General features: G+C 40.5%; 1 protein-coding gene across 4 annotated transcripts; it reads left to right on the top strand.

Moving 5' to 3' along the window:
- The first annotated feature begins 4,803 nt into the window (after positions 1-4,803).
- On the top strand, positions 4,804-47,156 carry PRPSAP1 (phosphoribosyl pyrophosphate synthetase associated protein 1). 4 transcript variants are annotated; one of them, XM_063458999.1, is made up of 12 exons: positions 4,804-4,878; positions 11,185-11,359; positions 12,406-12,458; positions 12,576-12,642; positions 28,969-29,141; positions 34,283-34,398; positions 35,234-35,289; positions 36,843-36,988; positions 39,231-39,269; positions 43,930-44,000; positions 44,080-44,226; positions 46,046-47,156. In XM_063458999.1, exons 2-12 carry the CDS (start codon positions 11,196-11,198, stop codon positions 46,202-46,204), a joined length of 1,191 nt encoding a protein of 396 aa, XP_063315069.1. In that variant the 5' UTR covers positions 4,804-4,878; positions 11,185-11,195; the 3' UTR covers positions 46,205-47,156. The 4 variants fall into 4 exon arrangements, with proteins under 4 accessions (XP_063315069.1, XP_063315070.1, XP_063315068.1 ...); XM_063459000.1 differs by lacking the exon at positions 4,804-4,878 and having other exon boundaries at positions 9,913-11,359; positions 28,969-29,147; positions 34,292-34,398; XM_063458998.1 differs by lacking the exon at positions 4,804-4,878 and having other exon boundaries at positions 9,913-11,359.
- Positions 47,157-72,089: the final 24,933 nt, after the last annotated feature.

Raw genomic sequence — 72,089 nt, forward strand, 5'->3', positions numbered from 1 at the left:
CGGTTACCAAGTGAAACGTACACAATAACACAATAAACACTCAGGGAATTCCCGTACACACACAGCTGTTACACCAGTCACTAAATAATCAATATTATGCCCTTTGGCGAAACTATACAGTCACCCACGCTATAATTCTCTATATATGAATTACCCGTCTATAACACACCCCAGTAACATCGTCTTTTACAAATAGCGGTTACAGTACGGTTAGCATAGGTCAAAGCACAATTTAAGGTCACAATACAATTATTAGTGGTTATGGTGTTAAACATGCAATAGACGACAATGATTAGTACTTATATACAGTGTCAGTAAATATACAGGGTTATGGTACCGTGCACTATGATACAGCAACACACTATTAACACTCTCACTAGACGGCTGAGCTCGCGCTATCTAACAAGATATACACTTTACTAACAAGCTTTAACACATATACAATCCCAACTAAACTATTGGCCAGTACCTTGAATGGACTACCTAAAACTATTTACACCCGTTTTGGTTAGCCACACTGCCCAAGCACCACATATAGCGAACTAGAGGGCGGAATTTACAACAGAACCCTCTTAGTCTATTTACTCTATCAAAAATCTAGTGGGTTCCAAATTTACACGCCTTCCCACTTAGCCAAGATAGGTTGAGATCTAGCGAACCGAATTTACACAGGCGCCGCTTAGTCTCCCGGTCCCTCCGACCTAGCGAACGTAATATACACCCTAGAACGCTAGTCTAGACAAGACACCGGTGTCCGGCTAGGGCTATTTACACAGGACCCCGCCTGACTCCAAACCAAATCAAACGGTCTTACTAAAGAGCGTTCGATTGAGCGGTGCGCCTTCGCTCCTTCCCTCCGACAGAGGGGGCAGATTCCATACACAGATTTAAACCCCTTTTGGGCCTACCGCACAATCGGTATACCCCTAGTGGGTCTGCCGTCTAAAACAGCAGTTGTCTTACCTCCTCGTTCCTGAACCTGAGTTCACACTCATCGACGGGGACACCCCAGCACTTCTTACGTAGAGGCCGATGATCTCCTGGACAACAGACCAGTGGCGCCGAGACGAAGGGAGGTCCACGCAGAAGTTCAGGGGTGCAGCCGTAGAGAACGTGGGCAAAGATAGACCGTCTCACGCCTCTGCCTCTCAGCTACCGTTGAACGATGAGTTTCCCGGCCAATGCACCAAATGATACCGGAGAAACTGACGGAAGCCAAGCACAGAGAGATGGACACAGGTTTCTTCAGGAAGGAAGAGATTCTTTATTGGATCACCGATCGGGACTCAGAGGGACTAATGTCACCAAAATACAGCAAGTTCTGAGCCCCGGACAATAGTGCAGGCTCCTTATATAGGCACATAACTCCTCCCATATTAAGCTCCACCCGCACATTCTCTTGACCAATCAATACAAATAAGAATTAACTTCCTGCTTGACCGCATGGCCTGTCCAGCACAATGGAGGAGGGGAATACTACATCCTGTATTCTTGCACATGCTCCGTACACTACTGATCGTATCTTGCCTCGTGCAACCAACTGATCGATACGTCAGCATATGCACGTACACATGCCACGTGGTAATCTCGGCCTACTAAATTTATTTTTACAGAGATTCCACCACACCACTAGAGGTGCTTCCTGGCTTTTCTTGGAGTTTAACTCTGTGAAACGATGTTGGACATCCTGCTTTGCATGAGGAAATCCAGTGCCTTCAAAATCCCCATAGGAAAACATTGATTCAATGCTCTACTATGGGGAAGTTCTAAGCACCTGGTGCGTGAGCCACGGAGGCAGAGGATCACTATAGCATTAGGAATACAGTTTTGTATTCCTAATTATATAGTGTTCATTTGAGCTTTGGGATATTTAAAAACCTGCTTGACTGGTAGAAGCATTTAAATCGGGCAAAGAAGTTGGATTACAAAATGTCAAGGATAAAAGCAAGCCTACTGGAGACAGGCCAAAAGCAAGCAGGTGAAGGAAATCATTAAGACAATTAAAGACATTCATACGAGAGGCTGTTCTAGATATTGTCCAGCAGATTGCAAAATAAATCAAGTGAATACCCCTTTAAGAAACATTATGGAGTTTCTTTTTGTTCCCCCCCCCCCCCAAACTCTGAACACAATTGAATTGAAAACCAATGGCAAATTTTAAACTAAAATAGGCAAGTTGTGACACTATGGCTGAGAATTTTCCCAAACCAGCTGTTGCTTAAATTTTCATATTAGAATTTTAAGTGCAATTTGCAGTTTAGTGAATAAAGCCTTATGTGTTTGATGTCTCTTTTGTGGGGTTTTCATAAGTGACAAATTAAACTTGCTCAAGCCTCAATTAATATTAGTCAATGTTTGAGTAGCTTTGGTCACTCTCTCTGCATTTTTGGTAGAAAGCTGCTCAATTTTGAAACATCAATGGAATTTGACCTCTGCCTGTTACGACCTTAGGGATATTATACTGCAACTTTATCTTCTGCTGACTCTGACCTGCCTGATATTTAAATCTCTCTCAGAACACTGCATGTGCCATACAGTTTAATACACCACGTCCATGTGCACAGCATCGTCAGATACAGGCTGTGACATGGTTACATAATGTTTTATCTAGATGGGTCTTGTGTAGGGTACAGTAAGGCTTCCTCCACCGCTTGGATAAAGTTTAATCATGACAAATTATAATTTTATTTATGTTGGGATTTTTCCATGGCATACTAGACATTTTGTGCTAGTTTGTGTAAACTGAATGCGTTAAATCAAAAGTTTGGGGTCCACTGACCTCCTGCAAGCTCCTAGTTTTAACCTCAAAGATAAGCAGCAAAGATGCTTGCAGTCAAGATCTTATCTTTCTATTTGTTGTCTTTGGAATTATGAGACTATTAGACTGATTAAAGAGATACTCCGAGCACCATGACAAGTGCTTTGAAGTGGTCATGGTGCTTGGAGTGTGTATACAGTAATATTATGTTTTTCTGCCGGAGGTATAATGTCACTTCAGGTAAAATATGTATGTCCCCTGCATTCCTACCAACATTCCTGCATACAGGATAGACGTGAGACTCTCATCATCTTCAACGCTGACAATGGTCAAGTCTACCTGGCTGACAAACTGACTTCTTACCAACCGAACCATGTTTTGTAAGGAGTGCTGCCGTAGCACTCTCTGTATTGTCCTAGAGCCCGCTGCACAGCGCAAGCAAATCTAATGATATGCTCGCCCTGTGCTGCCTGGTGACAATTCCCTGATGTCCCCAGATGCAGAACACCAGAGAATAAAAGCTGGACAGGACACTGAAATCGAGTCTCTACTGCCAAAAGTGGGACTGTTCAGAAATATGGCCTGAAATTGCTACACAATCCTTCTGTCTCCTCAAAGTAAATGTAACTTGTATAGATGCAAGTATTGAATAGGGTGGGGAGTTAGATCACCCTTGTAGTAAAAAGGTTTAATAATGGTTGTACTTGTTACCAAACATCCATCATGTGACCTTTCCTACCTCCTCTCAGCTCTAAGCTAAGCCCAGAGGTGCAGGGTTTAGCTCAGTAGAACTCCTGAAGGATGAAAGGAGATAGGGAGTGGTGCACAGCGTACCCAAGGCATTAAATTGTTTTTAAAATCTTTGACAAGTACAATAGGTGGGTGGGGGGAGGGCACCATTGTATTCTTGGCACCATAACCACTACAGTGCACTGTAGTGGTAATGGTGTTCGGGGTGTTCTTCTGGGTCAATCAAAAGGCAGATTCTAGGGGAAGGACACTATCTCCTTTAAATCTTGCCATGCCCAAAAATTCTAGTCAGCTTTTAAATACAATTACTCTTGTATTTTGTTTGTTGTTTTTCTCTATTTCTAATAATATAGAAAAACAACATTAGCTCCCCTCTTCTCAAAAAACTTTTCAGAAAAACATTAATAACGGTTTTTGCTGTTGTGGCAAGAAAACTATTTGTCTAGAATGGATACCTACAACAATCCCAATCTTTTGCCACTTAATTGTTCTATGTATTCTACATCGATCGGCTCTATAAAACGACAAGCAGCTCTGGGAGCCCAATATGACCACTTTATACCATTCTGTGGAAACGAACATGAAAATATAATTAGAGATTACGTTGTCTCTGTTTATTTCATACGCCTGACACTTCTAGACACTTGTCGGAAGTACTGCCATCTAGAAGTGGCAATCCTTCCAGCTGTGTAAAATGAAGAAAGGTCCAGGCACTCCAGGATAGCAACAATAAGGCAATTTATTGGAACCCACAGCCAAATCGCAACGTCTCGACCTACATGGTCTTTTGTCAACCCTTCCAGCTGTCACCAGTGACGACTGCAAGGAATTGGCTCTGTCTATGGAGGAACTCGTCTCATGCATGCGTGAGAGTACAGCAGTGACGTCGGCTTCTGGCTCTGAAGAGGACCCGCCAGAAGAAAATTCCGCCACCCCCCTCCCCTCAAAGCACAGGTTCAGGTAAGTATAAGTCACCTGTATCTGCCCACCTTCCACTGGACCCTAAGCATCAATGTCGGCCCAACAGGTAGACCACCCCCAAATGTTGCAGAACTACAACTCCCATGATGCTTTGCATGCCTTTAGAATGCATTTAGAACGACAGAGCAGCATGGGAGTTGTAGTTCTACAACATCTGGGGAATCTACCTGTTGAGCAGCCCTGCCCTAGTCTCTCTCTCTCTTTATCGCAAACAGCAGTACGTCACGTGTGGAAACATGGAATGCAGCCAGGAGCTAACATGGCCGCCTAGGGATCGGTGGGGGCAATCCACGCATGCGCGAGTCACGTGGCCACGCAGTACGGGGTCGAGAGAAGTTTGCAGCGCTAGAGACTCAAAGGAAAACATCGCTGACGGCGGAGCGGATTCTGTATGTAGACAGCGCGCCCGGTCCTCTGTCATAGCTCGGCTATAGCGCTCCCCCAGCACTGTCTGCCTACCCCCCCCCCCCATTCTGTGTGCTCCCTGTCCGGCTTCCTGCCCCCATTGTCTGCTCATTGTGCGGCTCACACGGAGCTCTCTGTCTGCTCCACTCTCCCCTTCCCTGCAATAACCCAGTGACTCACTCTCCCTCCTAACCATTCTATAATATATATATTGACCTACCCATACTATAATATATATATTAACCTACCCATTCTATAATATATATATTAACCTACCCATTCTATAATATATATATATTAACCTACCCATTCTATAATATATATATATATTAACCTACCCATTCTATATTATATATATATATATATATTAACCTACCCATTCTATATTATATATATATATATATATTATCCTACCCATTCTATATTATATATAGTGTATATATATATTATCCTGCCCATTCTATATTTTATATATATATATATATATATATATATATATATATATATATATATATATATTAACCTACCCATTCTATATTATATATATATATTATCCTGCCCATTCTATATTATATATATATATATATATATTAACCTGCCCATTCTATATTATATATATATATTATCCTACCCATTCTATATTATATATATATATTATCCTGCCCATTCTATATTATATATATATATATATATATATTATCCTGCCCATTCTATATTATATATATATTGACCTACCCATTCTATATTATATATATTAACATGGTTCACCTGATAGTGTTATATTCTCTAACACAACACATTGTGCCATACTGAATGCATACTCCTGTCCATTACATGACATATCATACCTGTACAATGTGCTACATTACATGGCATATCACACCTGTACAATGTGCTACATTACATGGCGTATCACACCTGTACAATGTGCTATATTACATGGCATACCATACCTGTACAATGTGCTGTATTACTTGTCATAGGGGCCCTTTATATACACCTGTACTATGTGATATATTACATGACATACCACAGGGGCCCCATATATACACCTATGCCATCTGCTATAATACCTGACATACCAGAGGGGCCTCTTATCTTTTTCTCTATAGTGTCAATGCTTGCCATGCTATATAAACCACCTAACACGCAGAGCTATGGTTCCCTGCCATTTAATATCCCACCCCAGAATACCTGCCCTTGCAGCACCTTGTTTGTGGACCCTGATTTACTGTGCTCACACCTCCTTATTTATTAACCCAGAGTTCCCATGCTCACAGCCTTCCTTGTTTATTGACCCAGAGCTCCTGCTTTATGCTCCTCCTTGTTTATTGACCCAGAGCTCTTGCGTCATGCCCTCCTTGTTTATTGACCCAGAGCTCCTGTGTCATGCCCTCCTTGTTTATTGACCCAGAGCTCCTGTGTCATGCCCTCCTTGTTTATTGACCCAGAGCTCCCGTGTCATGCCCTCCTTGTTTATTGACCCAGAGCTCCTGTGTCATGCCCTCCTTGTTTATTGACCCAGAGCGCCTGCGTTATGGCTCCTCCTTGTTTATTGACCCAGTGCTCCTGTGTCATGTCCCTCCCACTTGTTTAATGACCCCAAACTCTTGTGCTCACTCTCCCCATATTTGGCCCAGAGCTTCTGTGTCATGCCATTCCTTCTTTATTGACCCAGTGCTCCTAAGTCGTGCCCCCCTTGTTTATTGACCCAGAACTCTTGTGTCATGTCCCTCTCCCTTGTTTATTTACCCAGAGCTCCTGTGTCATGTCCCTCCCCCTTGTTTATTTACCCAGAGCTCCTGCACTCATGCCTCCTTTGTTTCTTGACCAGAGCTCTTACGTCTTACGATTTTTTTTTTAAATCAATAACGTATCATTCACCTAACTTAATTTAAATTCCCACTTCCCTTATAGCTAGCTTTTTTTGTGTGTTGTCTCATCATCATGTCTCTCTTATTGGCCGATGCGTGACTCCCATCCTTACTGTTACTCTCTAATTCCTCTGTTCAGTTTGTGACCACCCAATGCCTCTTTATGCATGCTGATCTCACTCAGTGCTGGATTGACTTGTGAGGTACCCACACTGCAATTAGTGTTTCTGGTAGCATTGATGTGAAAATTAACAGTAATCTTGCTGTGACCGTGTTGACAGACGTCTTTGTCTATGATCGGGTTGGTTGAATTTGTAATTTGAACAGTATCTTGGTCTTCTCTCCTCTATAAACACTTGATTTCTGTTAAAACAGGAGTAGGTGGCATAGGGAAATTCCACAAAAGCTTTCTAACAAATATCTAATCATTTCTTACTTTAAACAGGTGGTGGGAACATTGGCCTGCCACACCTGCACAAAAGTTGAGTAGATGTATTCATTCTATTTATACAGCATATTGAATTCATTGCAAGGTTCTTTGTTACTGGAGATTAAATGAGCTTCAATGGCTATAGCTCAGTTAATGGGCAGGGCGCTCTTTACCATTTAGTAGTCTGCATATTGTAATGTATTCACCCCCACACCTATTTGTACAGTGCTGTGGCATATGTTGGCATTTTAAAAATGCCAGTAATCGCTGTTTTCGATGGGGGTTGCAGTCACATGACCGAATGTTATTTAGTAACTGCATAAGGGGGGGGGGGGGCGGTAGTATGTTTAACCCTGCAATAAAAATCATTGCTTCACAAATTCAAAAATCATTGCTTCACAAATTCAAAAATCAAGAAGTTCCTGAGAGATCCAGGGTAGCAGGGAGGTATGGGGCTGTAATATCCCAAATTACTATTTATGGGAGCAGCAAAAGCCCAACACCTTCTTTTATTTATATTTTTCTATCACCGTTATCAGCACTTATAGTTGTTTGCCTGCATCCATTCATTCTGTGGTGTTTTATAGTTTTGATATTGTCTTCTTGATTTGTATAGTTTATTTAAATGTTATCTGTATCGAATTGCACACGGTCAAGGTCTGCACTGTGTTTGTGTAACATTTTGTTTAAATTCAGCCTTCATTGATTTTTTTCTTAAGTAATACAAAGGTTTGTGTTAGTCATACAAGACCTGGGAATTGATGGTAAAATTAGACCCAGTTGAACTTTATGTAGTCTTTTGCATTTGTTATATATAAATAGCTCTACCTCCCTGCTAGTACGAACAAACTTGTGGAAATTCTTTGTGTGTTTAAAACGACGCTGTAAGCACCATAACTACATTTCACTGATGTGACTAGTGTCTGGACTCCCCTGATGCTGTTCGTCAGTTCACCGTTGAACTGTTTTGGAACTATTTGACACTATTTGATGGATAGTGGGCTCTCTGGAAATTACATGTGGTGTCTTATTTATTGAATAAGACTCTACAGAAATGTCCTGGGTGAATTAGTTTGGTTTGGTGTGTATTAAACACCGACTGGACAAACTGACTGAAATAAATATTTGCACCAGTATACTAAACAGTAATTTGTGGTAACATATGAACCGGCTTGGAAAACTTTAAAGGACACTCCAAACTCCTAAAGAACTTGAATATAAAAAAAAAAAGCAAATTTCAATAGAAATTGACACTTTTATAAATTATACTGGATACACCCCCTTTGGCGTTCAAGCAGGCAACAGCTCCTGTTACTTCCTGGTTTGGTTAGCATATTTGCAAATAACTCGAGGCATTAATTGCCCAGAGCATCTGCCTTGCAAGATTTCCCATTGAGCTGCATTGGGATGTCTGTGATTGGACAGCCACAGAAAGTTTGGGCGGGGCTAGAAGAGGAGGGTTTATAAAGGCAGTAGACAAGAGAAGTGCAGTTTTTGCAAGCTGATTTTAGATATATCCCCAATGAAGGGGAAAAAAATCAGAATTAAATGCTTGCATGTTTTCTATTTGTGGTGTATATCTACTAAACAGTGATTTTTATTTATTTTATATTTGGGCAGTAAAATATCCCTTTTACGTTACGCCAATCAACTTCTGTTTTTAAAACTGGTCGTAAATTAATATTTCATACACTCCTCCTTACATACACAATACTAACATTATTTATTTTAAAAATTTCTTATGGGATTAAGTTAAATATCAGTGTTTTCACGTTTCAATTTCACATTTCAAAATAATAGTAGAAATTACTTTCTCGAGACAGAGGATTTTTCTTAGACCTGCAGGGAAACGCTGATTTAGTGGATAGGCCTTAGAGAGAATAGCTGCACTTGGGAGGATGAATTCTTATGTAAAGAAAGCTCCGATCATATCACCTTTGTTCTTCTTGCGTTTCTGGTTAAGACTTTTACTTATGCCGTATGAAGGTATTTATGGAACTCAGCAGTTCCACAAACCTGCATAACACATTACTATTATGTCTAACTACTTCTACACAGCAAAGTGAACACAACCCTTAGGCTTGTGTTGTACCTATTAGTATTGGTTCTAATCTTTCTTCAAAACAGGGTTGATTTTTGGTGGGATTTTCAGATACTTTTAACAAAATACAGTATTCATTTTTCATTTTTTTTGGTATGTTCTGTTACTGTCCATTGTGTGCCTCCAAGATGACTGGCCAATCCAATGTTTCTAATATAGGAACATTGGGGCACGTAGGCACATGCGCGGCGCTCACCATGATGCGCCTACAATTCTTTGACAGAGAAAATGTATTAAATGATTCTCTATGGCCGACCGTGACTGCGCATGGACACAACGTCACAGTATGAGAGTCGAGAAGTACGATTTCTGGATCTCATTCCCATAGTGCTTGGAGGCGTGGCTTGAAACTGCGCTTCCAAAGCTTCTAATTAGCTTAACTTGGGGTTTTGGAGGGAAGGACAAGGGGACAGGACTGCGGGCACTATAACTTCATTAAGTGTCCCTTTAAGCCTTGAGCTCCACCATTTTGTCATAATTGTCAAGCATAGGAAAAATACATAAGACAAAGTAGTCTGTACTTTGTCTTGTTTTTTTAAGAGAAATAGATCAGAAAGAGGAGAGAAAACAATAGGAGAGAGGTAAGTTTGAGGTGAAAGAGAAATTTTTTTCTGTTTAAGACTACAGCTGAGGTTTTCCCATGTCCGATCTTTTTTGCCTGCATTTTGCCATTTGGATTTGATTCAATAAAGTTTAGTGATATTCTTTTGAAATTGAAACCTTTAGTGATGCAATAGCACAATTGACAGCATGTTACTAAAATGCAGTGTTTACCTCTGTTTTTAGTTTATTCAGCTGTAAACCTGTGTGTAACGGATAAGAATGAGTTTATTGTTTCTTTGGATCATGATGCTACCCATACCTCATAGAAAGTTTGTACTGTAGCGAAAAGTTTAGTTTGTGGCGTTGGAGTGCCTACATTTTGTGAGATTACTCTAGCCGAACAATATTTCCATGAAGCGGTGTTATTTCTTGGTATGTGTATAATAGTTCCAGGGTGCAGTAGTTGTGGCATTCGAAAAATTCAACCTGACTTCAAAGCTTCTCATAAGACTGTGATTCGATTCAACAGTCCTTTGTTTCTCTCCATCCTTGAAGTTTTTGTTTGTTTTTATTTGAACAGTGAGACTGGTTTACCAGAAATTCTTAATGTACACAATGCTAATTTCATATGAACAGTATACCCATTAATATAGCTTAAAGGAATACTCCAAGCAACATAATCACTCCAGCCTGCTGTAGTGGTTATGGTATCAGGAGTGCCCTGGCGCCGGCCTAGTGTAATATATCCAACTGTTTTTTTTTTACAGTTTTACAACATACTCAGTCTGTCTATTACTACAGTAGAAGGCGGAACTCTCTATTAGACCAATCTAGGACCACACTCATTGGCTGAGATCGCATACCTGTATAGGCCTAACGGCCCAGGTTCACTTTCAGGATGCACTTTAGTACAACACGGACAACTGCAACTCACCACTAGTTTATCTGCTTCTCAAAACTATACTCATCACTCCGTTGTCCATAACTAATGTATTTTTGCTTCTCGTAAATTCCTTTGCTCAGTTTTGACTAAACGTGTTCTCCTTTCTGCTCCCTATTATTGGAACACCCTACCCTTCAGATGTCTCCAAGCCATCCCAACTTCAGTGTCAAACCCAAATTGCTCTTACGCTGTACATTACTTTACTGTGATTTATATACTGATTTCATATTTTGTTTATTGCAGTATTGTCACAAATTGATCATCTTACTATATGTATGCCCCCCACCCCCCAATTCAAATTTGGGTTGCTACTAATTAAATAACGTTTTATTGTTTTTAGTATTGATTGTGTGTGTCCTGGTTTTGTGTTGATGAGGGAGCTGTATTAGTGTATTTCAGGAGTCCTCATCATGCCAAGAAGGATGCTAACGCCTCACAAGTCTGTTTTCTCTTACTCCCGGCCCCCAAAGTGGCTAAATGGTCCAATTACCATGAACTCGGCCAGATGTGGGTACCGCGTCTTTTCCGCTAACTCCAGCGCAGTGTGTATGGAACTGGCCAAGAAAATCACAGAGTAAGTGCCTGGTAGTGGGGTAAAAGTTTATAATATAGAAGTAAGATAAAATTTTTAGGGAGGTGGGGGGCAAAATAAACTCTTGTTGGAACGAAGACCACGTTATTGAGATAGAATGGTCTGGGTCCATATAGTGTCTAACAATTAAAAAATGTATTGGCATAACACATTTTATTCAGGTGACATACATTTTTTTTTAAATGTCCTTTAAATGACTGTTTCCATCTGCAAAACATGCAGATGGAAGACTCCAGGTTAGCTAGATTTTTACGTCTAAATATGCAGAGGAATAATATGTGGTTGAACCATGGAGCTAATTGCTCACACATCCTGTTCTTTATATTTCTGGTAATATATATATATATATATAACTATATATAACTTTCCCAGTACCAAGGAGTTGTACTCCGTTTATATAGACCGTGGGATATATACTAGCGATTAATTTGTCACTTGATGGTGCTTGTTTTTTTGAGGTGGAGGTGACAGACCCACTTTAAAGTGTCAGTGACTCTGTCACCTCAAACTTATCTTTTTTTTATTGTTTCCCTTTCTCTTCCTCTTTTATAGTCTGTTCTTCTTTTCTTAATTTCTAATCTATTTCTTCTGGGGACTAATTTGTCTTATGTACAAATGGTGGAACTTCAAGCATAAGGCTGCTCCACTTTTATGGTCAAGATAGTTGAGCTTGCCTTAGAGGGACACTCCAGACCCTAAAGCATTTTAACTTACTGAAATGTTTTGTGTGAAGAGTGTCTTCTCCTTTATTTTTACAGAAAGTGTAGATTTCAAAAGAAATTGGCATTTTATAAATTAACCTAATTACACCCCCTGGCTTTCAAGCAGACAACCCATCCTACTACTTCCTGGTTTGTTTTGCTCAGTGGAGCGAAACTCAAGAGGCAGCAATTGCTCAGAGCACCTGCCTTGAAAATACTTTTCATTGAGCTGCATCGGAAAGCCTGTGACATGAAAAGTGACAGGCCGGATAGTTGTAAAGGTTTTTACTGTCACAAAAAATATATATTTTCTGTTTTTTATTTCAGGCGACTGGGTGTAGAACTGGGAAAAGCTGTTGTTTACCAAGAAACTAATGGAGGTGAGATGAAAAAAATATTTCTCGATCTCTTCCACTTTGTGGGATTTATGAAGCTGTGTTTTTTTTTTTTTTTTTGTTTTACTTTCTTTTCACCTGCATGTGATCTACTTTTTTCAGAAACCAGAGTTGAAATTAAGGAATCAGTCCGTGGCCAGGACATTTTCATAATACAGACTATCCCAAGGTAAGTTGCCAGCTCCAGTCTTTCTGGTTTTCATTAAGTAGTATAAAATAAATAAATCACAATAAAAATGTGCATGCATTTCATTATGCATTTTTTTTTTTTTAAATTGCGGGGATATCTAAAACAGCACTGCAAGCCCTCCCCTTTTAACCAGGAACAGACTCTCAGTGGTTGTCCAATCACAGACTTTCCAATGCAGCTCAGTGAGAAACTTTGCAAGGCAGGTGCTCTGTGCAGTTGCTGACTCTTGAGCTGATCAAACTAGGAAGTAAAAGAACTGGTTGTCTGACAACCAAGGGGGTGTCATGAGGTTAATTTATTAAAGTGGCAATTACTATTAAAATCTGCACTTTTGTAAGATGGGTGAAAAAAGGACACATTCTTTATGCATAAAGCATTTCAGCAAGCAGAAGTGCTTTAGGGTATATACACAGTAGAAAATAATGTTCTAAAAATAAAAAAATAATAGAAAATCAAAACATAGTGAATAACTGTCTGACACTAGATAATAAAGTATTCCTATTGTCCACTCAGTTATTCAGTCAAAATATGCCTTGAGAAAAACCTGCAATAAAGTGCACGTGTTATGTTTGTTAGAGGTCTGTAGTGTCCCTTTAAGCAATTAGGGTATTTCTGAATGTGAATTGAATGCACAAGGAATATTTTTTGTTTCCATAACCCACCATGCCTCACCATTTTCTTTGTGTATGTAGCAGAAGGGGAGAGTACCTCGATGGAAGATCCATTCACAAAAATGTTCCATTTATGAAGTCATTGTCCTGGGAGGCTTCACAATTTGTTACCATACCCAGATACTCCTTGGTAAACACAGCAAGTTCTCAGACATGGCTGAGGTTTACAGCTCATAAGAAAATTTGTTGAGTTTGTAGCACAAGCAAGTCTCCACTGTCGCCACCTTTTGCCTTATGTTTTTTTAACAACACACATTTCATTTATTTATTAATTTTATTGGGCAAGGTATTTTATCATTGGATGTCGGCAATAGTAGTTTTAAAACATTAATAGGACTTGTCAGAGTGTAATGAAGGCAAATGTTAAAGTAACAGGCATAATAACGTGCACAGAAATCAAAGTATAAATCTGACTCCCAAGCTAGGAAAATAGGACCCAAATAGACATGGTCCCCGTCATCAGCAAGAGTCTGAATGCATTGCCCACTGAGCCAGCTCCCCTGACAGCCAGATCAGTGTCTTGGAAGGGAGCTGTCACTTGATGGGGTTGGACTGTGCACTAGGGGTCTTCCACTTAAGGCTCTTGTCCCAAGCATGTGGCAACAGGTGTTGGACATCCCGGAGATCCAGTATAAATTAAATAGCTTGGGACTCTTCAGAAATCTCCCAGAGCCTTTTCTTGGGCAAGACCATCCAGTGGTTTTGGTACATTCTGCAGTAGACTTTGAGGTAGGTCTATGGAGTAGACTATGTGTTGGCTGAGTAATGTCGTGTGTATAGGTGTATGCCTTATCTAGTCATCTATGGTGGACACGGCATTCCGCTTGTCAGGTGTGTGTGGTCTGCCTGCGAGCCTTATGCGGGTAGCTCCTTTGAGAGGATGTTGAGTGCCTTGTGGTCCGCCATGTGGTTTGAAGTCCCCTGTGACCCTGGGGAGGGGGGTGAGGGGGGTGCGGGCGTGGGGACTAGGGAGTGAGCGGGCTCCCTGTGTCCTGAGCTTGTCGGTGAGCCATGTGAATGCGGGGATTAACGAGGCAGTGAGACTGCCCAGCATGTATCATTCTCGGACATGCAAGGTTAGTAGTGTCCCAAATTGGTCCCCATAAGGCCTAACATTGCATGTCTAAGGCGGCGATAATAACAATAATAAGAGCAGATGAGCATTTTTAGAGAAGGAAAGGCTAGTAACAAATAACAGAAACAATAAAAACATTAAGACATGGGGCCAGCAATTAAAAGGTGGGTGTGGAGCCTCCTCGACTGGTCCCTCATGGATGCCCTTGGGGCTAGTCCTAAGGCCAGGTTGTTCATGCTGCTTCGGGGTTGCCTTCCTTTGCTGGCGTTGCATGGTAAGGTTGGGGCAAAACAAGAAAGCCCAATCAGGGTATCAGTCCCGTAGTGCAGTGTCCTGTAACGGTGGAGAGTGTCCCGGTGTGGGTGCTCAGCCCTCATGTGGTGGCAGCCACGTACTCGGGGTTCTCTGGTCCCCATGGGATAAAGGGGATTGTCTTCGCTGGGTCCCATCTTGGTGCCATTGCAGTTGGTCCCAGTGCAGCGATGGGCGGCAGCTCCTCCACAGGCAGGCCCAGCTGTCTCAGCAAGGCGGGTGCTTCATTAATGTCCGAGATGGGATATACCTTGTTATCGTGTTGAATATGCAGTGTGCGCGGTGTGCGCCAGCGGTAGTTGATCTGTTTATCTCGGAGCAGCTTAGTGACAGGTAGCAGGGACCTACGCCACTGCAGAGTTTCCCCTGACAGGTCCGTGAAGAAGGACAGAGTCATAGATTCAAAGCTAAAGGTGGCGGATCCCTTCAGGGCTGCGAGGACCGCCATTTTGTCGGCCGAACTCCTGTTCTTCACTACGAGGTCTCGGGGGGCTGTCTCAGGTGCTCTCCGGGGTTTCGGGATCCTGAAGGCTGCTTCAAAGCCGATGTTCCTGGCTTGTTTGGGCGACAGTAGGGCCCCCGTAAGCCGCCTTAAGAGGTGTGGGATTTCCTACGCAGGTATATCTTCCGTGATTCCGCAGATCTTTAGGTATCTTCCAGTGCCGCGAAGAGTTGGTCAGTCCTGGCCTGCTTTTGCTTAAGAGCGTGCAATTCCTGCCTGAGCTCTGAGATGTCTTGTTTTTGCCTCGTGGAGGTTATTTCAACCGCTTCGATACGGCCTACCAGGCCTGTGAGGTCTGAGTGTAGCTGTGCTACATCTGCTTGGAGTGGAGAGTCTTCTGTAAATCTCCCAAGAGAGTTTTCAGCAGCGTCGCCGTCACCGGTTCTGCAGCCACTGGGTTTGGTGCCGGTTGTTGGGGCCTCACTGGAGGTAAACTAGTGGTGGCTTCCTCTGGGTAGAAATCCCCCGAGGAGTCAGAGAAATCCGCGAGGTCGGCGGCCATCTTGGGGCCGTATGCACCTTGTGCCTGGTGGAAGAGGTCCCTTATGCTGGCTCCCTGTTTGGGTCGGTCCAGTTTTGGCCTCTTGGTCTTCCTTCCCATTGTCGTTCTGGGTTGCTTGGGCATTTTTATCAGCGGTTGGGTGGCCGAAAATTGCTAATTTGCTCTGGGTAGACACAGAGTCCATCTACCCTGCGTCCGCTTGGATCGGCTGCCAGACTCCGCCCCCGGCCCAGCCATTTTAACTCAGACAGCTACTGTTGGCGACTTAATTTCAACAAAATATTGGCAAACAGTTTGTCCAGCTGAGTTAACGCTTCATATGGCAGGCCTGGTTTCGGGGAAGGCCTGTGTGCCAGACAATGCATTGCTCAGATGTTTAAAAGGGTCAAGGGTATTTGCCAAGATAACTCTCACAGGCAGCAGGGAGGAAACGGGGCTCTGTCCTGGTCCTCTGGCTTCATGGAGAATTATAGTGAGGGATCGGCCGCATCTTCCACACTTGTGATGTCAGGCAAGCCTAAGATAGGCCTTCAGTTTACCCATGAAGGAATCTGCCCAGACTACTCTGAAATGTCTTGAACAGTAAACAGTGAGCAGGTACATTGTCACCGGTAGCTTGCCCCCTATCTCGAGTAAATTGTAGTAAAAATACATAAATTGAACTTTAATCATATATAGTAGGCTCCTGCAGGGTCTAGAAGGTCATTAACAGTGTAGGATATAATACATTCTATATTAAATAGAATTTACAATAAAGGTATTGTAAACATGAAATTTCTCTTTACAGGAAGTGTTTATGAAGGCTGTGTTGCTCACCTGCAAGGAGGTGTGCCTAGAGCTGCCTAAACAAAGTGATTTAGCTCATACATGACAGAGAATTGAGCAGTGAGACTGCAGGGGCATGATCTATACACAAAAACCTCTTCATTAAGTAAAAGTTGTTATGCTGACTATTGTGTCCCTTTAAATTAAAAATGTTAATTGTAATTTATTGACAAGTATAGCTTCGGTTATTGACAAGTATAGCTTCTGACATGAAGAAGAAAGGAAACTCTCAAAAGCTTGTCTCTTAATATGTATACATTTTAATTATAATTTTAGCTCCTTTAGAAAATGCAAACATTTTACTTACAATCTGCTTATAAATTGCAGTTGTAAAACTTAAAATAATGCAGTAATGTAGACCAAAATCAAATCTAAAGGCATGTGAAATGAATAGGATAAAATACTCACAGAATAGGCTACTTCAAAAAGATGCTACAGAATTCAAATATAAACAGGTGTCCATAAAAACAAAAAAAAGCTAAAATACCCCTTATAAAGCAGACTGTGCCAGTCACTGATGTCCTCAGTTACATCTTGCATATATGTGAATACACTGAAGCTTTTCTATTCATGCCTGGACTTTGGGTCTGTGGGGTAATTGTCAGTAAAACTGTGCCTGCTACAGTTCAGACAAGCCTTTGTTTTCTTGGGGATCATGGGAGGATGTATCTGGAACTAGGGGCAGGGGGTAGGCCCGTCTTTTGGGGAATATAGCTCTGACTGTAAAGAGAGAGAGAGAGAGAGCTGATAAATCTAAGCGGTTCTGATACAGTGTGCATGTTTTTAGTCTTCCTCTGCAAAGGTGCCTTTGTTTTGCAATTTCCTCATTTCATGTGCCTCAAAAGGGAAATGTTGAAAACCCTGTTTAAGAATGTCATAAAATAATTACCTAGACAAAAACATTGCTTAGGGACTTATTTCTGCTAAGGAAACCATATGGGTTATCCCCATACTGTTCCATTCTTGGTTTCGAAAAACAGAACAAATTCATCTTTAAGAAACCCATTCTACAATCTATTTCTTCAGGCATACAGATTTTGATCAGGGAGGATTATATGGCATTGATCCGAAAGATGCTTATTCTTACGTGTGCTCTTTGCAGTAACAGTAGACATTTCTTCATCTGTTTAACAGCTTCTGATGAGCAGTTAACATGGCAGTAGATTGTAATTTCTTTAATATGTTGGAAAGTGCATTGACGTATAACTTATTTTTCAATGATAATCCTTTTAACCACATCCGTGCTGTACTTACTTACAAATTATCTATTGTGTCCGATAGGGGTAGCCAATTTATTTCCAGGTTCTGGAAAGCCTTTTGTACGGAAATGGGTATTACTCTCTTTTTCTTCCGCTTACCACCCCCAGTCTAATGGAGCTGCTGAACGTGCCAATCAATCTCTGGAGCAGTAGCTTCGTTGTTTCGTATCCCACCATCAGAACAATTGGGCTGACTTTCTTCCTTGGGCTGAGTTTGCTCGGAATATCGCTACTCGTGATTCTTCCGGCAAAAGTCCTTTTTACGTTGTCTATGGCCAGCATCCCGTTGTTCTTCCGGCTGCTTTCTCCTCACAGGGCATGCCAGTTCTGGATGAGCATTTGGCACACTTGGGAACAGATTCAGCGTTCTTTGGAGGATTCCGCTGCTCGCCAGAAGGTGCAGGCTGACAAGCATCGCAGGGCGGCTCCTTCTTATGTCGTGGGGGACAGGGTTTTGCTTTCCACGCGAAATATTCGCCTCTGGGTGCCTTCTATGAAATTTGGCTCCCCGCTTTATTGGTCCTTATCGTATTTTGCATAAGGTTAATCCTGTTTCGTATGCCTTGGGTCTTCCTAAGAATCTGCGTATTTCTAATGTCTTTCACACTTCATTGTTGAAGCCTTACGTACGCAACCGCTATACCCGGCATACTCCACCTCCCCCTCCTGTCTCTGTGGAGGGTCATGAGGAGTTTGAAGTTTCTGCCGTTCTTGACTCTCGTTTCCTTAGAGGTCGACTTCAGTACCTGGTGCATTGGAAGGGCTATGGGCCTGAGGAGCACAGTTGGATTTCCGCTGACGCTGTTCACGCTCCTCGCCTTGTGCGTTCTTTCCATTCTTGTTTTCCTGCCAGGCCTGGCCCTCCCCGTCCGGAGGGCGTGTACTCAAGGGGGAGTACTGTAGTGGTACTTACCCATTCCAGGGGCCGGCCGGGGTCCTGCTGCTGCTCGAGCCGCGCGTGGCTCATCAGACGGCGGCAACAGAAAGGCGGGCAGTGACCGCGAGAAGTGGTCACGTGTCCCGTCTGACTCTAAGAGCGCGCCGCGGGTCTCGGGCGCGCTCTTAAAGGGACAGTGGGAGCCTAAATTGGCAAAGGCCTCCCATTGGTCCCTGTCATGCCACACTCCCCATGCACTTACCTTTTGGGGGCGTGGATGTGACAGGGGCCAATCAAAATAGAAGTTAAGGTAAATATACTCACCTTTTTCTCTTAGTTCCTTGCCCTATCGTGGTTTCTGTTACAGTTCCCTTTAGCGCTTGTTGTGTTCAGTTGTGTTCCTTCGTACTTGACCTTGGCTTTGTTTCTGACTACGTTATCTCTTTATCCTTATCTGTTCTGTTTGCCGGCTTGCTGTTTACTGTGTAACAGACCCCGGCTAGTCCTAGTTTACGCTGTCTCTTTGTGCCCTTGACCTCGGATCGCTCCTGACTCTCTACTCCTCTCATATATGTCCGAGTTAGGGCATTCTGAGGTCCGGTAGACGTATCTCCCCTCTGTGTTGTCTTCTGTTGAGTTGAATCCTGCGTGTTGGGGTATATTTTCGTTACACCAAGTAGCAGCCGAGGAGACGAGTCAGGAGGCATGACCGCACAGAACTTGTTAAGCCATTTTAAAAACGTTTAAACTTCTTTAGGGTAAGATGGCGAGAAAGTGGTTGTCTGGATGTAGTGTCCCTTTTAAATAAATAAAAAAATTCCTTTAAAAATATTGGTTACACTACATATTATACACTAATGTGAGCATTCAAAGTGAATTTCAAATTTAAGTTCAAGGTAACAACTGTAAATAATTCTCCAAGTCAGCTATGCTTCCTGTTTGGCTATTTTAGACTTAAATTTGATGCTCATTTCGAATTCTCGCTAATGAGTAACACTGTTAATTTTGTCCTTAACAGAAACTAATGGGTGTATTAATTTCTAAAAGGATTATCTCTCGTTACATAGCTGTCTAGGTTGCAGTGTTAATTTTGGCGGCAAATTTCAATTTAGTTGTAGTTTTAGTCGACTAAATCTTCAGTAGATTTTAGTCGACACAACTAAAATCTAATGGGTTTAGTTAAAGCCTCTATCTGTCTCTTTTGCCCTTTCCCCAGCCCCTCTGTGTCTCTTTGTGTCCTCCTAGCCCCTATAGGTGCATTTCTCCCAAGCCTTGGTATGTCTCTTTTGCTCCTTCCACAGCCTCTCTGTGCAGTGTTCGTTTTGGCAGCAAATTTCAATTAAGTTATAGTCCTAGTCTTTTGACTAAAATGCTGTTTTGGTCGTATTTTAGTCATCTGAATTGATTTTGTTTTAGTCTATTTTTAGTCTAATAAATCTCAACTAAAATTGTTAGTCAACAAAATTTTAAACTGCGAGGTTGATAAAAGACTAAAGTCAGTCAAGTTCATCCGTGAAAGCCCATTCTTTTATGCTGTTGATCCAAAAGAAGGCAAAACAAAACAGTTGTAGGCATTACCAATTATGCCACAAAAAGGGGGAAAGAAAATTCCTTCTTGACTCCGTAATGGCAATTGTTACTGTATAAAATGATGGCATTCCTTCAGGACTGAGGCAAGTTGTGTAACCACTGGAATGTTGCCTTTCTAGGGCTGTTGTTCTGAACCTCTTATGTTTCAGTCATTTTCTTTCCAGTTGTAAAACTTCTGACCTTGTAGACATTTCAGCCGTCTCCTGTGAATAGCTTTGGTTTACTTGGCAAGAGTAACTGTATTCTATTTTGCTGTGCTGCCTCTGCTGAATGGCTCCCTGTGACTTCACCGCGTTTATGTGAAGACAGAGAATACAGCAGGATGTATAGATAAGAATCCTAGTATTGGCCTCATCCCTCTGCTATGCACAGCTGTCATTGACTGGGGATTAGATCTGACATTATTATCTTTAGTATGGCACACAAGTACTGTGACCTTGAGATGCAATTAAAGCCATAACCCTTTTGCTAATCGTGCAGGCCTCGCACTTGATAATGTCACAAAATATGGGGTGTCCTATTAAACGAAAAAATGGAGTAAGAGAACAGTATGCCAGACATCTGCTCCACCCCTCGGAGGGGGTGTATGGGAAGAAGTACAACTTAACATAGGATAGCAGCAAAACCAAAAATGAAAAACCTTTATTAGAACTAAAAAGTTGAGCCACTATATCCACCAAAGGGTCTCTAAATAGGAGAAAATAGTGTCTACATAACAGGTAGGAGGTGTAACCCTATAGGACAAATCAGGAGCGCAGAAATAAATCCACTCAGGTTAAATGTCCTGCTGACCATTTAAGTGCTAGTACGAGGTAATGGAAACACAGGGGAATAGTCTGCATATCACTCAGAAAATATGTAAATAATTGTATATAAATAATTGTTTTCTGTTTATAAAGTCCTTTTAAATAAGCTACATGCTTTGCCCAGTGGTAGATTCAAGGTGTGTGTGTGTGATCCGCTCTTTTTATATAATGTTAGCTGTCCCATATTCTCTGCATTTCGACAACTCCCAAATTCTCTTTGTGAGTGTTTATGCAACTATTCCTAAAAACATAATTGGCCGTTAAAGTAGAACATTTCGTAGGGGGAAAAAAAAAATTCCCCATTCCAAACATACCTGGAAAGAGCTAAAAAAAAAAAAAAACAATAATAAATTAATTATAAAAGTGAAACCTGCAAAGTGACAAAGCTGCTTTAAGTATAATTTCTTCCTTAACAGGAGTTTAAGTCTTGTATTTAAGATGTCAGCTTTTTAGGGAAAGTTTTATATATAAAAAAAAAAAAGTACCACAAACTTTGTCATTTGTTCATAAAAGCCATAGCTAGTTGTCATTTATGCATGTGCAAATCTTTATTTTTTTTTTTTTTTATATGATTTAAGCTAAGGGATTTTCTGTTAACCAACACAACTTTAATGCTTTGTGAATGCTTCAGTTGATTTGTAGTTCAGATCACTCAGTACTATTCGTGGCTATGCTGTGTACATACACTTGATAAGGAAGTATTTTTCTGATATGAGTGGGTGTGGCCGTGGCAGGCTTATGGTGCAGCATTCTGCAAAACTTGTGTTTTTTGTGTGCAAAAACAAATCAAATTTGAGGATGCAAAAAAGACCAAAATGGTCAAAACCCATCAAACTGATTAATGTTTTATTGGTGCTGGAGCGTCCTTTTATTGTGTGCTGTGCTCTGTACAGCTTACTATTGAATGCTTCACGGCCAGAGATAGACACAGACTCAGTTGGCCTTCATTCTTTAGAAGATATTAAAGGGACACTATAGTCACCAGAACAACTACAGCTTGCATAGCAAGACCACGTAATGTTATCTCATATAGATTATTCTTATTCTTATTATAGCCAAATTTACCACCCTAACTCCACCCACAGTTTTTACACTACATACACAGTAATAAACCGAAACGCGCGGATTGTTTCCGATTGCTATTACTTTGTGGAACGTTTCGCCGAATGGTTCACGGAATATCGTCGTTCTTGTGGCAAAATTGGTCCCATAGGAATGAATGGCAAAATGTTCAAAGCTAGAGTGGGAGCTGGCAAAAGCTGAAAAATCAGGAAATGATTTCTAAACTGCCACCACTCCCTCATTTTCAAGCCCACCTACACAAATCTTATATCAAATCGTTCAGCTGTCCCTGCTGCCACTAAAAATGTCCACGGCTAAGCCATAGTCCTGATAGTTTTCACAATATGAACATTTGTTTGCAACTCACGCCGTCCATTGACATTCATTGAAACTTCACTCTAGCCAGCTCAAACTTGAAGGGCAATTTGTAAACTGCGACTGTGCCTTCATTCTTAATACTTCAAAGACATACTATGCATTAACATGCAGGTCTGGGTCCTGTGATTCTCACATTATAAAGCTCTTCGCTGTAGGATGTATAGTTTTTAAAATACGACCGTTTGAAGATGGCAACCGCCAAAAAACTCTGACCTGTGCCAGGCTGGAGCAGCAAGTGATGTCATAGACAGGGCCTTTTGTACACCTGCTAATGTTTTTATAAATGTATGTTTTAATGTAACTGTGAAGCACTTTGGGCAACAACGTTGCAATTAAATGTGCTTTATAAATAATAACATTACTCCGCCCACTCCAGTTGTAGACTACTGGTGGAGGCAAGAACACTTCACACAATTTCCCCAAACATTTTAGCTTTTCTAGTTGCTTTTGTTCTGGTGAGTAGAATCATTACCGTCAGGCTTTTTGCTGTAAACACTGCTTGTTTCAGATACAATGTAGTGTTTACATTACAGCCTAGTGATAACTTCACTGGCCACTCCTTAGATAGATGTTAGAGATCCTTCCTGGGTCATGGTTGCCTAAAATGCATCCAAACATTCAGTATCTCCTCCCTCTGCATGCAGACACTGAACTTTCCTCATAGAGATTCATTGATTCAATTCATCTCTATGAGGAGATGCTGATTGGCCAAGGCTGTGTCTGAATTGTGCTGGCTCTGCCCCAATCTGCCTCCTTGTCAGTCTCAGCCAATCCTATGGGGAAGCATTGTGATTGGATCAGGCTACCACTTCTGCTGCAGTGGGCAGGTCTAAAGGAAACCGGGACAAAGCATACAGCTCCAGACTTGAATACAAGTAAGATTTTACTATGTTTAGAGAGGCAAGGGGTCTCCAGGGGGGCTAGATGGTGGTTTTAACCCTATAGGGTCAGGAATACATGTTTGTGTACCTGACCCTATAGGGCTTCTTTAATGCAGCATAATAGAAGCTTTTGCCCTAACTGTTAAAGGGACACTCCAGACCCCTAAAGCACTTTTGCTTGCTGAAAAGCTTTAAAGGGAATCTCCAGTGCCAGGAAAACAATCCGTTTTCCTGGCACTGCAGGATTCCTCTCCCTCCGACCCCCCAATCCCCGGTTGCTGAAGGGGTGAAAACCCCTTCAGTGACTTACCTGAGGCAGCGACATGTCCCACGTCGCTGCCTGCTCCTCCCCCGCCGCTCCACCTTCTGCCTACGTCGGCCAGTGGGCGAGACTGATCCCGCCCACCGGCCGAGGAGACCTAATGCGCGGCAATGCCGTGCATGCGCATTAGTGCACCCCATAGGAAAGCATTGAAAATTATTTTCAATACTTTCCTATGGGGAATTGAGCGACGCTGGAGGTCCTCACACAGCGTGAGGACGTCCAGCGACGCTCTAGCACAGAAAACCTGTGCTATAGAGCAGGAAGTTCCCTCTAGTGGCTGTCTAATAGACTGCCACTAGGGGAGGACTTAACCCTGCAAGGTAATTATTGCAGTTTATAAAAAACTGCAATAATTACACTTGCAGGGTTAAGGGTAGTGGGAGTTGGCACCCAGACCACTCCAATGGGCAGAAGTGGTCTGGGTGCCTACAGTGTCCCTTTAAGTGTAAACTAAGTGTGTTAAATGTGTCAATTATAAATTAACCTTGTTACACCCCATGTCTTTCAAGCAGACAGCAAGTCTTGTTACTTCTTAGTTGTTTACCTTGGTGGAGTTAAACTCAAGAGGCAGCATTTGCCCAGAGCACATGCCTTACATTGAACTGCATTGGGAAGTCTGTGATTGGACAGCCAAATAAAGTGTGGGCGAGGTTAGAAATAGATGGCTGGCAAAGGCAGCAGACAAGAGTTCTGAAACTTTTGCAAGCTTATTTTAGATATACTCCCAACTTAAAAAAGGATCTACTAAACAGTGATCTTTATAAATTTTGTATTTGGGCAACAAGGTGTCCCTTTAATGTTTAGATTTCTTATAGTGCCTTTTTATGTTTAAAAGCTAACTTCAAATTCTTTGGGGGAAAATTCGATTACTTTATGTCTAACACTAACTCCAACAGGGTTACCCCCAAAAGTGATAACTGCCCAGAATTCAAAGTAAATTAAAAAAAAAAAAAATTAGACCAAAACAGGCTTGTTAGAAAAATCTCCAAGTCCATAAAATTTGGCAATTTTGGCCTTGCATTTGAAATTCACTTTGAATTGGGGATTATTCTAGCTTCAGTGACGAATAATCTAAATTTTATTAAAGACAGGAGGCGAATATTTGCTTTACTTTCTTTACTGAATCCTCCCAGCAGCAAAGAAACAGTTAAACAATTGAAAACAAAATCAACCAATCAGAAGACATCCAGACAGTAACATGTGGCTATGAGACTTCTCCCAACTCCTCTTTCTTGATGCAGCCGAAACTTGAAGTCAACCATGTAAACCAGAAAATAGTCTGCAAAACACAAAGCGTAGTCAACCAAGTAAATGAGACAGTCCAATGAAGAGACGAATCAAGGATGCCGTGAAGGACAAGAAGAAACTTCACACTAGAACGAAAAAAAGTTTGTGAAAGTATGGTGTGATATGACTGTCAGTCATACAGAAACAAACATTAATGTGACAAGTCATGTGTCAATAATTATGCAATACAATATACATATATTATGAACACTAGAGTAATCTAAACACAGTTCAATAAAACTATGATCAAATAATAATATACGAGGCAAGTAAAAGGCATTTAAGACCATACCTGAATATTTCCAAGTGGATGAAATAAAGGGGTGGGACATAGAAAGATTTAAAAAGCCAATGAGTGGGAAAATTTTCGCCTGCTGTCTTTAATAAAATTTAGGAGGCTTCATATTTGCTGTTTTAACGCCTGGAGAGTAAATGGGGGGAAAAAGCATGAGATGCAGGTAGGAAATAGAAGGTACGGAAAGTGGATTCTCGTGACCAATCAGCGGAAGATAAAAAGACCCCTGGTGACCAAGGCGGAGGATGCAGCCACGCCCCGCACAAAATGGGCACCAAAAGAAGCTTCAACGCCCGCAAGACAAAGAAGCCATCTAATCCAACGAACAATCGTGGGACAGGACACAAGGTTATAAGAACGAATATAAGATACAAACAGAGGTCCCGATGGAGCCTGAAGAGGGGAGATAAGTATCGCTGTAAGCAACAAACAACACAAAGAGAAGGTCTATCTGGAAAGTAAGGATAAAAAACAGAGGTGTAAAGAACCACATCCTCTGATCGATCCTCTGTTTGTGAAGAGTTGTCTGTCATATGGGCGGGTATAATCAGAGTTCCAAGGTTCAGGTTCACTATAGCCTGTGAAGGCAGTCCTACCGGTAGCTCTGCCTCTATGGCAACTGGCCCTGCCAGAAAAATGAGAGCGGATCACTCTGCGCAGGCATGTTTGATCTTTATTAAGAGAGGTGAAAACAGAAACATGTTTGTTGAGGTCTTTCATGAGTTGATCACCAAACAATAGGCCATTAGCCTTTTGACCGAGTTCTTTAGAACTCAAATCTGCCAATTTTGCGTCAATCTTTTATGACATCCTTGTGTCGTTCAGTTGAAATGGCTACATTAGCATTGCCAAGTAAAAATAAGGCCCTCTGTGCCTATTTTCGTACCAAATGTAGAACCAAGGTACCGTCTTTAGAGCTTCATCAGCGAGAATAAAGATTTGTATAATGGGGCCAGCGATGTCAAGCAACTTGTTCTGAACTGCTTATAGACCCGGTTCAAGGCCTTTGCAGGGGGTCTTTACCCGACTTGCTTAGAAAGGTGATCAGGAGAGGATCAAATTCAGGCGTGAGTGCCATCTTGTCAGGTATTGTTGGATGTGGACATTCTGCTATCATCTTATTCAGAATCTCCTTTTCAAGAGGCTTGCAGAGCCACATTCGTCAGAATTGGGCTGTATGGTCTGATGGGACCAACTCGGCCGAGCGGGGATGTTTAATGATTCTGGGATCGACTAAGGGTTGGCCACTAGGATCTAGTAAGGTAGACTGATCCTGGGTCTTTGAGGGATTAATTGTGTTAGAGGGAAACCAGAGGCTGATTGACAAAAGACTCCTTGACATAAGGAGTATTAGCGTGTAGTGCATCAGTGGGGGATTCGTCATCAGAATACCCTGCACAGTACTCATCCATGACTTGTAGGTCGTTGTGGAATGTGGAACCCTCTAGTGGGGGATCAATTATCTGTTGGCTGAGGAGGTGTGTGACAGCCTCAGATTTTTAGCCGGTGCCTTGCCTTTACCGGCTGAGGCACTGTTGCCCTTCCAGGGACGGAAGCCCCTTCATGGTCAGATCCTTTAACCCCTTAAGGACCAAACTTCTGGAATACAAGGGAATCATGACATGTCACACATGTCATGTGTCCTTAAGGGGTTAATGTGAATCCTCAGAGTCTGAGAAACTTTGCGTCATAGGTTGGTTTGGGAACCAGATTGGACTATTCGTGAAATTCTGCTATGGCTTAGGCAAGAGGTCGGCCCTGAGGGTAAAATCTATATACTGAAGTATAAATAAAGATGTAATAACAATTAAGACCAAAAAATACAATTAAAACAATGATCTGTCAAAAAACTGAGGTACTCAAAATATACAGCACTAAGGCCAATGTAATCAGAATTGACTCACCTGGGAGGCAAGCAGCAAAGAAAGAGGAGTTGGGAGGAGTCTCATAGCCACATATTACTGTCTAGATGTCTTCTGATTGGTTGATTTTGTTTTCAATTGTTTAACTGTTTCTTTGCTGCTGGGAGGATTCAGTAAAGTAATTGAAGCAAATATGAAGCCTCCTGTCTTGCCATGAAATTCACTTTCAGTACCTGGCAATTGTCTTTTTAGTGAAAAACCCTGTGAGCAAATCAAATGTGTCATTAAGAGCTAACCTGGAATTCTCATTCCTGAAGAAAATGGATGTGATAGTATTTTCATAACCCCCTCCGTAGTGGTATTGTCACATACACAATGTGTTTTCAAATCTGGGCTTATTTGGAAAACCAGAGCTGTGCATTAGATCAGAAAACATTAAATAAACACAGCATTTGTGCTGAAGCTCTACAATCCTCTTTAATGTTCAGTGTCATTCCATTGCATTATCCCTGCTCTAGTAAAGAAAACATTACAAAAATATTGTCGGAATAATCCCAGTGATTGATATTGATCTCTTTTGTGGGTGTATTTGTAAGCCTCTGAATTTCGCTAAGAATTAAGTTTATTTTTAGATATAGAAAAAGATTGCTATTAAAGGAACACTCCAAATACCTGAAGCTTTTTAGCTTCCTGAAGTGATTTGTGAGAAGTGTGTGCTTTTTTTTTTTATTTTACAAAAAGAGCTAATTGCAATATAAATTGCGAATTGTAAATTAACCTTGTTGCATCCCTCTGGCGGTCCTGTTATTTTCTGGCAGTTTTAGCTCAGTGGAGCTAAACTCATGGGGCATGCAATTGCGAAGAGCACCTGCCTTGCAAAGACTTCTCATTGAGCTTTATTGGGAAGTCTGTGATTGGACAGACATAGAACGTGTAAGCTGGGGAAAAGGGGAGGGCTTGCAAAGACTGCAGATGAGATCTGCAACTTTCGCAAACTTTTTAGGTCTATCCCACGATGAAAAAAATTGAGCAATAAATGTTAAGCAATTCTGATCAATCTGATATCGCTTCAGACTCACAAAAGCTTGTCTTTGAAATATTATGTTAGTCCAATTAAAAAAAAAAAAAAAAAATCATTTCATACTGCAATAGTCTATTTTTTTTTCCCCTTCCCATTAATATGCTCCTTTAAGACAGTCATATGAAATTGAAATTCCTGCATAACAAAGCATAAGTTGTACTGGTATGTTTAAAGGGACAGTACAAAAATCCATAACTGCTTCCTTCATTCTTTGTATTATGTAGTAGATTGACAAATCAAGTAGAATTGAGCCTCCAATTACAAAATACGTAGAAACATGTGGTACTCACAAAATAAGTGCAAGTGCTCCTTCTCACCCAGTCTTGGGTGATAATACCACTATCCCTTTAGTGATTTACTGCCCTCATAGTTACAGATTAGGTATTACACTACTTCTGCATTAGCCCTCTTCGCATGTTTAGGTTATGGTACCTTTTTGCACGTGTTTCATTGCATTTTGTAAGTGACTCACTACATGCAGTTATTTAAAAAACAAACAAAAAAAACACACTTTAGTATAGGCTTATTTACCCTAAACATCTGCTACTTTGCACTACCTGGGGAATAAGGCAAAGTGGAAGGGATTGGGAGAAAGATGCCCCTATTATTGACCTATAAAACAAGCCCAACCTGTAATATGTGGCTGTTGTGTGCATAACATTGTGTTTTACAGTGAATTTGACATAATTTTACTTACCTGTTTCTTTCCTTACAGGGATGTCAACACTGCAATAATGGAACTTCTTATCATGGCTTATGCTTTGAAGACATCCTGTGCCAAAAATATCATTGGTGTGATTCCATATTTCCCGTATAGCAAACAGAGCAAGATGCGTAAGAGAGGCTCCATTGTGTGCAAGCTGCTTGCATCAATGCTATCCAATGCAGGCAAGTCTGATATTCATCATGCCATTGGCAAAGGCTATTCATTGAAGAAACTATTTTAAAATACTTTTTTCCACCCCCTTTTTTTTTTTTTTTTAAACTTACTACTAGTTTTGATTAACAAATGTATTATTTGAAAGAAAATCCTTTTGTAGGCAGCTGAACCAGAAAGCATTAACTCTTGAATTTATTGAGTGGATTAAAAGACAAAAGAGATGTTACAAACTGACTGTATATTCGAGCAAGGCTTAAAATTTCCACTAGCCTTGGGCCCATAAACCCTCTAACATTGCAGTGGCAAGTAACTTTTAAAGCCTGCCTTGTTGGACAACACTTGACAGTTTAAGCCATGCATAAGACACCAATTTCTTACATAGAATTTTTAATTGCATGGATTCCTAAGTGCACACAGCTATATAGAGAGCTTTGTAAATGCCTGGTTTTATTGGAAAACATTTAGATGCACCATGTTATATATTTCTATCTTCTAAGATAGGGGTGTTTGACCTCCCTAATGGTAAATTACCTTTTATTTGGCTGTGAAAATCAATTCCAATCTAGATTTCCAAACCGTCTACTCACAGTATGCAAGTATTATTCCTTTTTCTAATGGTTGTCCACATGTCAACTGTCCAAAGTAAAATCTCTATACATTTACATCAAATGGCAGATCTTTTGCTAAGCGGCTAAATATCTGGGTGTTTTTTTTTACTTTGCTTTCACTCCACTCAGAATTGTGACATCCATAATGCTACTTGTCTAAATGTCTTGCCAGTCATAAATGTCCGTACTTTACGAATTGCCAGCAATGATTACTTCTCATTATTACTGAAAGGGGAACTTCACTATCAGACGTGCCCTTTTAAACCTATATCTCTTATTGTAAAACTAATTTTATTAAGCTGATTTTACGGAACTTTATTTCAGATGCCATCAATATGGCATCAAGGACCTTTAGCTGTAGAGAAATAAATTATTAAAACTAAAAAGAGAATAAGACACTTTTAGAAAACGTAATCTAATTTGAGATCTCCTAATAAGGCTTTGCTAACCAGGTTAGATGTTATACAAAAAATATATGAATACCGCACTCAATAAACGATTTTAAGTAATAATTAAACCTATGTTCAAATTTATAGTATTTATTGAAAAGCTTATAAGGATAATTCACAAAGTTAATGGTATTTCATCAAAGTAACACATAATTCATCTTATATACACCAACTATGTACAAATGTCTATCTAGACACAGTATCCTCCTATGTGTAATGAACAGTTCAATAAAAAAATGAAAATAATGTAACGAAATGGGAAAAAAGGAGAAAAAATGCAAAAATATATATATGAAAAAATATATAGAGAATCTATATTGAAAAAATGAAAAAAAGGAGAAAAAAGAAAAAATGAAAAAATGAAAAAATATATGAAAAAAATACAAAAATAGAGAGAAATGGAAAAAATGGAAAATATACAGAATGCTAAAGTCCTGAAAAGTACAAGTCCAGTATATAGTGCACTATATGTTTTGCCCACTATCTGTGGGTTGGTCTCACCAGTGTCGTCCACTTCTTTATGTAGTATACAGTAGGAAGATGCTGAAGTCTGTGAGGGATGGTCTGCATGGAAGGGATGGAGCGAATTCCTGGTAGTAGGAAGAGTGATTGCCACCCTGTATCCGCTGGTGGCTGGTCAAAACCTTATTTATGGAGAATGAAGTTAATCCGCTGCATCAGGCTCTGTTAGAAGCGAAATTGAAGTCACTCTTAGGGCTTTCCTTGTATAATGGGCATGGGCTGCATGGGCTGCATGGGCTGCGCGCTCGGGACATATGCGTCCCTTCGATGGCCCCAGTGTCCGTGCTGGCAAGGAGGAAAGAAACATCTGCGTTTAAATACCCTCAGTATAAGCGGCAAACTCTGCCGTATCCAATTCACGGTCCCACTTCCGCATTCCAACGCATACGTGCGTCATTGCGTCATGCGTCTTTCACCAAACTTTATTGAAAACGGACATTTTGATCGAATTATTAAGCTGGAAAGAGCCTTAGCTTATTAGCTTCACACAGTATATTTACAGAAGCAATTATGTATAAGACTTTGTGTTAGAGGTGAACACAATGCAAAAGGGGGCAAGAATTGTATACTTGACTGTATACCTGTAAATACAATACAATTGTATACTTTTAAACACAATGCAAATGAGGATATGCAATGTATACTTGACAGTGGATAATGTAAAAAAGGACCTAAATTGTATACTTAGCAGTGAATTAACAGTAATACATATGTACTGCATCAATAGATGCATATCTTCTAAACAGTCTTGCATACACTTAAAACACAGAACAGTGTATAGTTAATGCTCACCTGTAACAGGAGATCAAGAGGGAAAATTGTAATCTTGGTGCAAGAAAGCTAGTTGGATAACCAGCTGTGTGAGAAAGAAAGAACAACTATTATATACTCCAAGAGAAAAATATTTTATAGATACGTTTAAAAAATTTTTTTTATTATTTTCAAAAAATTAATTTTATCAAAAAACAGGGGGAAATTTATAAAAGGGGGGAGGAGAAATTTTTTTACAGATAACAGATACAATGCAACTGACCTGTCTACTATGACCCCATTGCGTCCCTAGACCCTGTCTGTGAGGGACCCTGTAATAACGACAGGTAGCGGACCCAGAAGAGTCAAATTGTTGGCAGGAGAGAGCCACGGACCACAATTGGTCACGGGGAGCATCTGTAAGGAGCACAAAATCACAGAGCAGACAATGGTGACATTGAGTCCTAGTGGTGACAGAGTCTCCAAGATACTAATCCATTTAGTTTCTCTCTGGAGTAAGAGTTTCTGTCTGTCTCCCCCCCTTCGTAGGGGTGGGATTCTGTCTAGGATTTGAAACCTCAACAGAATCCCACCCCTACGAAGGGGGGGAGACAGACAGAAACTCTTACTCCAGAGAGAAACTAAATGGATTAGTATCTTGGAGACTCTGTCACCACTAGGACTCAATGAGGATTATGATCTCAAACACTTTTTATGACATATATATTTCGGTCTCCTCACCATTGTCTGCTCTGTGATTTTGTGCTCCTTACAGATGCTCCCCGTGACCAATTGTGGTCCGTGGCTCTCTCCTGCCAACAATTTGACTCTTCTGGGTCCGCTACCTGTCGTTATTACAGGGTCCCTCACAGACAGGGTCTAGGGACGCAATGGGGTCATAGTAGACAGGTCAGTTGCATTGTATCTGTTATCTGTAAAAAAAATTTCTCCTCCCCCCTTTTATAAATTTCCCCCTGTTTTTTGATAAAATTAATTTTTTGAAAATAATAAAAAAAAATTTTTAAACGTATCTATAAAATATTTTTCTCTTGGAGTATATAATAGTTGTTCTTTCTTTCTCACACAGCTGGTTATCCAACTAGCTTTCTTGCACCAAGATTACAATTTTCCCTCTTGATCTCCTGTTACAGGTGAGCATTAACTATACACTGTTCTGTGTTTTAAGTGTATGCAAGACTGTTTAGAAGATATGCATCTATTGATGCAGTACATATGTATTACTGTTAATTCACTGCTAAGTATACAATTTAGGTCCTTTTTTACATTATCCACTGTCAAGTATACATTGCATATCCTCATTTGCATTGTGTTTAAAAGTATACAATTGTATTGTATTTACAGGTATACAGTCAAGTATACAATTCTTGCCCCCTTTTGCATTGTGTTCACCTCTAACACAAAGTCTTATACATAATTGCTTCTGTAAATATACTGTGTGAAGCTAATAAGCTAAGGCTCTTTCCAGCTTAATAATTCGATCAAAATGTCCGTTTTCAATAAAGTTTGGTGAAAGACGCATGACGCAATGACGCACGTATGCGTTGGAATGCGGAAGTGGGACCGTGAATTGGATACGGCAGAGTTTGCCGCTTATACTGAGGGTATTTAAACGCAGATGTTTCTTTCCTCCTTGCCAGCACGGACACTGGGGCCATCGAAGGGACGCATATGTCCCGAGCGCGCAGCCCATGCAGCCCATGCAGCCCATGCCCATTATACAAGGAAAGCCCTAAGAGTGACTTCAATTTCGCTTCTAACAGAGCCTGATGCAGCGGATTAACTTCATTCTCCATAAATAAGGTTTTGACCAGCCACCAGCGGATACAGGGTGGCAATCACTCTTCCTACTACCAGGAATTCGCTCCATCCCTTCCATGCAGACCATCCCTCACAGACTTCAGCATCTTCCTACTGTATACTACATAAAGAAGTGGACGACACTGGTGAGACCAACCCACAGATAGTGGGCAAAACATATAGTGCACTATATACTGGACTTGTACTTTTCAGGACTTTAGCATTCTGTATATTTTCCATTTTTTCCATTTCTCTCTATTTTTGTATTTTTTTTCATATATTTTTTCATTTTTTCATTTTTTCTTTTTTCTTTTTTCTCCTTTTTTTCATTTTTTCAATATAGATTCTCTATATATTTTTTCATATATATATTTTTGCATTTTTTCTCCTTTTTTCCCATTTCGTTACATTATTTTCATTTTTTTATTGAACTGTTCATTACACATAGGAGGATACTGTGTCTAGATAGACATTTGTACATAGTTGGTGTATATAAGATGAATTATGTGTTACTTTGATGAAATACCATTAACTTTGTGAATTATCCTTATAAGCTTTTCAATAAATACTATAAATTTGAACATAGGTTTAATTATTACTTAAAATCGTTTATTGAGTGCGGTATTCATATATTTTTTGTATGATATTTATTGGAGGTTATTTGTGGGGTTATACCTCGAATACCGGCACCTAACACGTAATTGAGTGCCAGCACACATTGGTTCTTCAGGTTAGATGTTAGCAGGAAGTTTACAACTCTTAGTTGTTCAAGTATATTTTATTTGACCCACCGTATGTAGTCTGCTAGAAAAACAAGATAACTCATTCCTGCAACCTTACTGTCTTCCAATGTATCTACAATGATGATGTAGACACAACTCATTTTATAACTATATTTACAACACTTCTATAATGTATACATATCTATCCGGTCTGTTTCTATTGCATTATTTTAGTTACCGCAGCTAAGGCATATGTTTTTTTTCTTTTTGTTTTTTACAGGGCTAACACATATTATCACTATGGATCTGCACCAAAAGGAGATTCAGGGTTTCTTCAATTTCCCTGTGGACAACCTGAGAGCCTCACCTTTCTTGCTTCAGTACATACAGGAAGAGGTGAGAAACCCTAGTCCCTCCATGTCGAAAGCCATGCACCTGACTTTCTGTAAGTGACATACAAATTATATACATCTCGATAGTCAAAGATATGGCAGTACCTGTTTGGGACCATACTCCCACTGACTTGTATTATGTCTCTAGTGACTGGAACTCTTGGACTGAGTTGCAAATCATCACGAAGGGCAAATCTGGTATTCAATGCACTTACAAATGTGTAAGATATATTTTACGGTATTCTATGTATGAATTGGTGCTTTCACAGTTCTGTCTGCATGCAGAGGGCTGACTGATAATGAGGTTGGGGGAACCTAGGCCTCACCCTGCCCCTCGAAATGAAAAAAGCATAGGCGCATGCTATAGATTAAACCATGCCACCAGTCCAAAGATAACCATGGTAGAAATAAATCAAAATCATACTGGGCACAGATTTAAGGTCCAGGGCAGATTTATTGTATAGAACCCAGCTGGATCCTTTCCAATAAATCTGCCCTGGACCTTTTTACCTGTGCCCTATCAAATTTAATTCATATATACCAGTCTCTGTGTCTGTAAGTAACTGTGAGTGTTCCAAGAGGCATGTTAAGTGAGAGAGTTTGGTATGGTTAGGGTTTGGTTTGGACTCAAACCCCCAGGTATTTTTTGATCCTTTCAACACCCTTGGTGTCAGCATTGACTGATGTGGGTCAACACCACTCTCCGCAGCATTTCTCCCACCTTCCCAGTGTTGAGATGTACGATATCGTATAGACATTGACTTGAGCAGTTGCTGCTACGATAGAAGTTTTAAATGGCTTGTTAGCAGATTACTTATGTCTGCCATTTGTCTTTTCAGATACAGGATTACAGAAATGCAGTCATAGTTGCCAAGTCTCCTGATGCAGCAAAGAGGTGAAATATATTAGAACATAAAAAAAGTCCTGCGCTCAGATTCCCACTACTCATGGGCAACCGCAAAGACCATAGTACACATCAACCCCAACAATAAAAGCCAAAGAAAAGAGTTACTCGCGCACTATCCCAAATGCCTATGCATATTTAAATAACTTGAGGGTTTTGGTATCTCTCCAGTGGCCGTTAGATGTAAGCTCCCCTGCCACGTCAAGGCAAACCTCTTAGGGTAGTCCTACACTAACAATTCACCTTGCTTCCTTCAGCGTGACATGACAGTATAATTCTCTACGTCCTGGATCCTTGGCAATTTTTATTTATTTTGAATTTGCCAGATAATATTAAAGGCTCACTCCAGATTCTTAGGGCACTTAGCTTGCTGAAGTGCTTTTGGTGTTAAGTGTCCCCTTTTTGTAAACTGGACAAAAAGTGCAAATTTTAATAGAAATTGAAAAATGTATAAATTAACCTTTTTACATCCTTCCTGGCTGTCAGTTAGAAAACCGTTCCTGTTACTTCCTGGGTTGGTTAGCTCAGTGGAGCTAAACTCAAGATGCAGTAAATTGCCCATAGCACTTGTCTTGCAAAGACTTTTCATTGAGCTGCATTGGGAAGTCTGTGATTGGTTAGCCCCTGAAATTCTGAGTGGGGTTAGAATGGGAAAGCTCCAAAGGCAGCAGACCAGAGATCTGCAGTTTTTGCAATCTGTATTTAGGTAGACCCCAATGAATAAATGCATAATTACCCTTGTTACATATCCCCCGGCTGTCAATCAGACGTGTCCTGTTATTTCCAGGCTGTTTAGCTCAGTGGAGCTAAACTCAAGAAGCAGTAAATTACCAGTTGTGTCTTTATACTAGACTATAAGCTCGTCTGAGCAGGGTCCTCATCTACCTATTGTTCCTATAGCATTTTGTAATTGCCTCGTTTATTGTTAAATAGTCCACTTTCATAATATTGTAAAGCGCTGCGGAATAATTTGGCGCTATATAAATACCAATAATAATAATTATAATAATAATGCATGTTTTTCATATCTGCTAAACAATGATTTATTTATTTTGTGGGGTGAGGGGGGCGAGAGTGGAGAGGGAGGCAGTGAAGTTTCTCTTTCATTGAATAATATTGAATTGCTGACTGGTGAGCAATGCAGCAGAGACACATTAATTTATTTATTTTTAAACCCTACAGCTCCTTCATGTACAGGGCAATCTCATCCTGTGATGGTCTGGGAGGGCTCCTGCATGCTCTCTCAATATCAAAGTAATACCATATGAGTGACTGTACATTTGGCATTCCTTCCATAGCGCTGTACGTGAGCATGGCACTGTGAAGGCTAGATTAATTTACATTGCATACTTTGGCTGTGTTGGGACAGCCAGACAGCTAATCAGATTGATATTAAAAATCTAAACTGCAAAGCATAGCAAACTTTCATTTAGCCATCAGGATGAACTAAAATCTCACAAGTGACATTGCACTGTGACCACTGGAAGTGTCACGTTCTTGAGAAACCAATTTATCAAACGGCATCTCTCAAAACCATTTTACAGGGCACAGTCTTATGCTGAACGCCTTCGACTCGGGCTTGCAGTGATTCACGGGGAAGCTCAGTGCGCAGAGCTTGACATGGCCGACGGGCGCCACTCTCCACCTACTGTGAAGAATACTACCGTACATCCAGGACTGGGGATCCCTAGTGAGTTGTTAACAATTTTTTGGGTGATTCTCATGGTAGAAGCCATGGTCTGACTATTTCACATCTTTACTTATTCACATTTAAAAGAGAACTTTTTGTGGTATATATGTTACATGCTGATTTGTGAATCTGTAATGGCAGTAAGCATTTAGTTTGAAATTAAGATGTAGTAATAGAATTTCTCTTTTCGTATATAATCTATGATGTTAAACAGAAAAGTTAATTTAAAGGGCAGCTACTGCTAAAAAAAAATCCATATTCAATGTTAAAAAACAATATTTTATAATGCAATTTCTCTTCACCCCTTTTCAGCTCTTGAGGTTGGGTGGGAAGGAAAGATAGTTTAGGATAAATTGTTAATCCGAATACATACGTTAAAATTAGATAAATTACAATACATTATTTCTGGTGCAATACTTTAATATTTTATTTAAAAAAAAATAATAAAAAACAGATACATGAATGGAAAACAGAACAATAAGGATGCATGGGTAATGATTGGGTGCTAAATGTTTGCTTAGACAGCCAGTCACATTTTTCCTTCAGCTCTAAGCCCTGTGTTTTCCGTAATCTTTTTCAGACTACAACTGTAAGGCTGTAAGTTATTTTTATTTTATTTATTCATTGTGAAAGTTTTTTTAAAAGGACACTATATAGTACCCCATAACTTTGTATATTTTTGCCCCTAAATTGTTAGTTTTTCACATTTCAGGGCCCCCTTTTTAGTTATTTTAAAAACGTAGTTTTAAAAAAACAAAACCTTTAATAAACTGTAATCCAGCGCCATGAGAACCTAGTCTCTGCTGATGTCATCAAGCGTGATGACCATTTTGTCCAACCAAATGCTTCTCACAGAGAATCCAGAACATTTCAGAACATTAATTCCCTCATTGTAATTGTCCCTCATTATTCTAAATTGTAAGCTTTTCACCTACTGTTCATGTATGTCAAACGTGTTTTGTTAGAATAGTTTGTCTTGTTTTACCTGTTGTTCAGTGCTGAAGAATGTAAGTGCTACAAAAATATTTGTAACTGAAAATCATAATGGACTGAACCACATGATGCTTCAATCAGAAGCTTTTCACAGAGAAGCATTTAATCCAGTGCTTCTCCTAGAGAAGCATTGATTGAACATCAAGAACAGAGTTTGATTTGGTTCTGGTTCTAAGGTTAACAGCCACTGGAGGTGTGTTTTGAGACCACTTCATTGAGATGGATGGCCTAGGTGTTTATAGCGTCCCTTTCAAGAAATTGGTTTGGTAAAAAAAAGTGGATTTGGTTTCATTTTGAGGACAACACATAAACTGGGTCATGGAACTTGGCACCACGATCAGTGCTACAGAGGCATGTGCAAGCCTGATCCATGTATAACACATTGATTTTATTGGAATTAAATTGCGCTGAACTGAAAAACAGATTTAGGCAACAAGAGCTGATTAATATTGAAGATTTCCTATAACACACTGAGCTTGCTCTCAGCTAATAAATGTAAAAAATAAATTGGTGGAAGTGCACTCAACCCTTTGCCCAGAAATCCCAGGGTGCTTTCACTGGATACGTCCCAACCAAATCTAACTTGTAAAATGTAGAAAATGAATCCAGGCACTCCAATGAATTCCAAGAAATAGGCAATTTATTAGAACCAGCAGCTACACAGCGACGTTTCAACCCCTCAGGGTCTTTTTCAAGCTTGAAAAAGACCCTGAGGGGTTGAAACGTCGCTGTGTAGCTGCTGGTTCTAATAAATTGCCTATTTCTTGGAATTCATTGGAGTGCCTGGATTCATTTTCTACATTTGACATGCTCTCAGCTTATAGGCATGCCTATATTTATTGTCTAGGCTTGTTCAGTAATTCTTTGTAAAGTAATTTGGCCCCAATTTGGTGCTAATTCTGGTTAGTTCTCTCATTTGGATTGTAAGAAATGCAATTTTATCTAAATTTAACACAAGAAGTTTCCCAAATGTATTGCAATGGCTGTAGATGAATACTCTTGTGCAAATACATTTTAATAAAGAATGAAAAAGCACAAAGAGACTGTGTGTGTGTGCATACGATTGGTTATAGTAAATGTCGAGTGAGAAAATTAAAGTTGAAGCATGTGCCTATTTTGTGCTAGATTTCAGCTGCTCAAGTCAGACATGTTTGGATAAATTGTGGGGTTGGTTAATACAGGATTAGTAGATTGAAACTGCCATTTGTTGAAGCTCTCGCTTATATGCTTCCTGTGCTTTTGACATTAGGCAAACGCCAGCCTCCGTTTCCAGGCATAGAACTGCCAAGTATGGAAAGTGACATGCTATTCTGTTACGCTGTGTGCTGTGTGGATGTTATTGACTTCATAAGAGCCTGTACTTTCTTCTGTATCCCTCTTCTATATCAAGCTCCACTCTGATACTAACAACATTCTATTTTTATTTTTTTGTAAGATTTCAAATGCATGTTATCAGGACAGGCTCAGCTCAGATTTCTACTGAATGTAGTAACCTAAATTAATGGCAGATTATTAGTTCAGACTCCGTAATGCTTGGTTTGCCTTTCATATAGTGTAGCAGTGAAAATTATCTGGCTAGGCTCAACTGTTTCTGGGTTTGTATCAAATTTAGTATAGCTGCCTGACTCTCAATTATTGAGACAGGCTCACTTAATACTTCATTTGTACCTGATCTATAACATTTCTACAGCTCAGAGCAGACTTAGTCTTTACTAAAAAAAATTCAACAGTATTGGATACATGCACAGTTGTAATCAAAATGATTCAACCACCAATAAAAATCCGGTTTAATATAACAATTTACAGACTTTCAGTTGAATAATTCTGAGACTGGAGAAGTCATAAGTTTTTGTTTTTTTCAGTTGAATTTGGGGGAACCACTTGAAACATTCGTTGTTGCCCTATTTCAATTGCTTTTGTTTGATTTGTTCATTGCAAACAACTGAAAGTCTGTAAATTTTGACAAAGCTGATTTTTGATGGGGGAGGGGGGGTTGAATAATTTTCATTACAACTGAATGTATAAGAACAAAATTGTTTGTCTGTTTGTAGGTAGATTGTATGTTGTGGGACCCTGAATGTTAGGGATAGTTGAATGAATAGCATTCTTTTAAGAGATGTGTTACGAAGCAAAGGAGAATGCCAAATCACAGATGTAAGTTCCAAAAATATGGAGGCGCTTGGGAACGACCTTGTATATGTGAGGATAAAAATTAAGTGACATGTGGAGAGTCTACGGCCATGAAGAATAGAGTAGAAAGTAGCAGGAGCAAAACTGTGGAGTCTGAAATAGTGAGAAAGTTTGTCATATTGTAAGGAATTCAAATTGGAGAATTTTGCAGAATTGATCATCAGAAAAGGGAGCCGTGGGGGCGGAGCCTGGCTTCCATGCGGGGCAGACGTGTGGGACTTGAGCTCCCGGGCCTTTCTAACTCTGAAGCGGGACAACCCTGACTAATCGACTAATAAATGCTATTGGAAGGCATTATCTGGAAGCGGGACACTTGAGCCACACGCAGACACCCGAATCTAGCCTGTAACCCGATGAAGACCTGAGCCACGCTGCTGCGGCCTACTGAATAAGGGCTGGGGAGAGGCGGCCGACCTCCCTGCCTTTAAATTCTCGGTCTGGTTCGGCGGCAACCCTACCCCCCCCCCCCCCCCACTGGACCGGCGGGGGACATCCCTGTCCTCGCTGGGGGCGCTAACCCCCATATTATCGCCTTCCCAAGCGACCAAACCACCAGCCACACGCGACAAACTGAGCCCAGCCAAGATGGCGGCTCAGAAGCAGCCCAGCAAACACCAATAAAGCCGCCCACGCACACGCTAGAGTTTGTAAGCCGGCTATGCACCTATCTCTGGGCGAAGCTCAAAGACAAGAGACAGACCTACAAGCTAGCGGTGAGAGCGGTAAAGGCGTGGATACGCCCGGCTACCCGGCGCCACCTGCAGTAGTACCCATCCTGTAACTCCCGAGCGGCCTCAAGATGGAAACAATTCCAAAGATCAATATGGCGGGAAACGGCGCCGGGGCCCTCGGACAGCCACGCTCACAACCCCAAGCCTCTAAACAGGACAGATCGAAACACCCATCCAAACTCCCAATCAGCGGCACTAACACCTCTGAACCGGCACAGCGTGAGCCCTCACAATACTCACACAGCCAGCCACGACGCTGACCAGCCCCAAAGACCGCATCCCTGGGACGCATGGGAACAGCTCCCAGCTGCACCACCGAAGGAAGCACCTGCAGGAATTGCCCTGCGACAGCTCACCGGGAGGCTTGCACACCTTCTGCCATGTGGGGGCATCGGCTGAGAAGGGCCAGCTGACAAGACTCATGGGACTTTTGGTGACTATACCTGAATTAACCCCCCCCCCCGATAGACCCACTTCGGATGACAAAACGGTCCTTCCTTACAGCCCACCCGAACCCCTTCACAAGACTAGTGGTTAAAATTGCGACAGGTCTTTCTGTTTTTGTTTTCGCTCCCCTCTTTAACATAAGCTGTCTTGACGCGAGGGATTTCATGCACCCGGCTAAGATGGGTCACTTGTTAACCAATTGTTAGGTCACTTATTATGTCTCCCTGAACTAACAGGCATGAGCCACGCTGTACCTAAGCTTGATCACACAGGTATCAATTCTTAATCTGCTTACAAGTCAGCTAAGCATAAATAGTAACACACATCAATGCTACAGATGACCAGAAACGCTTGCATCCTATATGTTTTTGACAATACCTAGTACCTGATTAGCCTGACTTTCATTCTTCACCTTTGCCAGTAAGCTAGAGTTACACATACTTCTTTCACTGTACTCGGTGATACCATATGTAATGCCTTAACTGTTAAAGCCCCAGCATGTTTTCACCACTAAGGTCACGTAACTACATTATTGTTTATAGCCTAGTTATCACACCGAACTAAATTAATCATACTCCTGAATTGTGTTTAAATATAACTGAATAAGCCTGATTAAATATTAAAAATTGTGCATGCTATTCAAATGCCCCGCATGTTACGCGTGGGAACAGCCTGAGGATTGCCTTTGGGGTACCTCCAGCCAGCTTGTACTATATATCTGCACTACAAAAATAAAGAATTAAAAAAAAAAGAAAAGAAAAGGGAGCCGTATTTGAGAAAGACGAACGGAGTGGTGGCAGTATTTCGTTTAGATTGGAGTTACATCAACAGATTGGGATTAGGTTGAAACAATTAAGACAGACGATAAGATTCAATAGAGTGGATTGCACAGATAAGTTTATAGGGCTCCAGGAATGAAAACACCAGCAAATAAAATCTGACTCCCAATTGGGGAATCACATAGTACATGATATTTGTCAGTAATTCAGAATAGTATCTGTACTGTAACAGATTATTGTTGCAAGCAGTGTGAATAATATTTGTATCCACGTATAACACTCAATATTCTTTACAGTCTACTAGGAAAAAACAACCATTATGTACCCCTCTAAATACTAGCCATATTGTTGCATTAAAATGACAGATCCCACAGATCATTTTAATGTGACACTATAGGCACCAAATCAACTTTAGCTTAATGAAGCTGTTTTGTGTATAGATTATGGCCCTGGAGCCTTGCTGCTCAATTCTCTGATGTGTAGGCATTTAAATCCCCGTGTTTATACTTCCGTAGCCACACCTCCCTGCGTGTGACTTGCACAGCCTTCCTAAATATTTCCTGTAAAGAGAGATCTAATGTTTAAACTTCCTTTATTGCAAATACTGCTCAATTTACACTTTCTATTGCTCTATTAATACAGTCTATTAATATTGTCTATTAAACAGTGAGACCGCAGTGGCATGGTCTATACACCAAAACTGCTTAATTTAAACTAAAGTTGATTTGGTGACTATATTGTCCCTTTAAATGAACACTTTAATCACCAGAACCACTACAGCTTAATGTAGTGGTTCTGGTGTCTATAGCCTGTCCCTGATGATTTTTCAGTGTAAACGCTGCCTTTTCAGAGAAAAGGGGTTGTTTACATTGGTCCTTAGTAAAACATTTTAATGGCAGTCACTCAGACGGTCACTAGAGGTGCCATCTAGTTCAGTGCAGCACTGGCATTCAGCGTCTCCATGTTCTGTATGGAGAAGCTCTTCTCTATGAGGAGATGCTGATTGGCACAATCAGCATGCACTATAGCCTCACAATGCTTTTTTATAGGAAAGCATTGAATCGGCTGAAATCATCAAGATTGATGATCTTAGCCATGGTGACGAGGCTAGCCTCGGTGAGACTGTCGGGGCAGAAGAAGTGTGTAAAATCACCTTTTCAGCTCAGTCTGAGTGGGGCCAGTCACTAAACAGCCACACAAGCAATGTCAGGCATACATGTTTCTATTTCTGACACTTTAGTGTCCCTTTAACTGAGCAATCATGAGTGGATAGTACAACAGATAAATGAAATATATATAAAAACATGGAAAAACATTTATTTGTTTGATTAGATCTTATTCTCCTGTTTTCACCAGAGATAAAAAAAATATTACTAGCTTACACTGGCATTTGTTACAATTTGAATCCAGAAGTGCATTTTTTTATCATAAAAAATATGCCCACAAAACTTAGTTGCCAGTTAGACCTACTGGAAACAGTGATTATTACAGTACAGATACTAGTGTGAATGAGTGGCCAACAAGCTTATTTGGAATTTTGTCTGCTGTTTTCAGTAATTACTTAAAATTAAGTTTTTGGCCCGATCGGCATTATTTTAGGAGCCATTATATCCTGGCTTGTGATGTTTGCCAAGTCCTGATGCACAGCATGCTTTTCTTGTTTTAGAAATTTTGCAACTGGTGCTCTAACAGTAATGCAGTGTACGTGTGCTAACATGCGGTGCTGTCATGCATGTACCATAATCCATGAATTGATGAAGCTAAAATAAATCACTTGTTCTTTTCTTCCTCGTTTTTCAAGTGATGATTGCCAAAGAGAAGCCCCCGATTAGTGTTGTAGGAGATGTTGGGGGAAGAATCGCTATCATAGTGGTAAGTCCTGTTTGTGATAGCTGCTCTGACCAATTGGTACGCTCCTGCGCTATCTGATATATCATTTTATTACATTTAGGATGACATTATTGATGAAGTGGAGAGCTTTGTGGCTGCAGCGGAAATTCTTAAGGAGAGAGGCGCATACAAAATCTTAGTGATGGCAACCCATGGGATCCTGTCTGCAGACGCACCACACCTTATAGAGGACTCCTCTATTGATGAGGTCACATCATACATATTCTTGACCATTACTGTTTAAAGTGTCTCAACTAAAATTCTTTATTGTTCTCATTCCTTTTGTTTACTCCCTCTGTGACGTATATATCATTTATTTTTCTGTTACTCTCTTTACGGTTACTTTTCCAATGCAATCTTCTCTACATGCTAATAATTGTATTCAGTATTAACTGTACATGGGGTTATTCATTTCTTGAAGGAGATAGAATCTTCTGTGCAGGCTTTTCAACTTTAAACTCCACATGTTTGTTTCCCCCTCTCCTTCTCCTTTGTTCTTAACATGTTCCATTCTATTAATCTAGAGTTCCCCTGTTTACTTAGTCACATCAAATCTTATCAGTCTGCCCAGATGCTCCTTTTCATCTTTACATATCCCCCTACTCAAGTCCCCACCTAAACCTTTAGATTGTACTATGTATAAAAGAGCTGTAAATGAGAAATCTCAGCTTTTTATACAGGGTCCTCTAATACTGTTGCTTCGGTTTGTCTGTGCTGTACTGTCTATCTTCTCTGTACAGCACTGCGGAATATGTTGGTGCTTTATAAATACCAGCATGAGTAATAATTCCTTATGCTTCCTCCCAATTAAATGTAGCCTGTGTTTTGGCTCCCCATTGCATTTTTCTTTTCTAGTAGTCGATCGTCTTTTTTGTTTTTGTTTAACCTCCCCTGATCTCCCCCCTTCATTCTTTGTGATAACCTAATTGTTTTGTTAATATCTTGATATTTGAGTAGCCAAATTAGCCTAGTAATTTACATGCAAAATAGTAAATTATTGCAGTATCTTTGTATTGGACTAATACAGATTTATAATGGCGGGCTTTGAATTCCTCCCTTTTAATTAAAGGGACACTATAGTCCCCCAAACAACTTTAGCTTAATGAAGCAGTTTTGGTGTATAGATTATGCCCCTGCCGTATCATTGCTCAATTATCTGCCATTTAGAAGTTAAATCACTTTATTTATACAGCTCTAGTAACACTTTTCTGCATGTGACTTACACAGCATTCCTAAACACTTCCTGTAAAGAGTCGTCTAATGTTGACACTTCCTTTATTGCACAGTCTGTTTAATTTAGAATTTCCTATCACTTGCTCTGTTAATAGCTTTCTAGATCCTACAGGAACCTCCTGTATGTAATTAAAGTTCAAGTTAAAGAGAAGGAAATAACCTTTAAAGTTACATCTAATTAAAAATAAAACCTTTCCTTTTTTTTTCTTGGAAGCTGTGTCAGTCACAGCCAGGGGAGGTGTGGCTGTCCTGCAAAAACAGAGACAAAAGTGATTTAACTCCTAGATGGCAGAGCATTGAGCAGTGAAACTTTAGAGGCATGATCTATACACAAAAACTATTTCAGTAAGAAAATGTTGTTTTGGTGACTGTCTCTTTATGTCAAAAGTATTTTTGACCACTGTGACTCAAGCAAGCTAAAATACCTGTAAGACGCAGAAAGACTATTCCAGGCAGTCACAAATCTGGCCTGGGAGAATTGGGAAAATAAAACTAGATTTAAATGTCGAGATAGCAAGTTTAGGGGGTTTGGAGAGAGCTGTAAAAGGCAAAAACTAATACACAAGCCTGTGTGTGTGTGTGTGTGTGTGTGTGTGTGTGTGTATATATATATATATATATATATATATATATATATATATATATATATATATATATATATATATATATATATATATATATATATATATATATATATATATATATACACCCATATGTTTACAATATGGCAATCTTCTCATTTAGACACTTACCATTTGTCTCATTCTAATGCACTGCCTTTTGCTCTCCTGCAGGTTGTAGTTACAAATACCGTCCCCCATGAAGTTCAGAAGCTACAGTGCTCCAAGATCAAGACAGTGGACATCAGTCTGATCTTGTCAGAGGCCATTCGGCGTATACATAATGGAGAATCTATGTCCTATCTGTTCCGTAACATTACAATGGATGACTGAGTGTGGCTTTCCCCCTCAGCACCCAAAGGGACTGTGCGTCTTCTCTAAGCAGATAAGGCAGAATTTGCAAGGTAGTTGAAGGTGGACAGGAGTCTAGTAGCACCTAAATTGAGCATCATCCTGTCTAATTTTGCATATACACTACGGGCACTTTTACTTTACTGTCGGATATGGGGGACCACTGTACACCCTACCAAAACCGAGCAGTAGTGTAGAGCAGAAATTATGTGATTGCAGGTAGGGGTTGGGGATGTGGGAGCACGGGGTGAAGCATTAGCTGTGAAGACCAACTTTGTCCATCTAGAAGTGATTCATTAATCTCTTGTCTACAACTTAACTCTATCTAGCACTTTTGACCATGACGGGTTAGAGAAGTTGTGAACAATCCATCAGCTCTGCCATTTAATCCGCCGTTACTGGCAAAAAACAGAAACCCACAACTAATATTAATACATAGCTGATTAGAGAGTCCATGGCAGCGATTCACATAGGATTGCAGATTGCAAACGTCTTCAAATACATGAAACAAAAAATATGCTCATGTAAACATTCATGTACATAGTTGCATATTGCGTTGGGTATGAAAAGGTGTGTTTTCATCTTGCGTATTGATTGTTGAGTACTGTATACATAGCCATCGCATGTTTCTAAGTAAACAGTGAATGTAATGGACATATTATAATTTCGATATGTTTGTATATATCCATCTGTACAAGATACACACACACACACACCTACTGTATATACATAGATCATTGTATTATGTATGTAGTTTGTGTGTGTATGTTTACATGACACATGCATTGTACATATATATTCCCTGTATATAAGATGATGTCCAGGCCTGCCTCGGGTTGTGTTGTCCGTGCTATCAGAAAGTTTCAATGAGCCTCTTATAATTAGGACTCCCTAAATAAAGTCATTTGGCATGAACAGCCAAAAACTGTCAAAATGTTTTGAATAATTTTTACATTTACACAATTATTTTTTTTATTATTGTTATAGCCGTTTTACTATGTTTAGAATTAAATGCTATTTCGAAGAAAAAGAAAAAAAAATCCTACATATTACAGGTGCAGTGAGTTCTTGCCATGGGTAACCTATTCTTGTATAGTTTAATTTTGGTTTTATGCACAAATTAAACATCAGGACAGGCTGAGACGGCGGGTTTAAACTTTATATAATCTGGTTGCAGGTTATCGCCTGGGGGAGTTTCTCAGTATGTTTAATATTATATCTTACCGTATTGTTTGCAGTGCAAAGAATAAAATAGGGCAACAGGCTGATCATGTGGCTCATGGTATTATATCTGTACAGAAGCAGCGTTAAGCCCTTTTTGAGTCAAAGATATTTAAAGGTTTTCCCATTTAAAGGGTAAAATACACCCTGCTGATTTAATGTACAATAAGTTAATTGTATTTTCTTAAATGTCTTAAAGGGAAAGAAGGGTTACAACACAGTCTTTGGTACTTCATTGATATGTAGAAAGCAAGGGTGCAATGGCATAACATTGGTTTATTCAGTGAATACCAGATTTTAGTGAAAATTGAATTGTAATGAAACCGGAATTGCAAAATGTAGGCAAAACCTGATTATTTAAAAATTCTTCTCCATCTTGGCTATAGTCATAGATTGGTTACTTTAGCTTATAGGGTTACATTAACCAAAAAATAGTGTTTTAAAAAACAAAACAAAAAACACTGTTCTTGTTAGAGTAACCGTTACCAAAGTGGTAAACTCTCCCATACATACTCTCTTACTTACCTCTGTTCTGTTGGAGAGTCCACTCAGTTCGATCCTCGGCTGAAGTCTCTTCCCCTCGCGAAGGAGGAGAGGGCTGGGAGGACTGACTGAGGGGGGCACAGGATTGGCACTCTGATTTAAAGACACACAGCATTCTGAAGTCAGATGCCAATTTGTGCACAGAATTGACATTTGCCAACCCTGAAATTTGTTTGGGGCTTGCTAATGAACTGTCGGTGGTGGCAGCTACGACAGATACATGACCACTTTAAATCACTGAAGTGGTTGTGGTGCTTAGTGTAAACCCTTTGAAGTGTGCAGTTCTGTTTTTAATTTACAACAGTGTTGGTTGTTTGTGAATTAACCCTTCTGTCTTTATTCATTGTTGTTAAAAAGCTGGCACAATTGTACGTTTCCTGTATGGTGGCATTTGTTGTGTTAAAAGCTTCTTAAACACTAAATAGGGATTAAATACTCTTACACATGGTTATGGTATGCTGCTCCATTGTCATACTTCAAATCTTAAACTCCATGATCTGCTGGTTTTAAAACGAAAAACAAAAAAACTTTTAAAATAGTGTCTCCAGCAAATCAGTCTAAGCATTACTATACATGAATAGTGACTAAACGTTCATGAGTCATTATTTCTAAGATCCATAGGAAAAAACATGTGTGCAACATAGGTGTTCATAATATTGAGCCAATGCTACTGTTTTGGGTTGGTTTTCTTGCTCTGAAAGTGGCCAACACTGTGAAATGTATTTTAATAAAATATATGGACTCTATTTTTGTGGAGTTTGATGGTTATAACTTTTATTTCCCATGTTTGCTTATCAAACTAATAAAGTTAAATAATTAGGAAACCGTGAATATATGCATTTATTGTTTTATAAGCAACTCTTGCATATCTAATTACACACTGGTACAATAAAGGAGCTCTCCAGATAACTGCTCAATTCTCTTCCATTTAGGAGTTAAACTATTTCAGAAACAAGTGACTTAAGTATCGGACGCTACCAACACAGTCCTAGGATTTTTATTACCATGTCTTATTTTAAACAGGGGTACAACCCTCTGGTTACACTATGAAGTACTAATTCTCTCTTATCATACTGAAGACAAAAAGGCCAGGGAAGCTATGGGTAAAGAACTAAGAAAAAAAGGGGGGGGGGGGGAGGAGGAGATTTAAAGGGTAGTGCAACTTAAGTGGATACAGTTGCAATTTGCAAATTACTTTTTTCACAATTTACTTACCAATGAGAATTACGGATAGTGTTTCGATTTACTTGTTCTATTTAGATCATAGCCTGGCTAGCTGTGCTCTTTTATGTTTTTTTTTCTAACCGGATATATAATTATTCCTTAGTGTTATTTTTCTTCCCTTTTCCCCACCCTTTTTTCTTAGTTCTTTACCCATATTAATACTTTATCTGGGGCTTCTTAAGATGATGGCATATCATCCTGCATAATTTGAATATACACTTATTTACTTTTTTAACTGATTTATTAAATGTTAAGTTCTAATTGAAAAACTATAGGTTTGAGCAACCTTTTTTTTGTTCTTTTGTGCATGTTATCATACTGCGCTACTATAACAGCACTAATGTTGCTAGGAATGTAGGTACATACCTGCTGTAGTACTTAATGATACTGAATATTTACATATAACATCATCCCGACTCAATTGTTTATCCACTTAGATGCTTTATAGTTTAATATGCGCCCGAACACACTTTCTCTCGAGTCCTATATGATGGTTTAGTTAGGAGTCTGGTACTGTTTATTTGATCTCTATTAAATTCTATAGGATGTTTCTTACCATGTAGTATGGGAATATAAGTCTATTTGGCTATAATACGAATCGCAACTCTTAATCAGTATGTATTATTTCTGATTTCTGCCGACTACCATCTTGAGTACTGTATGCAGCTTGAAGACCGATCTTAATAATGAAAATATGGCGATAACAATTGACTAAAGTTAATGTCAATCATTTCAAGTATCACTTGATATGAAGAATTTCCCTCAAACTGCACCAACTACTTTTTAAACATCCTCATTTCTGGTTTGCCCCTGATGAGCAAGGTGAAAAACACATTTGGTATAGCTCAGATGTAGCTTAGAGTGATTGTATTTGAGATGCAGTCAGGTTTTGGAACTTGCTTCTAAACTATTTGTTTCCTTCATATTACTGGGACTTAACACCAACATGTCTTTTTACATTATACCTTTATTTGTTTACTAATGATTTGGATTAAATGGGGGTTTCTGCTAGTTTACACTTCATATCATAAGTAACTGATTTCTATGTTAGCAGGTCATGTTTAACCTCAGTCCTTATGATTGATAGGGGTTAATTCTCACTTAGACGTTTTTTTCTTGTTACTGGCTTTACATACTATTTTTTCAGAATTATAACTTTTTAAACACATATATTTTTGGCCTTATGATTATTAGTGCATTTGGATTATGTGAACTGAACTCAAGAAAGTGATTATAATGAAAACATACTAAAATATAACTTTTATTAATATAGGCTGTCTTTAATAAATGATTTTCATTTTTTACACTATAACTGAACTCGTTGTCTAATTATATAAGGAAAATAATGTATTCCAATCACTATACAAAAAATGTGCTTCTCTCTATAGCTTAAAAACGTATCAAATATACATTTTAAAAAGACCTGTGGGTGGTCGTGTTGAGGAGTAAAGATGAAAACATGTTTGCTATAGTTTGGGAAAAGACCGTTATTAGTGATATGGTCACGAGGGGGCCATAGAAAATCCCATTGTCACAGGTTTGTGAGTCTATTGCTGTTATTCCTTCAATCCTTCACTAGCCCTATTTCCAGATGTGCTGAATTTAGTGAAAGTATTCCCTTTGTGTAGAGTTTCCCCAATATAATGGACGCAACCAGTCGTATTGGGTAAAAGAAGCAATCTGAACTTTTAGGCCACACTCTGCTTTTTATGCAGTGTCCTAGCATGGGGTTTCAATTACAAAATCACAGGGGTTTCCTTCCCACAAGCCATTGTGTTTGGGAGATAATTGAGCTCCAAATAAGCTAATCCAATTATCTCTCAAACAGGAAAACTTGCATACAATTTTTACATATCACAAAAATACATCACAACAGCATCGGAACCCCACAAAAATATATTCCCGAATAGCCCCGATCTGAGCGCACAACATATCCAAAAAGCGCTCAGAAAGGTTCGGTAAAACGAAAGTTGTGTGTGCATATATGAACTGGCTGGCTGGTAGAGGTGGTATTGTCAATTTCAAAAGTGGTTAATTTGATTGTATGGGAGGTCAGAGCTTACAACCTAAATTCTTTTTTAAAGCTGGGACCCCAGCAGAGCTACTCTGTAAGTTGTGAGAAGTCACACATAAGTGGCCTGGACGTTTGGTTTCAGTATAAACTAACTCTTTCATTTGCCATATGTCTTGATTTCCTCTTAGACAAGGAGTCCTTTGATATAAACAAGTCGTGTGTTCCAATTTCATATTTAAAAGAGACATTAATACCTATCCACAGATTAATACTCAAGTCTCATTGTTATCATATTTAGAATGGGACAAGCACAATCTTCCAATCAAGCCTAAACATGATTTGCGAGCAAGGAGACCCCACAGAATCTGTTTGGTAACCGAACAGAAGGGAACAATTCCATTTGAATGCAGGGAAACATTAGATGATACAAAATATAATTAAGGAAACACGTACGAGGAGTCCCATCTCCTGTGACACCCATCATCTCACTCTTAAATATAAGGTCAAGAAAGATCACCAGAGAGCTCTACACCTACATGTAACAAAAGTGTACATATTACATTGATCAGCCACAACATTAAAACCACCTGCTTAATGATGTAGGTCAAAAACAGCTCTGATACGTCAAGGCATGGACTTTAAAAAAAAAAAAATCTCTGAACGTGTCCTGTGGTATTTGGCACCAAGACATTAGCAGCAGATCCTTTAAGTCTTGCAAGTTGCGAGGTGGGGCCTCCATGGATCAGATTTGTTTTTCTAGCACATTTCCCAGATTGTCAATCGGAGATCTGGGGAATTTGGAGGCCTTGAACCCTTTGCCATGTTCCTCAGACCATTCCTCAACAATGTTTGTAGTGAGGGCAGGGTTCATTACCATGCTAAAAGAGGCCATTGTCATGAAGGGGTGTATGTAGCCTGCAACACTCTCTAGGTACGTACTACATGTCAAAGCATCCAAATGAATGTCAAGACCCAAGGTTTCCTAGCAGGACATCGTCCAGAGCATAACATTGCCTCTGCAAGCCTGCCTTCTTCCCATAATGCATCCTGATATTGCTTTTTCCCCAGGTAAATGATGCACATGCACCCAGCCATCCACATGATCTAAAAGAAAACATGATTCTTCAGACTAGGCAACCTTTTTTGATGGTCTGGTTCAGATACTACCGTCACCGTTGAAGGCACTTTCGGGGGTGGACATTGGTCATAAAAGAGACTGACATATTTGCAGTTACACAGAAAACTGTGATACACTGTGTGTTCACACACAAATCTATCATGGCCAACATTACGTTTTTCAGCAATTTGAGCTAAAGAGCTCTTCTGTGTGTCCAGACCTGACTGGTTAGCCTTCACTCCCCACATGCATCAATAAGCCTTGGGTGTCCATGATCCTGACACCAGTCCACTGGTTGTCCTTCCTTGCACCACTTTTCATAGGTACTAACCACTGCATACTGGGAACTCCCCACAAATATTTGGTTTTGGACATGCTTGACCCAGTCATCTAGGCATCCCTATTTAACCCTAAACAATTGCACTCAAATATTTTTTCTTGCCCATTTTTACTGCTTCCAACACAATTCAAGAACTGACCGTTCACTTGCTCCCTAATATATGTAACCCCTTGACACATGCCATTGTAATGATGTTATTCACTTCAACTGTCCGGGGTTTTAATGTTGTGGCTGATCAGTATATGTAGTAAAATAAAATAGTGTGGCCACTAGGGGGCCCAGGGGAACATATTAATTTCCCTCATGCGAGATCAAAGAAGCCCCTGGCACCAGAACCTGCAGTCCACAAAACATACATAAACCCTGAAAATAATTTAGCAGATTTGGGCAAACTACAATTCTGTTGATGTACCCTAGCAATACTTGAACTTGCAGGAAAGTGGTTTTCATAGCAATGTCAAAATGTGGGGTGGTTTAACCACAATGCGTTTCGCCCTTAGGCTTTATCAAGTGGAGATTCGCCTAAGGGCGAAACGCGTTGTGGTTTTTAAACTATTTTGTTTTAAATAAAGGTATTTTGGCCACTTTCTTACTGTGCGTTAGCCATCTTACCTTTTATTACTATTATTATTTTACTTTTCTACTACTACCATCCTTTTATCCAGCACCAGAAGTGTTTTTACTTTCCAGTGAGGACATTACTCCCAAATCCTAGGTGGGGATTATACTACTCAAGCTGTATTCATTGAACAGTTAGTCTGTTCACCTAAATGCGAGTAACCACTTGGTTTTTTTATCTTCTCACCTCTGGCATTTTATACTTTGAGCACTATTGCTGTTCCCGCTTTTATTTCCACATATGGTCCCCTAATCAAGAAAGAATACTAAGATCTCACGTATCCCATAAGTGGGGATTATACCACTGTACGTTATCCACACTAGAGCTAAGTCCATAGCTCTTGAAAACGTGAGTAGGACCATATACTCTTTTATTGCTTCTACCCTTTTCGGGACATACTACACCATTAGTTATTTTTTTATTTCATCTGATGTACAAAGACGGATCTACACCACTGTGAAGAATCCCGCACTACTAAAGACTGTATTCACCTCGTTGTTTGATTCATCTACCAGTCAGACTATTTATTCTGGACTTCTATTTGCTTATTATCTATTGTATATATTGCATTTTAGTCTGCCTATTCTATGCTCTTTTAATTTATGTGTTTTTTAGTGGCGCTGCCTTCCTTTCTTTTTTCTGTACCATTTCTGTTGTAAGGCCTGTGAGGGAGCCCTACTTTTTAGGTGTGCTGCCACTTTTTACTTATTTATTGTTTCTGTTGTATCTTGTATAGATAGAGAGCACTGGTCCCTTTCCTCAGCAATATGCAATGTCAATCAACCGTTTCTAAGGCCAGTAAGGTATTGTCATGTATAAAAAAGGGCATTAATTCTCAGAGTGAGAATATAATTTTGCCTCTATAAAAATCATTGTTAAGACCACACCTTGAATATGCTGTGCAATTTTGGGCTCCTGTTCTAAAGAAGATATTATGGAAAAAGTGCAGGGGCGTGCTACAGAATTAATACAAAGAATGGAACATATCAGCTATGAAGAAAGGTTAACACATGTAAACCTCTTTAGTTTTGAAAAATGGCGCTTCAGAGGGGATATGATAACATTACACAAATATATCCAAATCTATTCACAAACCGGACTTTACATAGGACACAAGGTCATATGTTTAGACTGGAAGCAAGAAGATTTAGTCTAAGGCAAAGGAATGTTTTGGTTTTTTTTACTATAAGAACAATAAGGATGCAGAATTCTCTGCCTGAAGAAGTGGTTTTATCAGAGTCCATACAGATGTTTAAACAGCAACTAGATGCATACTTGCAAATATGTAATATTCAATTATATAATTTCTTAATGTAGGGCATTAGCTTCTTAATCAAAGGATAAATCTGACTGCCATTCTGAAGGTCAAGAAGGAAATGTTTTCCTAGTTTGTTACAAAATTGGAAGTGCTTCAAACTTTTGGTTTAACAGCAAAACACCGTTGTATGGAAGGTTGAACTTAATGGACACTAGTCTCTTTTCAGCCTATGTAACTATGTAACTACTTCTACTATTTACAAATGTATGTGTTGTGCACTTTGCGTTGTGGTGCAGTTTCTTTCATCTTATCTGAGGGATAGGAAAATGATGTTCTTTCAGGCCCCCTAGTGGCCACATCATAGACTACTACCTTTTATTTTACTGCATTATACATACATCCCTTTATATGAATAGGGCCACCTTTTTTGGTTTTCATTCTGATTAAGAGCTTGAAGTCTTCATTAAAAATGTATTGTCCGGGGGCGGAGCCAAGCCACTGAACCGAGCGGCCGCATGTCACTTAGGCTCCGAGCCGGCGAAAGCTTATATAGCTGCAAAAAATATTTTCTTAAGCCCCAAACTACCGGCAATCACCCCGAGCCCTGACCCACCGGCCATGGGGAAGAAAAACTGAGATCCGAAAAGCCGCATATGGGCATGAATATCGGCGACCTGTGGCGCCAGGCCCGGAGTGGAGAGGTGCATTACTCCCTGGGAATGGCAGAGGGGAGCACAGTGGAGTGGCAGACCACCAAACCCTCCATCTCTCCGCCAGAATCTGCTCCAGTGACGACCGCAATCATGAGGGAGCTCCTTGCAGAACTCAGACAGAACCTCCAGACCGACATGGCCCAACTCCGACAAGAGGTGCGAGGCCTAACAAACCGCATGGGGGCCATAGAAAGTGATGCCTGCAAAACTACCCAGCACACCGCCCAACTGCAGCGGGCTGTACAGGAGCTACAAGTACAACAAGCTAGATCCAGGGAATTATCTTACTTACCCTTATTTTGTGGTGGATAATGATCTGTTGTACAGAGTTGAGAAAAAATAGTCCGTTATTACAAAGCAGCTGTTAGTACCACGAGCCTATTGGCGCACTGTGTTAAACCTTGCATATAGCCATTTTTTGGGTGGTCACCTAGGGGTTGACAAAACAAGAGAGCGAGTTTTGAGGAGATTTTATTGGCCTGGAGTAATCGCAGCTATCAAAAACTACTGTTCGTCATGCCCTGAATGTCAGGTCACTGCGTCCTTTGCGGCTTACCGTAGCCCTTTAGTACCCTTGCCTGTTATTGAAGTGCCTTTTGAACGTATTGCTATGGATTTTGTGGGTCCTCTGGTAAAATCCACTAGGGGGCATCAGTATATATTAGTAGTACTAGACTATGCTACCAGTTACCCTGAGGCAATACCTATGCGTACAACCTCAGCAAAGTCCATTGCTAAAGAGTTAATGATGATGTTTAGCCGGGTTGGGATTCCCAAGGAGATCCTATCAGATCAGAGTACTCCATTCATGTCCAAGGTTACAAAGGAACTCTGCAAGCTCCTTCACATTAAACACCTCAAAACCTCTGTTTATCACCCCCCCAAACGATGGTTTGGTTGAGCGATTTAATAAAACGTTAAAAGCTATGCTGCGCAAAGTAACTGATAAAGATGGAAAAAACTGGGACTTTCTATTGCCCTATTTAATGTTTGCCATTAGAGAAGTACCCCAAGCTTCTACGGGTTTCTCACCTTTTGAATTATTATATGGCAGACACCCCAGGGGATTACTTGACATAGCAAAGTAAACTTGGGAACAAGAAGATAACCCACATCGCAGTATAATAGAACACATAACTCAGATGCAGGAACGTATTGAAGCCATTATGCCAATAGTCAGAGAACACATGCAAAAGGCTCAACAAAATCAGCAGAATAGCTATAATAAGAATGCTAGAATTCGAGTATTTCAACCAGGAGACAGAGTATTAGTCCTGGTTCCCACAGTAGAGAACAAATTCCTGGCAACTTGGCATGGGCCATATGAGATTATTGAAAGAGTGGGAGAGGTAAATTATAAAGTAAGGCAACCAGGTAGAAGAAAGGAAGTGCAATTATACCATGTCAATTTGCTAAAACCATGGAAAGAAAGGGAAGTTCTGGTTACTACAGAGACGTCAACCTTACCTGATAAGTGTAATATTGACCCCGAAGTAAATATCTCAGAGACCCTGTCAATACACCAGACAAGGGAAGTTAAGGAGTTTATTAGATTAAATAAAGAGGTATTCTCCCCAGTCCCAGGAAGGACTAGTGTGATTAAACATGACATTGACAGAACCAGGAAAAAGGGTCAATCTCAAACCATACAGAATTCCCAAGGCTCGCAGAGAAGCTATCAGAGCAGAGGTTAAGAAAATGTTAGATCTTGGAGTCATTGAGGAGTCACAAAGTGACTGGAGCAGTCCAATTGTGCTGGTACCAAAGCCTGATAATACAGTACGGTTTTGTAATGATTGTCGCAAACTGAATGCTATTTCTAAGTTTGATGCATACCCCATGCCTAGAGTTGATGAGCTAGTGGAACGACTTGGGAGAGCTCGGTACCTCACTACACTAGATTTAACCAAAGGTTATTGGCAAGTACCACTCACAGAGCGAGCAAAAGAAAATACAGCATTTTCTACTCCTGATGGCCTATTTCAGTACAGAGTTTTGCCTTTCGGCTTGCATGGTGCCCCTGCCACATTACAAAGAATGATGGACAGAATACTAAAGCTGCATGTGCGCTATGCAGCCGCATACTTGGATGATGATGTAGTACACAGTGAGGATTGGGAATCTCACCTTCCAAAAGTACAGGCTGTCCTTAACTCAATACAAAATGCTGGCCTAACTGCTAACCCCAATAAGTGTACGATTGGCCTAGAGGAAGCAAAATATTTGGGCTACTCTATTGGTAGGGGACTAGTGAAACCCCAAGTTGCTAAAATTGAAGCCATACGAAATTGGCCAAGACCACTGACTAAGAAACAGGTGAGAACATGTCTTGGCCTCATTGTCTATTACAAGAGATTTATATCCAATTTTGCTACAATTGGAAGCCCATTAACTGACCTTACTAAAGCTAATGCTCCAGTAGTGGTAAAATGGTCCCCAGAGACTGAACAAGCATTCAGAAAGCTTAAAGAAGCCATTTGTGCCCAACCAGTGTTGGTAACACCTGATTTTTCTAAAGATTTTATTTTACAGACAGATGCATCTGATGTAGGACTTGGTGCTGTTCTCTCTCAGGAAATTCAGGGTGAGGAGCACCCCATATTATATTTAAGCAGGAAGCTTAATCCCCAAGAAAGAAACTATTCCATTGTTGAGAAGGAGTGTCTGGCTATAAAGTGGGCAGTAGACACACTTAAATACTATCTCTTGGGACGAAAATTTAGACTAGTGACAGACCATGCACCCCTTACTTGGATCAGCCAAAACAAGGAGAAAAATAGTAGAGTAACCCGCTGGTTCCTTAGCTTGCAACCCTATAATTTTTCCATAGAGCATAGGGCTGTGTGTAAACAGGGAAATGCAGATGGTCTTTCGCGGATGCACTCGCTAATGTCCATGGTCGCTCGACCCAATAGGTCTGAGCTGGGGGGGAGGATGTGTGACCGAAAGCAAGGAATTGTGCTGGAGGGAATCTATATACCTCCCCAGATTTTGCAAGGTTCCTACTTTGTGTAATCAGCCCCAGGGAAATATGTTATGTTATAATGAATGTTGCACTTTAAATATGTGTATATTTGGGCCCTGGGGTGGAGTACTTGGAGAGTAGGGTGGGCCAGTGCTCCACTCCACATTTTGGAAGTTGCTTGTAACCTACAGGTGAGAAGTCCAGTTCCAGAGTTTCAATCCTAATTTAACTCACCTGAAAAGGATTGTCAATTACAGGTGCTATTAAGTACTCCCCTGCCAAGGGAGGAGGGAGATTGTGTTTGGTTTCTGTGAGTGGAAACAGAGAGCTGAAAACCTGAAACAGTAAGGTTGTTTATGTTGGGAAATGGACAAGCCATCCAACCCAGTTAGCTAATTATTTTGTTTAGTTAGTGCTCAGAAGAGCAAGGATTTTGTTTTATATATTTTGTTACAACCTTTTATACCTTACTGTGCATTTATTTTGGAAACCACAATAAAAGAGCAAGTCCTTGTACCTCATCCAGCGTGTGAAGTGTCTCTAAAGCCTGAAAAGACTGTGTGTAACACCCCAATCCCAGGACCAGGTACCAAGGGAAAGGAGTACTTTTGTCACAAGATCTAATACAGCGCTAAAAATAGTTTACACTATGAAGGCAGCAATGCTTAAAGAATAGATATCTGTTTAAGCAGTCAAAGAAGAACAATTGTTTAAAGCTGTGCCTATCAATAATTAAAAACACATACATGTAGCAAAAACATGTAAATTATATAAGGTATGTATCGATTCTTTATAACCACGCGGTGGTGTCCACATTTTCAGGTGTCCAAATTGTCAAGTATAAGTGTTAAAACTCTGAATGGGTGCCAGAAACTAGCCCTTGATGACACAAGATGATTAGTAATGGAAGGTGTCTTGCTAGTAGATCTCCAATTAGCTGCATATTATCCAAACAATTAAAACAAAATACAAATAATATAGTGCAATATTGTTTGGAGCATATAAAATAAAATTAAAATATTGCACTCACGTTTTTATGACCCTATTAAACCTTAAAATTACACAGCGCAAAATACAGGCTTGTAAACATTCAAATATAACTTTTATTATTATTGCCTAAAAAAAAAAGGGGACCTACTCCAATATCATTGATATAATATGTAGCCTTTATAATCTAAATGAATAAATTAAAATAAATTATAACATTCAATATTGCAAGTTTAAACCGAACATGTAACTTAAATGTAGCCCAAACCAAAGGATGACAGATAAACAGAGCTCTAGAATAACTATATATCATAGATAATCACTGGATCAAAATCTGTCTTTAACTCGCTTTAGTGCGATAGAAAAATGTATTTTGGAAAAAAGTCCTAGATCTTAGGTGCAAAAACAATGACTATCTGAAGAGAGCTGCTGGATAGGGAGATCTAAATAGAAATACCGTAAGTGCCTTGAGATCTATAAGTATTATTACTATTCTGTGCCTTCGAGGGCACCTATCCTTAAGTCCCTTTCCCCCCTATTATTAACATTCTAAGGCTACTAGTGAAAAAACAGCTCGAGTAGAATAATAGATCATAAATAATGTGAAAGATAAAGAAATAAAAGGATAAAAAAAAAAAAACTATAATAAGGGCAAGATAGATCTCAGTGTGTGATCACCATTTAATAGATAACTGCAGGAGGTATGTATACGTAGTGTGCAGCATTACCCCATGTCGGTATGACCGCACACCGAGTCTATGAAAGTCATGCCGTGCGTTTCGTCGCAACCAGGCTCATATTGATAAGACTCTGGTAGAGTTTATTCCTTTCGCCTTGGGATGCCACATTCCAGATTGTACATAAATAAAAACGTGAAGGCAATATTTCCAATTTAACAAAAAGGCAAAAGATGGAACAGCGCTAAGTTATAAAAAAAGGAGGGGGGAGGCAGCACTCCTAAATGGGTAAATTCTCTCCTAGATACCCAAAGAAGGAAACAGACAATATACAAAACACAGAGAGAAGGATGTGCCAAGGGATAAGGGATGAAACAAACAAAAAAAAAAGTACTTTGTGGGTATGACAAAATATAATAAGATATACTATAAAAAACTGTCCAAAATATCAGAGAGAAAAAGTCCAAATAGTCAACCTTGATGGATGATGGGATGATTATGCCTTGCGTGGTATGTTGATCAGCTTAGGTGAGTTTGTCATCCGATAAACTCATAAATTCAGTGACATATGAAAAAAGAAACAAAGAGACTCCAATGGTGCAGTACGTCTTGGTACCAGTATTAGTATATAGAGGTAAGTCTAAAGAAGTGCCTACTCACGTGGTATAGAGCTAAGACCAGCTCTGGTATGGATTGCCTGCAGTGGTATTGATCCCCCATTTATGGGAAAACAGAGGGCGGCATTGGTCTCAGCAGCAGTCTTATTCAACAGGGGTTAGAAACCTCAGGTATATCTAAAAAATAGAAAGTGCAACAATAGTGCTCACTGTATAAAAAATATAAAATATGATAAAGACCAAAAGGTTATACTCACATTTAACTGAGCAGACAACCCGCTCAGTTATATAGGCGTGGGTTGTATTACACTATATTATTTGTATTTTTTTTTTTAACATTTTTTTTTTTTAAATAAAAGTGCCATCTGCAGCTTGCCTGTCTAACACAAATCAAACCTGATTGTTTTTAACAAGTTTAGGGATTATTTTGGACAATTTAGTATCGTTGTTGAGCAACTAAATAAGCTGAAAACGTGCACATTTATTTGGATCCTTATCCCTGTTTGGAGATCTATTAGTAAGACACCTTTCATTACTGATCAACTGGAGCCATCAAGTGGTCATTTATGGTATCCGTTCAGAGATTTAAATCTTGGCAAAAACCTGACAATTCGGACACCTTAAAAAGTGAACACCACCAAGTGGTTAAAAAGATTCTACATACCGTATATACTCGAGTATAAGCCGACCCGAATATAAGCCGAGGCCCCTAATTTTACCCCAAAAAACTGGGAAAACTTATTGACTCGAGTATAAGACTAGGGTGGGAAATGCAGCAGCTACTGGTAAATTTCGAAATAAAATTAGATCCCCAAAAAATTATATTAATTTAATATTTATTTACAGTGTGTGTATATAATGAGTGCAGTGTGTGTGTGTGTATGAGTGCAGTGTGTGTGTGTGTATATGAGTGCAGTGTGTGTGTGTATTAATTGTGTCAGTAAGCCCTTATAAAGTTTGCATTTTTTAAACCTTCTGTGGCTGCCAATCCATTGATTGGTTTCAAATTTAAAAAGGTCAGCAGCTGTTTCATAGATACTATAACCAGCATCCATGCCACCAACATGTATACTATGGTCTATTTAACATTTAGCTAAACAACACCTAAACCTCACAACCTCACATATATTTTACATATTAAGCTGCAGCTGCTACATAGCTCTCTGTTTAACTGTTTGGGTTAACAAACAGGTGTAAGGTGAGGCCAGAGGAATGTATTCATTTACAGGACATGGTTGGTCGGCACAACAAACGTATTGGCCTACTGTGCTCAGCATGCTGGACGTGTACAATAAATGCAGCCTATCCATCACTGTAACAGCTAGAACTACCAAAATTCTATCTGGTGCTCTGAAACAGGCTTGTAAATGTTCTCTATATTAGTTTGTCTGGAAATGGAACACACAGAAAGCAATACTACCCAATAGTGACAAAAGAAAATGAAAATTGTCAACATTTTGAGCTGCTGTTTTTGATAGAAAGGGAATGACAGATGGTGTTCCAATTATGATAATAAACAAAAAACAAATTTTCTATGAGCTCTTACTTACCTTCACAGCAGCTCCTGTCAGCTCCCTTCTCTCTCCTCCGGTCCGTGCAGCTCCCAGGTCAGCTCCCTCTGCAAGTCTCGCGGCCGCGCGGAGCGTTGCCACGGTAACCCGTGGCAACGCTCTGACCCCGCGGCTCTCGCGAGACTTGCAGAGGGAGCTGACCTGGGAGCTGCACGGACCGGAGGAGAGAGAAGGGAGCTGACAGGAGCTGCTGTGAAGGTAAGTTACAGCTTCCTGCCAGCCCCCGGTCCTTGTCTGTATTATGGCAATGAAAATTGCCATAATACAGACAACTGACTCGAGTATAAGACGAGTGGGGGTTTTTCAGCACAAAAAATGTGCTGAAAAACTCGTCTTATACTCGAGTATATACGGTACCTTCCTTAAATAATATTTATATGCGTTTACATTTTTAATACACATAGCTTTATTTTTCTATTTGCAGAATGTTATAAAGGTTGGACTTGAATCTTTGTTGCAGCCTCTATTTATTTGTAACTATATCTGAAAAAGAGGTTATAGAAAACTTCTGGTCTGAGATTAATAGATAGTTTAACAGCCTATATGAAGTCTTCTTTTATGTATGCTCTCTTGGGTAAGGGGCATTGGATTTGCTTATTTAATATTTTGCACTTTCTGGACAATGTCTCTAAAGTTGGTGAAAAAAAAAAAAGAAAAAGAATTGAGCTCAGCTGTTTAGTCCTAAACGCGATAACGTCACCAGCGAAAAGCCGCAAACACAGAAGTTGTCAATTGGAAGGCGCAGAAACCAATTCATTCGGTTATAAGAAGCCGAACGCTCATAAGGGAATTGAAGCTCTTGAAAAAGCTCAGAATGAGGATGAAACGTGTCGAGCGAACCCAAACAGACGAACGCACTACAAGGACTTTGGTGACCTGAAATTCTGGTGAATGAAATATACAGAACAAACAGTGCCTTTCCAGCCGATTGCTACTACATAGATCCTGAGGGCGGCATATGTTTGCCAAAGAAGTGGCCCCCTGGTGGGCAATGCTCATATCGCACAAATCTTTTTATGCATACATTCTTGTGAGTGTACATTTGGTTGTTTTAAAACTGTTATTGTTACATAAAATACTGCACTACTATTATTCTTTCTTTTTATGTTTTTCTCGTTATATGATCCACTTTCTATATAGGAATTCTGAGAGTATCCTGACCAGGTTTTATAGCCTATTTAGGTAATACTGATATTTTACGTTGTATTCTGTGCATAATTGTGAAATTGCACAGTGCACTTTTATTGCGCCAAAGATAATATTTTGGTTTATTTCTTGCTTATTTAATTGTGCCGTAGATTATTTTATATTTCTCCATTGTTCTTTATAAATATCACCTCTTAAGAGAAATAATGAGATAAACCAGATCAGAGTATCAAGTCATCAAACAGCGTTCAGTAGCTACTAGCTAATACATCTATTACATTAGATTGTCAGCTCATGGGAAGGGCCCTCTACCTTTTGTATTGGTGTGTTTATATTGTATTGTCTTTTTCCCAATTGTACAGCGCTGCGTAATATGTTGACGCTTTATGAATGCCAGAAATAAATAAATATTCCTCTGCAGACCTAGATGCTGCACTACTAAATATACACACCAGAGGGTAGCATAACACTACATTTTCCTATCCTTCATTTTGTAAATTAGAATCTGGCATTATAGTTATTACTGTTAAAGTACATAAATGCCTGGAAATTATATGTATTCTCAAATATACAGCTAGGTCCAGAAATATTTGGACACTGACACAATATTCATAATTTTCGCTCTGTACGCCACCACGGATGCAATGGAAGCTTTAATTCAAGGGGTTGAACAAAAATATGGTATTAAACGTTTAGGAGTTGCAAAAATTTTTATACGCAGTCCCCTTATTTCAGGGGCTCAAATATAATTGGACAAATTAACACAATGATAAAAAGAAAATGTAAATTTTTAATACTTTGTCGAGAATCCTTTGCAAGCGCTGGGTTTCCTCCTTTGTGATACTTTGCCAGGTCTTTAATACAGTTGTCTTCAGTTGTTGTTTGTGGGTCTTTCTGTCTTAACTTGTGTCTTCAGCAAGTGAAATGCATGCTCGATGGGGATGAGATCAGGTATTTGACTCGGCCGTTGCAGAAAATGCCACTTTTTTGCATAAAAAAAACTACCGGCTTACTTTCGCAGTATGTCTTGGGGCATTGTCTATCTCTAAACTGAAGAGCCATCCAATCAGCTTTGCTGAATTTGACTGAATCTAAGCCGAAAAGCTATACCCATACACTTCAGAATACATCAATCTGCTTCTGTCTTCTGTCTCATTATCAATAGACACTAGTGACCCAGTGACATTGGAAGCCTTGTATGCCCATGCCATCCCACTGCCTCTACCATGTTTTACAGATAATGTGGTATGCTGCAGATCATGGGAGGCTCCAGATCTTCTCCATATTTTTCTTCCCATCATTCTGGTACAGGTTGATCTTAGTTTCATCTTTCCAAAGAATGCTGTTCCAGAACAGGGCTAGCATTTTTAGATGTTTTTTGGGCAAAGTCTAATCTGGACTTTCTGTTCTTGAGGCTTATGAATGGTTTGCACCTTGTGGTGCTTGCTCTTATGAAGTCTTCTCTTTATGGTAGACTTGGATAATGATATGCCTATCTCCTGAAGAGTGACAGGATGTTGCGAAGGTTTTTTTCTTTACCATCGAAAGGATCCTACGATCATCCACCACTGTTGTTTTCCGTGGACATTCAAGCACTTCTCTTGCAGAGCTCACAGCTGATTTGGCCACACTTAATGTTCCTGCTATCTCTCTGATGGACCTTTTTTTTTTTTTGCAGCCTAAGGATGGCCTATTTCACTTGCATCCTTTGAACGTTTGTTGTGGGTTCACAAGAACAGCTTCTAAATGTGAATGCCACACCTGGAAACAACAGCAGACCTTTTACCCGCTTAATTGATGAAGAAATATCAAAGGAATAGCCCACACCTGTTCATAAAAGAGCATTTGAGTCAATTGTCCAATTACTTTTGTTCCTTTGAAAAAGAGGAGGCTACATATTTGAACTGTAATTCCTAAACCCTTCCTCCAATTTGGATGTGAATACCCTCAAATTAAAGCGGAGGCTGCACTTTAACCCCTTAAGGACCAAACTTCTGGAATAAAAGGGAATCGTGACATGTCACACATGTCATGTGTCCTTAAGGGGTTAAACCCATATTCATTATTTAACTGTAACTGGAATTTATTTTGGTACACAGCCAAAATAACAAAACTTGTGTCGGTGTTATGGTGCAAGTAAAACGCAAATAAATGCAAGCACATCATTTTTTCCTTTTACATTTTCTAACCCACACTTGTGTAGGCTGCCTTCGAAATGTGACACAGCTTTTTATGTGTGGAGTATCATCTGAAATGAACTTATGATCAGTCACGTCAGCCACTTCCTCCACATAATGTTCAATGTTGAAAATGCAGCACGCTAAGCATTATTAAAATTGTGATGAGATATAAACGAATGAAAACGCCGTACTATATACTATATCAAGTACATAAAAGAAAAAAAAGTCATACATTAAAGCTTATTCAGAATACAGTGCTCACTCTTTTACTTGTATAATTTGTTCTTTGTTAAGTAGTGGCTTTCTCCCACTCCCTCTCACCCCCCCCCCCCCCCCCCCCCAAATAGAATGGATTTAAGGGTATGAAATGCTGCAGATACAAATTTTAAAACTTGTGCTGCCAGAGGTAAATCTTCACCTCGGGCAACATAATTGGGGTGTCATCAATTCTGTGCATATTTCACTGCACAGAATGCAGGGGCGTTCCAATGGGTTGGCGAAACCGGCGCCCACCTGGTACGCAGGCTGAGAAGGGGCGCAAAAATGAATTGTTAGGTTAAGTACTGATTGTTGTGCCCTCCGCTCAGCCTGTGATTCCGGCATCCCCAGGCAGCGTTCAGCTCCACAAGGTAACTGCATGCACAGTACACGAGGGGAACGCCTCACCCTTGCGCTCTGCGTAGGAGCGCCAAGTGTCACTTGACTGCTTGGTGCTCATCTTGACACAGACACAGCCGCCCCCATCCCCTGTCATCAATCTGCAAGTGAGGAGAGCCAAGTTGAATGTAGCACCAGCTCTGTAAGTGAAGCATCTGATTGCTGCTCGGAAAAGAGGGAGGGAGATATAAGGTGGGAGACATTAATGGAAATGGGGGGCATTGGCATGGGGAGAGATATTGGAGAGGGCTGGCATGGGAGAGAGATATGGAAGAGAGGGATACCATGGGGAGAGATATGGAAGGGAGGGTTGGCATGGGGAGAGATATGGAAGTGGGGGTTTACATGGGAGAAATGGAAGGGAGGGTTGGCATGGGGTTAGATATGGAAGTGGGGATTTACAAGGGAGAAATATGGAAGGGAGGGTTGGCATGGGGAGAGATATGGAAGTGGGGGTTTACATGGGAGAAATGGAAGGGAGGGTTGGCATGGGGAAAGATATGGAAGTGGGGGTTTACATGGGAGATGTGGAAGGGAGGGTTAGCATGGGGAGAGATATGGAAGGGAAGGTTTACATGGGAGAGATATGGAAGGGAGGGTTGGCTTGGGGAGAGATATGGAAGGGAGGATTGGCATGGGGAGAGCTATGGAAGGGAGGGTTGGCATGGGGAGAGATATGGAAGGGAGGGTTGGCATGGGGAGAGATATGGAAGGGAGGGTTGTCAGGGGGAGAGATATGGAAGTGGTGGTTTACATGCGAGAGATGGAAAGGAGGGTTGGCATGGGGAACGATATGGAAGGGGAGGTTTACATGGGAGAGATGTAAGGGAGGGTTGGCATGGGAAGAGATCTGGAAGGTTGAGATAAGGAAGAGGGGTTGGCATGGGTAGAGATATGGAAGGGGGTTGGCATGGGGATAGATATTGAAGGGAGGGTTTACATGGGTAAGATATGGAAGGGGGAGGTTGATATGGGGAGACTTATCGAAGGGGGAGAGTCATGCATGGAAGAAGGGGGAATGTGGATAGAAGGGAGACATGGGGGAGAGAAATGGATAGAAGAAAGACATGGGGATATGAATGGAAGGGGGAGAGACATGAATGGAAGAAGGGGGCTATAGATGCAAGGGAGGAGAGACATGGATGGAAGGGAGACATGGGGGGATGTAGATGGAAGGGAGGAGAGACATGTAAATAGATATAGATGTAAAGGAGATATGAGGGAGAGACATGGATGGAAGTGGGGAGAAGACATGGATTGGAGGGATACATGGGGGCATAGATGGAAAAGGGGGGATATGGATGGAGAATGGGGGTATGGATGAAAGTGAGGCATGGGGCTAGATATGGATGGAAGGAAGGCATGAGGGGCGTTATGCATGGAAGGGAGATATGGATGGAAGGGAGACATGGGGGGAGATATGAAAGGAAGGAGAAACATGGGGGTGTATGAATGGAAAGGAGACATGGATGGAAGGGGGAGGGTGGTATGGATGGAAGGGAGGAGAGACATGAATTAAGGAAGTGAGATATGGATGGAGGTGGGAGGGAGATATGGATGGAAGGGAGGCATGGGGGGAGATATGGATGGAAGGAAGGAGACACATGGATGGAAGGCGGAGGGAGACATGGATGGAAGGGGGAGGGAGACATGGGAGGAAGGCAGAAGCAAACGGAGGGAAGAGTGCAGCCATACCTTACCCTGCCTAGAGCTTGCCTAGGGACTAGGGAGCTGATTGTTTAGCTACACCTAAGGTGTGACCTTACTTACCTGGCTACCTACACCTGAGGTGTGACCATACTTACCTGGCTGAGACTGCAGTTTGCAAAGGGAGTGAGGGAGAGAGTGGAGCGGACACTCCAGATTGTGGCATTACTACTGAGACAGTAAGTAACTTGAAGTGAAGCTTTTGAGTAGATGATATGTATGTATCCAGGATTACATATTGTGTGAGAATGAAACAAGTAATTTTAGTTTGTGTTGCTCTAGGATTCACTAACTTTTATACAGGTCACAGGCAGCACAGACGACCAGTTACATGATTCTATCCACTCATCATGGGTTATTACTATCACACAAAGACAGGTTTTTATCCCTAGTCCGACACTGATATGGTGTGATGTCCCAGTGTTATGCCTGTAAAAAGGTGTGAATTGCCTATGTTGTGTTTGCAATAAGATGTAATGGCCTGTGTTATGCCTGTACTATGCTTGCAATATGACCAGCCTTCCTCTGGCACATCACCATAATCAGACAAGTATAAATATATGTGTGTAAATCTATATTTATGATTTGAGGTTGTTAACATATATTATTATTGACATTATTGGGAAAGCATTGTATGTAGAGCTTGCTATTGAATGTGCAGTAGCAGATGGGAGGGTTTGTAGGAGTTCGCCTTAATATAGAGGCTTTGGGTGACTGGCAGGACACGGTTCCCAAGAAACCTCAGAAACTTTCAATTTCTTTTAATTAATTTTTTATGGGTCAGGGAGGATTAGAAGACAAAAAATAATGCTAGATATGTTTCTTTAGTTTCCCTTTACATGGTAGAGCACATGCTTTAAAATTTGAAATTTTTCATGATTTGGAGGGGGAGGGGCAAGTACATCTCCTCACCAAGGGTGCTAGAGACCCTAGGTATTCCTCTGACAGAATGTCAGTCATTGGCTCAGGGCTTTTAGCCAATGAATAGCAACAGCCACGGATTTTGGATTCTGCAACTCTGCACAAGTCGCAAGCATGTCATCAGATCACCAGGGAACCCGGCGGCGACCAAAATAATGTGGCAAACCATGGTTTGCCGCACTACTGGGGATGCAGGCCAAGATTCTGTAGCATCATAACCACAACAGTGGACTGTAGTGGTTATGATGATTGCAGTAACATTTTAAGTTTACCAATCCTCAGGTCCAAAGTCTATGATTTTTCTTTATGTGGCCATTTTGTTGCATCTGTCTTTTAGGGGGGCTTGGAAAAAGTGATTGACATGTGAGTTAACTAATCCCAATGCCTAATCTTCCTACATGCTAAGCTGTAGCTTATCCTTCCTCAGGCATAAGAAAATGGCGCAGCAAAAGATCTAAGGCAGAACTCAGCTAATCGAAACCTTCTGCTTACATCACGTTGTTATGTTTTTGCACATACTTGCCATTGGCCTGATTATCAAGCATCTAAATCTCAAACGTTACCATTTCCCCACCTCCATTTTATCCTGAGTTACCGCTATTACCTTGCCACCATAACATCTACTGCACAAGCTCAAGTGATGTTTAGTCCATATCATCAATGCAAGAAAGTCAATAAGGCAGTTGGGTAGACTTTATAAAGTGCAGGACACCCTTAAAACCTTACCTGTGTCACATGTAGAAGAAAACAGCAAATGTTATGGGGTAGAGTGTAGCTTTACAAACAGGATCACATATTACGTTTTATTTTCCGTAATGCTACTGCATAATCAGTCACTTTCTTGTCACTTAGATACACTGGCAGGGACGTTTTAGCCGCGAGGCAAACAAGGCATTTGCCTTGGGCGGCATTTTCCAGGGGGCGGCAAAAAACGCTGCCCCCAAATGCCCAGGGCAAATGCCTTGTTAGCCTTGCGGCTAACCGACATGCTGGGCTGCTGGGCGGCGCTGGCGAGGGAGCACTTCCTCTGAGCTGTGTGCTCAGCTCCCTCGCGCACCGCAGAGTGAGGCTGGGAGACGGAATATGACGTCATCTTCCGGCTCCCAGCCTCACTCTGCGGGCGGTGCGCGAGGGAGCTGAGCAGACAGCTCAGGGAGAGCTCTCCCTCGCCAGCGCCGCCCAGCCGCCCAGCAGACACTGGACCACCAGGGAGAAAGAGACCCCCCCCCCCCCAGTATTCCCAAAGGTAAGGAGGCTGGGGGGAGGTTAAATAAAAAATAATAAAAAATGTGTTAGTGTGTGTCTGACTGTGTGTGTCTCTGACTGTGTGTGTGTTTGCCTGTTAGTGTGAGTGTGTGTCTGTTAGTGTGTGTGTGTGTCTGCTAGTGAGTGTGTGTCTGTTAGTGTGTGTCTGTTAGTGTGTGTGTCTGTTAATGTGTGTGTGTCTGTTAGTGTGTGTTTGCCTGTTAGTGTGAGTGTGTGTGTCTGCTAGTGAGTGTGTCTGTTAGTGTGTGTGTGTGTGTGTCTGTTAATCTGTGTGTGTCTGTTAGTGTGTGTCTGACTGTGTGTGTGTTTTCCTGTTAGTGTGAGTGTGTGTGTCTGTTAGTGAGTGTGTGTGTGTCTGCTAGTGAGTGAGTGTGTCTGTTAGTGTGTGTGTGTTTGTTAGTGTGTGTGTCTGCTAATGTGTGTGTGTGTCTGTTAGTGTGTGTCAGTGTGTGTGTGTCTGACACTGTGTGTGTGTCTCTGACTGTGTGTGTTTGCCTGTTAGTGTGAGTGTGTGTGTCTGTTAGTGAGTGTGTGTCTGCTAGTGAGTGAGTGAGTGTGTGTCTGTAAGTGTGAGTGTGTTTGCCTGTGAGTGTATGTGTCTGTTAGTGAGTGTGTGTTTCTGTTAGCTAGTGTATGCGTATCTGTCACTGAATGTGTGTGTGTGTGTATTTAGAAGGCAGGGCGGGGGGAGGGTTGGGTGAGGGTGGCGCAGGGGGGGGGGGGGGGGCGCCTGAGTTTTGTCCTGCACAAAACCAGGATACACCACTGTACACTGCACAGGTTTGTAGCGCTAGATAAAAAAAAGTTCTAGAATACTGGCACAGTTATTCACTCAATTGTGAAATGCTGGCAATTTAAAGTGAATTTCAGGCCACAATAGCTGATCAGGAAAAATTCTCCAAGTTAGCTATATTTTCAGCTATTTTGGCCTAGAATTTGAAATTCACTTAAATTCCTGGCAGTTCACACTGAAAATTACATTATGCATAGTATCTAGAACTCAGTAACCCTGTAGTCAACCAGCACCTACATTTATATATTACTATGGGACTTTGGCCTAAATTAAAATTCATTGTCTGTAACCAAACAGTAACATTTTCTAAATTTCAGTTAGTAGCACGCACCAGTTATCAGAGATCACAATCCAAGTTTCTCAAAGCTTTCTTTCTGCTGGTAATGCTGCCAAAGTCAGGAAATGTTATCATCTTAAAACTGGGCCTAAACTGTCATTTAATCTTTAATCTTGCAATGCCAAGCCTGATAGTCTCGTAACGCAATGTAAACAAAATAAGGCCAAGTATTGTTGGTGTGTCCCAATGCTTCTCTGTGACAAACATCTGATTGTACGCAACTTACGGCCTGCAGACCCTCAAATGCACATTATAAAATCATAGACATCCGGCCCCAAGTCTGGTCACTGAGAGCCTTAGGCGGACCAGGTGGTGCCTGCCCTTTCAAAATATACTGGTCGGTGTGGGACAGGGTGCAGCAGCAAGGGAGCGATGTTCTTAGTGTACTCTTCCAGTTCAACTTCCTCGAGCACCTTCTAGTGTTCCGGTAGCTGTGACCTGCATCACTACAAGGCGCAGATGGGAGCCTTGCAGGAAAAGCACAGTAATCACAAAAACACCATTGGTCCCCGTGGAGATGATCCTCTTCGGGTCTCCCAAGCACAGGTAGGAAAATTGGGTGGACCTCTTAAAATTAAGTATGCGAACGTGTATGTACGTGTCTATGATTGTGTGTTTGTTTGTGTGCAGGTTCCAAAAACACCTGCTCGAGCCCAAAATAAAAACTCAATAACCTCTACAGGGTTATTCACTGAAGTGAGATTTCAAAGTGAATTTCAAATTCAAGGTAAGAAATAGTCGAACTGGAAAAATTCTCTAAGCTTCCAATTTGGCTACTGTGGCCTTAAATTTCAAATTCTCACAGAATAACACTGCTAGCCCGACATATAAGTGAAGATATGTTATATCCCCGTTCTCTCTCACCATTAAGTGTGTGTTGCCAGGGCCGTATTAACATAGGGGCTGATGGAGCTGCAGCTCCAGGCCCAGGCCCATGGAATAGGCCCATTTAAAAAAAAAAAAAAAAAAAAAAAATTATTATTATTTTTTTTTT

Source organism: Pelobates fuscus, chromosome 6 (assembly GCF_036172605.1).
Source record: "Pelobates fuscus isolate aPelFus1 chromosome 6, aPelFus1.pri, whole genome shotgun sequence".
NCBI classification, from domain to species: Eukaryota; Metazoa; Chordata; class Amphibia; order Anura; family Pelobatidae; genus Pelobates; species Pelobates fuscus.

Bases quoted from the DNA above. Each gene is read 5' to 3' on its own strand.
- PRPSAP1 (XM_063458999.1), top strand. From the start codon at position 11,196: ATGCCAAGAAGGATGCTAACGCCTCACAAGTCTGTTTTCTCTTACTCC. The intron at 39,270-43,929 runs GTATGGAAAGTG...TCGTTTTTCAAG, and splicing joins TCCAGGCATAGAACTGCCAA to TGATGATTGCCAAAGAGAAG. The intron at 44,001-44,079 runs GTAAGTCCTGTT...TATTACATTTAG, and splicing joins GAAGAATCGCTATCATAGTG to GATGACATTATTGATGAAGT.